At 43.1% G+C, this 69,092-nt stretch overlaps 2 protein-coding genes across 2 annotated transcripts in view; both read left to right on the forward strand.

Annotated features, from left to right (window-relative positions):
* LOC116824171 (calcium-activated chloride channel regulator 1-like) overlaps nt 1-468 on the forward strand; it is a 36,628-nt gene extending 36,160 nt beyond the window's left edge. The window contains exon 14 of the mRNA XM_032779265.1: nt 62-468. Within this exon, the coding sequence (XP_032635156.1) occupies nt 62-468 (407 nt within the window). The remainder of the gene's footprint in view (nt 1-61) is intronic.
* Nucleotides 469-29,643: 29,175 nt separating this feature from the next.
* LOC116824168 (calcium-activated chloride channel regulator 1-like) lies at nt 29,644-59,729 on the forward strand. Its single transcript, XM_032779264.1, is given in 15 exon segments — nt 29,644-29,793; nt 31,354-31,397; nt 31,399-31,492; nt 31,950-32,100; nt 33,705-33,822; nt 36,451-36,628; nt 41,437-41,664; nt 43,883-44,107; nt 45,051-45,228; nt 47,822-47,928; nt 51,320-51,550; nt 52,124-52,394; nt 53,421-53,585; nt 56,933-57,169; nt 59,248-59,729. Coding segments are annotated over 15 exon segments (2,859 nt in total).
* Nucleotides 59,730-69,092: the final 9,363 nt, after the last annotated feature.

The raw sequence follows: 69,092 nt of genomic DNA on the forward strand, positions 1-69,092 counted from the left end.
CTTACTGATAGTATAATAGGCATACTAACACACTCTTACTTATATTCATCTCTTTTTCCAGCTGACAGATACATCATAAAAATGAGTGAAAGTTTTCTAGACCTAAGAAACACTTTTGAGAATGCTACTTCCGTGAATACCTCTAGTCTGGTACCTAACCCTGCCGGCACCAAAGAATCATTTCAGTTTAAACCAGAAAATATCACTACAGAAAATGACACCATAATCTATTTTGCAATACGTGCAGTTGATAATGCCTCCCTGACCTCAGAAGTGTCTAATATAGCACAAGTAGCTCTGTTTGTTACTCCAAAGGAATCCTCGCCTGATGGTGCTCCTAATGATGATGCTATCAATGAAGGTATTAGTGTTTTGGCAATAGTGTTAATAGTAGCTGGCTGTGTAGCAGCTGTATTAATAGTTGTAAGTTTAACTGTTTGCATTTTAGTCAAGAAAAACAGAAGATGAGGCCCTGAGATCAGAATGTAACAGAACTAATTTTAAGATGAAAGCTCAGTAGGAATCTATCCTAATTTGTTCTGTTTGTGATTTTTAAAATATATAAGGAAAGACTTAAATAATTGTGTAATACTTTTGAAAATTAAGTGAATTAACTTTAAAATAGATGTTCATTTATGTGTATTTGTTTTGCTTTCAGTGACTTTATGCTATGTTACAGTACATGTACATAGACAAAACACTGACTTTAAAAGCATGTACTCAGTAGAGTAAGACACAAGTATAAATTACAATCTATCTTGCAAGATTTTTGCAACTTTAGGTATTCAGTGCTTTATTTTAAAAAAGTAGCAAAAACAATGTCTTTCTATTTTTGTTTTCCAGTTGCTTAGCTGTCAGGAACGTGAGATTTTATAACACAAATTGATAGATCTGTAATCTGTCATTTTTATACATCTCTTTCACATTCTTTCAGTTATGTACAGTAAGTAGGAAACAAAAATATATACTTGCCCTGAGCCTGCAAATGCTTACGTACATGCACAACTTTACTCGTGGGAGGAGAGTTGTGCAGCCTTTTAACTATCAGGATCAGGGCCATACAGTATCCACAAATGAACATATGGAAAACACTTTCTTCCTGATATAATCCCCAATCACATGTGCAACCTTCCAACTCTAAACTATTAACAAAAGAACAAAAGCAAAATAGTAGAAGAGAAGACAATACATGCCAAATTAGCAGGAATGCCACCTATCACACAATATGATAGAAGCAACTGCATGTGGCATCAAGGAGGAAAAACTATTAAAAAAAATGGCTTTTCACTGATCTTTCCCATATCCTGCAAGCACAAAGTGCAACATCATGCTGTGTGGATGTGACACTGCAGAAATGGGAAAGGATGGGTAATGAAAATATCCATAGTTACATTAGATGAGGTGAAATTATTTTATAAGGGACATAAACCTTCATGCTGCAGGTCATCAGCTCATTACTAACAGGGTCTAGGGAGGAACTTTTCCATGGGTTATTATTCCATAATTGTCCATGTGACGCACCGTTTTCCTTTTTCTTCACCACTTTTACAAAACTATGATAAATCTTCTACAAACTATGCCTTGTGAGATATAATCTGAAATCTCATAAGTCGCTGATCATTATTGTTCTGGTAAAATATATGTGGCAACATTGTATTTAAAGTCGTAAGATTCTATGTATGATGTTACTAAGGGATATTCCAAGTCTGGGAAAGCAGCCCAGACCAGTTCCTCTGAGACAAAAGGGAAACTGAAGCCTCAGCCAGGTGTCAACACAATCAAATGGACTATCAACGGGGTAAGTGGCCATTCTTTGACAGGAAGAAGAGTGTGAGTAAGAACTTTATATCTTGGTAATGCCACAGCTGGGGGTTCCCATGTAAACAGACTGGCTTCACCTGAACCCCAGTTGAAGATGATTCTCAAAGAGGACGAAAAGATATAAAAATTAGCAACAGAGGCCCTAAATCACCTCTCTTCCCTCATGGCATCAACAAGAGTTGAAAGACAAAAGAAGCATCACTGAATTGAGGGAGTGGTCCTGGCTGCAGGAATCCACCCAGACTGCTGAAAGCATGTAGAGAGAGAAACATTTTGCGTTAAATTCGTTTAGTTTAAGTTCGGTATTAGTTTACATTTTACCTTTTATTTCTTTGTAATGAATTCCGACTTTTCTGCCTCATTATTTGTAATAACTTATAATCTATCTTTCCGTAGTTAATAAACTTGTTTTATCTAAACCAGTGTACGTTTCTGGATTGAAGTGTTTGAGAGTCTTAATTTGAGATAGCAGGGTTTGTGCACATCATTTTCTATTTATAAAATGATGGACTTTCTATAAACTTGTACAGTACAGAAGGAAGGAGCTGGGCAGTACAAGATGCACATTTCTGGGGACAAGTCTGGGAGTGGGAATTTACTGGTGTCACTCTGCAATACAGTTCAGGAGTGCCTGGCTAGAAGCTCTCATATAATTCAGCTGGGAGTGATTTTGCAGGCTAGAGGCTGTGTATAAACAGACCAGGGTAGTTGTTCGTGCAGTGAAGCAGTGCAAAAGGCACCCCAGTTGGAGAGTTGAGGAGACACAGCTACTCAACCATCCAGATTGTGCCCTGGGCAATGTCACAGCCCATTTGGGGGATTCTTACTGCTTCCACTGAAGTATATTTAGCAATATAGACATATTGGCTAACATGGTTATGCTACACTCAAATTTTGTATAAGTTAATTAACTGACAGCTCAAGGTAGTTACCACATTTGGACTATGCCTGAAACAAACTATTGGGGAATGTCCATGCTAGCTTTTACCAACATATTAACTGCAAATCACCAGTGAAAACAAGCCCTGTCTGAGAGAGGTATCTGGGATCAGATGAACCATGGGTCTGATTGGTTAGTGCAATTTCTCTGTTTCCCAGATTTTTTTTTAATAACATGAAGTTAAAGTCAGAAATTGAATTTAACAGTTACGCCTCTACACATAAAGGCAATGTTATTTCCCAGTTTTGTCTGGCTGGTGCATTTTGTGATGATCTTCACTTTTTGTGGGTGTAGGTGAGTAGGACACAAGGAAGTGATTAGTAGAGTATCTGCACCTCTGAGCCTTCTGTTTATTACGCAATGTGTTATGCATAAAGACCAATGAAACAGACCAGACCATGGGACTTGAGGATTGTATTTTAAATTTTTATTTTTCAATTAACCTCTAGCCCTGGTGAGAAATGTTCCATGAACAGAGGATTTTTCATCTGATGACCTGCCCAATCATATATATCTGAGCTGTTTTCTGTTAGAAAAAGTGGCCTGGGAGCCTTGGTAATCAAACTGTCATCAGTATATGGAGATCTGTGTTTAGGGCTGGTCCTTTATTCCTGACATGGCAAAAGCTAGGAGCACTGTAAAGAGACAATGCCCTCAACCTAGGGAGGGAGCACCTCATAGCACTTTGTAACAATCTCTCTGGTGGATTCAAGAGCAGGTCTGATGGTTCCTAGAGGGAGTGAGGGCCACTCCTCCCTCTCTGGAATAATAGTCATCACATTCTGGAGAAAAGCTAAGATGACTCCTTTTGGGGGAGGAATAAAGAGAAAAATTACAACTACAAAGCAACATTGACAGGTATTAACCCCCTCAAGTGCCCCTAGTTTTACCTGCATTCCACCTGCTCAGTAGCACTTCATTTTGTCTGTTCATCCTACCTCCAAACTGGAAGGTACTACCAGCTCTCATTCTCAGAAGTATTTACATTCCTACTCCACAGAAGTTGTCAGTAGGAATGGTATCACAGAATCAGAGTAATCAGTTGTGATATTGTTCCTGGAAATATTTAAGAGTAATATAAAAATGTAGCAGTCCTCATATGTATGGTAAACTATAAATATTGTTCTACAGACATCCCAGTCCTAGTTCTGTTCCTAGAGTTGTTGTCTATTAGTTTCATGGTTTGGTTATGCTGACATCTAGCGGATCTTCAAAATACACGTACAAAATGCTTCCAATTATGTTTCCAGAATCAAACATTTACCCAAAAGACCAAACAGCTCCTTCAAGGATGCTCTGATCAACAGTCAAAGATAGATCCACGTTTTAATCTACCAGTTCTGATTGCTTTTCTTTGTCGTCTTTATATTGCACAAGTGCCTTAAGGATCGAACTGCAATTGGGACTTCTTCACTGTGGCCATTGTTCTCACACATTGTAAGTGACAATCTTACCCCAAGGAGCTCACAGGCCATGTTGTGTAATGAGTCACTTTAAGGTTGCCAGTTTTGGCTGGGTGTACTCCTGGAGGTTTCATCTAATGGCCTGATCTTTAATTAATCTTTAATTCCTAGAGACTCCAGGACAATCTTGGAGGGTTTGCAACCCTAATTACCTCCAATTCATCTGTAAAGGAGGCATCCATAACTTGGCTGCTTATGTTTCCTGAGTGCAAGAGGAGAGGTTGTCAACAGTGGGCCTGATCCACTGACTTCAATGAGCTTTGATTTAGGCTCAGTGTTGGCGGTGCTGTATGTTCCAAAGGACATGGGTGAGGCCATTGTCACAACCCAATGGCCTCCTCCCCTTAGAGAGTCCCCTAGGAAGGCAGATCTGCTGTGTATATTGCTAACGCTGTTGCAAGCATCGCAAAGCATTTTGGGGAGGGTTAAAGGTGTGTAAGTGAAGAGTTGAAGGGTTTTTTTGTGGGTCACAAAAGGCCAGAAAGGAGGGGGAGAAAAGAGCAGAGAATGGGTTAATTCAACACTGCAATTAACAAGATTAATCCAAAGATAAGAGAACTACAGTCCAAGACCAGCTGCTACCCACCAAGACAGAAGGGAGGAATGTCCAACCCTCCCAACCAGCTGTGAAAAAAGAACTAAGTGAGACAGAGCTGCAAAAATAACAAGACCAGTGAAGACCAAGACAAAAAACAAACAAACAAATAAAAAAACCCCACAGTCTCCAGAGCCAGGATATTTTGAAAAAGGAAAAGAGACTATAGCAAGCCTGTTTGGACTAGTACAAAGAGAACCAGGAACAGAGGGCCCTGGATGAAACCACCCCTAAAGAAGGCCAGGACTTAAAACTCTGTTGAGAGCTGAGGCAACTTGGAAAGCATAGCAGATTCTTGGATGCCCTGGGCCCAGGACAGCACTCCCATCCACCTTTCCCCATCTTTTCTTTTGATGTTACTCCCAGACTTGACCAGTCGGAGTAGCGCGGGTGTGAGTATGAAGTGGGTTAGGGCCTGGGGACACTAACACTTTCCTTCTTCCCCTGAGTGACGTGGGAACAGTCCCAGCACACTCTGCTGTTATTTCATTATTTTATCAATAAAGCTTTAAAATCTAGACATTTGATGCGTTTTGTCATCTCCTCCCCAAACGATCCTGTGGCTCAGCCTGAACAACTGATGCTCCAAGCAGATTGGTAATGAAAATCTGTCACACGATGACTACCCGCCAGTACTGCCACACACCAGTTAGCAGTGGTTAGCTACACGGACAGCTCAGGATGGAGTGAAAGATACATATTTTGTATAGAAGTAGAAAATGCTCCTAAGCATGGTCCCTGCACACCCTTGTAATAATAATAATTAATTAATTCTCAGGTCTCTAATGCATTTCATCAGTAGATCTCAAAGCACTGCTTGAGGCCTCACAGTCCTACCACACCCTGCCCCAGGAAAGGGAACAGTAGAGGAAGGTCTTCCAGACTATCTGGAGAGGCCACAGGGAAGCAGTCAATAATAGTCCAGCAGGCTCCTATAAAAAGGAGGTGGTAGCCAGAGCAGATCAGTTGCTGGTTACAGCTAGAAGACCAAGGATGGTGCTCCTGGCTGGCTGCAGGGTGGGACAAGTCAATGCTGTCTGGAGCCTGAAAAGCAAGGAAGGTATCCAGGCTAAGAAAGAAAAGGCATCTGGTAACATAGCAAGTAGTTAAAGGGAAGCAGTAGGCTGGTGCTACTTATAGGTTCCCCCCACCAGCCACTAGGGAAGTGGCTTAAGCCCTGAGTAAGGGAGCAGTTCAGAGAGGGAGCTGAAGACCTGGAAGAGAGTCAGTAATTGTTGAACTTTGTTACCCACAGAAGCAGGGTCGTGAGTTGTATGGGCCTGTGGTGCCTGGGCTCCAGAAAATTGAGGGCCCAGGGGGCCCAGCTCCACCAATGTTCTGGGCCAGGTCTCTCCCCTGGCCCTGCCTGCTACCCCTGCGTGCCTACTCTGGGCAGCTGCCCCTGCAGCTCTACACTGCGCTCTGCTGCTGGCTACAAGGGAGTGGCACCGGGGGCAGGCTGAGGCGGTTACTGCGCCTGCAGGGGGCAGAGGCACAGGGCAGCCCACCCTGCCTAGAAGGCGACTCAGAGTCAACACCGAGGGCAGGGATTATCCTGGCAGGACCTCCTGAGCAGCAGCCTGGGGGGGTTGCATGAGTGTTGTGCTGGGGAGGGGGTCCTCCTCCTCCTCCCCTTCCCCAGAGCTCTCTGCTGCTGGTGGGGAGAGGGTTGGGGGGAGTCCTGCTCTCTAGCCCCCCACTGCAGCCCCAGGGCAGCCTGGCTGCTGCACCCCAAATTCCTCATCCCTGACCCATCCCCCACTCCCCTCCTGCACCAAACTCCCTCCCAGAGCCTGCACCACAAACCTCCTCCTGCACCCCAATCCCCTGCCCCAGCCCAGAACCTGTACCCAGCACCCAAACTCCCTCCCAGAGCCTTAGGTACATGGGGTGGGGGCAGGACAGGACTTGGGACCCTTTCTGGGCACCACCAAAAATTATACAAACCTGCCATACCTGTCCAGAAGAGGTGGAACTGAACTGTAAAGAGGAACTCAGCTGGAGAGCTGGGGCAACTGGTGGAGAATCCGCAGGGAAGGCGGCCTGGGGCCACTGCTCCGTAGCAGAGCAGGGACAATACTTGAGTGAGGCCAGAAGTGGCTGAGAGCGTTTGAAAACTAGCGCAGGAGGGGCTATAACTGGGATACCATGACAGGTCCTGTTGGACAGCCTGAGAACTGAACCCAGGACAGGGCTTCAGGCTAACACCAAAAAGGTACTGTGATAGGTCCTATGACGAGAATTGAGGCCAGAGACAGGGTTGCAACTAAAGAGATTAATGGAAGGTACAGTGGTAGGCTCTGCTGGACAATTTACCCCAGAAGGGGTCTTTTTTGTGTGTTTGTTTCATACGTGAACTATGTGTGCCTTAGATGAAAACCTGCCTGAGAAAGTTAACTGCCAACAGGGGTCACTACAAGCAGCATAACACAGCAGGAGTGCTGGCACAGACACAGCCAACTGGCAAGGGCACTCACAAGAGGCAAGTCAGCCTCACTGTAGAAGACATTATCAGTGTCTCCTTTTTTACAGGGGGAAAACTGAGAAGCAGAGAGGTGAAGTGACTTCCCCAAGGTCAGCCAAGAGGCCAAGAGCAGAGCCAAGAATAGGTCCCAGGTCTCCTGAGGCCCAGTCCAATGCCAAGCATTGTGCACAAGCCTTATGCCTCAGTGCAGGGGTTCTCGCCCTTTTCTTTCTGAGGCCCTCTGTCAACATGCTATAAAAATTCCATGGCCCAGGGGTGCCATCACAACTGTTCTTCTGCATATAAAAGCCAGGGCCCATGTTAGGGGGTAGCAAGGAGGGCAGTTGCCTGGCAGGGCTGGTGCCTCCTAGGCAAAACTTCCACCTTGCACTCCCCACCCCTCTACCCAGCTAACCCCCCACCCCACAGCAGCTAACTCAGCCCCCCACTTGGGGAGCCGCCCCCCTGCAGCAGCTACCCCCCCCCTCGCGACAGCTAACCCCTCTCCCCCCCCGTCCCCTCACGGCAACTAACCCCATCCGGGGAGATTCCTCCTGTCCTCCCACGGCAGCTAACCTCTCTCCCCCCTCCAATCCCCCCCACGGCAGCTAACCCTTCTTGGGAAGACTCTCCCGCCCCCGCATGGCAGCTAACCCTGCCTGGGGAAACTCTCCCCGTGGAACCTAACCCAGCCTAGGTAGCCCACCCCAGCTCATCTTGGCTCCACCTCCTCCACTGAGCACGCCAGTGTCACTCTAATTCTCCTCCCTGCCTAGACTTGTGGCGGTGATTGGAGGAGACTTAGAGTGGGACTGTGTGCTCAGCGGAGGAGGCAGAATGGAGGTGAGCTAGGGCGGGGAGCTGTTCCCCTTTGTGCCCCCTCCCCAGTTACTGCAGGCAGCCCTCCCCACACACGCCCCCACCCAGCTCACCTCCACTCCACCTCCTCACCTGAGGGGACTTTTAAGCGGCCGCCTAGTTTGCCTAAATGGTTGCACCGGCCCTGTTGCCTGGCTCCCCACACCATAGGAGGCAACAAGAAGCTAAGTTGCTTAGGCTTCGGCTTCAGCCCCACGTGGTGGGGCTCAGGGCCCGCAGCTGCAGTCCTGCCTGGTGGAACTTCAGCTTTCTGCACTGAGCCCTAGTGACCAGGGCCAGCTCTGGCTTTTTTGCTGCCCCAAGAGGAAAAAAAACCTGCATGACAGCCGGAGCAGCGAGGGGGGTGTGGGGAAACAAACTTGCCAGCCAGCGGGAACAGCAAAGGAGGGGCGGGAACCCAACCTGCTGGCCAGCGCAGCAAAGGGCGTCAGGGCTGTAGAATTCCCCCAGCAGTAGAAGTTCATCACAGCATCCTGCCCAGGGAGCCAGGTTAGGAGAGAGGGGGGCACACAGGGTTTCTGGGGGTCACAGAAGGATTCAGAATGGCTGGGAGGGGGGAAGAGGGCTGCAGAGATCCCTGGGGGTGGGGTGGGGGTGCAGCAACAGGGGCAGATGAGCCTGACCAAATGGGAGAGGTTTGGGATCAGCCAGGGTCTGCATCGGAGAGGCTTCCCAACTAACTAGCAATCCCACTCCTCCTTCCCTCTCCCTTCTCCCACACACACCCAACATCCTTCACTCCTAGGATTCTTCCTTCTCCCTCAGCTCCTCTGTTACCCCTGACTCCCCTAAGCCTTTACACTGCTGCTGACAGGTGTAGGAAATACAGTTCTGTATTGTAATTTAAATGAATTAGACAAAGGTCTATATTAATATGCCTGGTGAGGAATCTATTTGTCAAAAGAAAATTACCAGAATCTTTTGTTTGGTCTGTATTGTTACAGACATATTTGCTGACAGATATTTTGAAATAAATTACCAACATAATTTCAAACTGGCATGATTATTTTGTGTTATTTTGAAAAATAAAATATGCAGAATGTTGCAGAATTTTCAAATATGATGTGCAGAATTTTTAAATGTTTGGTTCAAAACTCCACCAGGAGTAGAATATACACTTCTCTGCTGGCTTTCAAACACCAAAATGTAGCCCTTAAAGTAAGTAACACTTTCAGTTTACCAACCACGACACTTTAAATCCACTAAATCTGTTTCTAGAAGTGTCAGATTTTTAATCTAGTCCTTTGTGTTTTTCAGACAACTTTAAACAAATGTCAACACTTTAAGATTATAAAAGTCTCAGAAGGTTCTCCCTAATACTGTAAGTTATGCCGGGAATCATTTTACTTTATACTAATATGCATAATAATCTTATGTAATTTGTTCTTGTCTGAATCTTTGTATTGCCGATGAGCCTGCTCCTGTAATGAGCTCTGTGCAGGTGGACCCCATTCAGAGCACCACTGATTTCAACAAGGCTTCATACATGTGCAGAGGTTCACTTATATGGAGCTCCTTGTAGAATCAAGGCCTATACTATGTTAAAATAGAGTTTGATTTTGTGTCTATCAATTGATCTCTTCTCTTTACTGTCTCATGGATGAGTTTTCATTTGCATGCTGTATTATAATATAATAGAAATGTGAGATGGAAAAGACCCATTTGATCACAGCCATCATCACTATTATTTTCAAGTATCCTGCACAGCGCTAGGTGCCCTAGACACACAGGTATAGTCCTGCCCCAGAGTGCTTACGGCCTAAATTTGACTGCCAAAAAGTGACTGTCATAGAAGGACATAAAAGGAAGATGGGGAGTGGAAGGACAGGAGTTATAACAGCAACAGTGCGTGTTCATCCAGTCTATCTGTCTGTGAAGTCAGGATTGCTGCCTACAGTACATTTCTCAATCCCTCCACATAGTTCTCCTGTTCCTCCTCCCGCTACCGGTACAACTCCTGATGGAGTACCATAGGTGGCACACTTGCAACTATTGTAGCGGCCAGTAGAAGCTTATCCTGAGAGAAGTATCATTAATTCCTACTCAGATATCCATGGTTTCGGGATGGAAGCATGCTGTGGGGAACTGCTGCTGCCTGGCTCTCTCCTCTCCCATCCTCAAATATCCATGGAGCCCTAACTGCACAGAGCTCATGCAATGGAGCATGGGAAGTGGGAGTATGTAATGGAGCTGGCCCTACATGTTTTATGGCCTCTCACGCTCTTATCACCAGATCAGAGCCACATCTGTTCCTTTTGGCAGAGGGGAGAATATAGCCCTGTGCATTTTTATATATCTACAGAAACAAATGGCCTGACCTATGTGACTAATCACTTTTTGATCATTATAACACAAAGAATTTTAAATATCCATTTTAATTTTCCACTGCTTATGCTGCTTGTTTAATTTTTGTATTTCTCTCAGTGGAGATAATGAAAACAGACTAGTCAGTTTTTAATTTCGTGCACAGAAATTCTAAACTCTGATCCCTGGACCACTGCTATTCTGCAGAGTGCTGGTTGGCAGTCTGTGAATGGGCAGCTGGTCATAAGAGGGTGGCTCTTCCTCTCATCTCCAGCTGCTAAACTACATTAAAAGAAAATACTACTACTGTACATAACTACTTTCTCAGTGTGACTCTTTCATGGAAGCAATTGTATTGCCACCAGGATGTTATGTCATCATGGATGGGGAGAGGAGGCACAAATGGCAGGAGCTGTGGTCCACACTATAAAGAATGTGAGAACTGCTGCACTAGTGCAATGCTGGGGTTACAAACACTGCGGAAAGTTTTGTTTTATAAATCTGTTTCCATTGAAATTAAGCTGAATCTAAAGGTCTTAGCTGTTGTAAGAGCCTTGAGTGTCCTGGTCTCCTGCTCTTCAGGTCAGGCCCCCACTTCTCACATAGTCAGGAGCTGGAGTCAGAAGTTTTCAAAATACCATATCTTTAAAATGCTTTGATTGATTTTTTTTTTTTAATCAAACTTCCCAGAAAAACTCTGTCCTGGAACGAGAGAAGGAACGCAAAATTTCAGGAAGATCAGTTACTTCTCAGAGAAGTTAGGTGTTGGGGCAGGACGAGGTAACTGGAATACTGAGCTGATAACGAGGGGCTAGCTTCAATCTACAGCAATTGCTGTCCAGAGATCTCAGTTGCTTTAACTCCCATTTTAACTGAGTGTTTAAAGTTCAGTCTTTCAAACACTGGCACACAAAATTAGCTATTAAATCTATAGGTATAGATATAAGTGGTCTGGTCTGTGGAGGCAACAAACAACCACAACTCCCATTTAATCAATGGCAGCTATAGGGACTCAACCCCTGAAAGTAAGTCCACTTTTATCTAGGTGATCAAGTTTGAGAACTTTGGCCTAACTGACTTTCAGAAAGTCTCAGGGTGACAGCACTAGGTACAGAGCCCTGCTCCTCTCACTCTCCATACACTATAGTCTCTACAGGAGTATGTGCCTCCTCTGAGGTTTGAAAGACAATCATGAACCAATGACACATTATGTTACTAAAAATACTTTTAGCAAACTGGAGCCAAATCAACAGTTGAAAAAGGGTTTGAAAGCAGCATTCAATTAGCAAAGATGTAAACTTGCTAAAATTAAAGGTAAAGAATGATAAATTGCAATCAAGAAGAGCGAGTACTTACAAACACAGTAGCTTTCAGGTCCTGTCTTGATCAATAACTGTTTTGTACGATAGCAACATCATAAATAAAATTGTTTTTTGTTGGTTTGTTTTCCCCTCCCCTTCCTAGACTTACACTATAGAAAGGATGTAAATGTAAGCAGATACAGAATGAGCTCTACCCTGGCATCTGGTGGTGAGCTGTGGAAAAGGACTTCAGGGGCTGATCTTGTTTGCATGGGCACACCCATCTCACCTAGCATGATGGGACTGCTTGCCCAAATGGTCACTTTGCCTGCTGTGGAATCCCCAGACTCTTTGTTATTGGGGCAGGAGTAATAAAGTGTTGTTATCCTGGTGATGTGAATCAAGGACAATAGAACTCTACTTGGCATTGTATGACAGAGGCACTCACCCTCAACGGAGTAGCACTTGCTAGACAGAGGACATGGTTCCAAAGCCCAGTGAACTGAGGGAAGTGGAGTTATTGCTGAAATATAATCAGAGTGAGAGGGAAATCAAGACTGTGGTATTAGAAAAACAAATATCTTATGTATTTTGATCTTTTTAGGAATCAGATTTTAATTTAAGGGGAAAAGGGAAGGTCTCATGTGGGGCAAAATATGCTTTTAGAACTGACAGATATCTAGTAATTCTATTTTTTTCTGATAGATTGAAAGGCTAACTGAGAGCTATAACCAGTTCTATAGGATGGCGACTGTTGATAGCACAGTGTGAAAGTACAGGACGGACTGCTAAACCGCCAAAGATCACTCTCATTCATCCCAGAGATAAAAAACTACACCAATAAGGATGTTGGGGTTGATACAGTGTTGCAGGTAGCTTGTTCCAGATGCCAGGAATTGCCAAGGTAGAAATTAACTTTCCTCCTTTCTCATGTGATCATAACTGTGCAAAACATGAATTATTTAAACTGTATTCACGTATGGAATCATTGAACAGAGTATGATAAGGTGACTCTTCCACCTTGCAGTTAATGACCTTTATTTTACCCACTGAGCTGAGGAATAGGTCTCTTTAGATTTAAATAGAGTGATCAGACAGCAAATGTGAAAAATTGAGATGGGGTGAGGGGTAATAGGAGTCTATATAAGAAAAAGACCCCAAAATCAGGACTGTCCCAGGAAAATCGGGACATCTGGTCACCCTAGATTTAAAAGAGACTCTTTAAACTTTATATCCATTTTATTTTAAATTTCCTTTACTGTAGAATTCATTTCCATATCTCCCGAACCTCAATGCTCTCCAGAGGGCCCATTTTCTTCCTTTCTTTTTCCCTGTTGGATATCTAGCACCAAAAGGATTCAAATGTGACTGTGATTATCAAACCAGAGAAGGGAGATCCAATTATCCTGGAATTTTTAGACAAAGGTACAGGTGTGACTGGTTGGATCACAGAACACCCCTGGGAGCTGCCAGCTGATGTGCCAAAACTACTTGTGCCCCTGCTTTCCCTGCCTACTTGGGACCCCAGCACCCTGTCTTGCTGAGCCAGACACAGCCGTCTGCTCCATCACAGACCCAGGGTCTGAATTATTTGCCCCAAAGCTGCAGGCTTAACAGAAAGCAGCTTACAGAAGTGTTCTCATCTTTAACACTTGGATGTCCACAGGGGTGAAAGTAAGTCCAGTGACTTTCCAGTAGGCTGGGGCCAGCTCTGGCCCGTGGAAGGGGCGGGGTCTAGGGCGGAAGAGGAGTGGCTGAGGGAGTTAAAGCCAGCCCCAGCCCATCCTGTAAGGTAAGTGCCTCCCCCACTGGGGTAGCACCAGCAGTCTGGGGCTCCAGGGGCTCTTTAAAGGGCCCAGAGCTCCCCTGCTTCTACTGCCCCAGCCCTGTGAATAGCTGCAGGAGCCCTGGGGAAGCAACGGGGCTCCCGCGGCAATTAAAGGACCGGAGTGGCAGAGGCAGCTGGAGCCCCAGGCCCTTTAAATAGTCCTTGGAGCCTCCTGATACCTCTGGGCTCCGGGGGCTATTTAAAGGTCCCAGGGCTCCTCTGCTTCTACCGCCCCAGGCCCTTTAAATTGCTGCCAGAGCCCTGGAGTAGTGGCGGTGGGGCTCCGGCGGCTATTTAAAGGGCCGGAGAAGTAGAAGCAGTGGGAGCCACGAACTTTTTAAATAGCCCCCAGAGCCTTTAGCCCTACACCAGCCCCTGCTGTGAGTCCCAGGCCCTTTACATTGCCCCCTGGGGAAGCCAGGCCGCCCTGGTATGGCAAACCAGTTCTTGCCAGTATGCCGTACTGGGGCATACTGGCTTACTTTCACCCAGGGCCAGTGCAGGGATGTTTCGCGCCCTAGGCGAAACTTCCACCTTGCACCTCCCCTGTCACCGAGCCCCCGCCCTGAGGTGCCTCCCCGCAGCAACTCACCCATGTGCCCTGAGGTGCCCCCCCCCACGGCACCTCTCCCCTCCGTCCTGAGGTGCCCCCCTGCAGGAGCTCCCCACTCCCCACCCTCCACCCTGAGGCACCCCCCACCCCAGCTCACCCTGCTCCACCTTCACCCCAAGCACACCATCACTGCTTCACTTCTCCTGCCTCCCAGGCTTGCTGTGCCTAAGCTGATTGGCGCTGCAAGCCTGGGAGGTGGGAGAAGTGAAGCAGCTCACCCGTGCTCTGCCTCCTCCCAGAGCACACCATCGCTGCTTCACTTCTCTCACCTCCAAGGCTTGCGGCACCAATCAGCTTAGGTGTCGCAAGCCTGGGAGGCGGGAGAAGTGAAGCAGGCATGGCGTGCTCAGGGAGGAGGTGGGGCAGCGGTGAGCTGAGGCGAGGAGTTCCCCTGTGTGCCGACCCTGTCCTTACTTGCTGCAGATGGCCCTCCCCGCGCTCCCCTGCCTAAATGCCGGCGGTGACCAGGGCGGCTGAAGATCTGGCCTCCATGGTCACTGCTGAAGAAAATGCAGCCCCTCAAATCCTAGTGCCCTAGGCAACCACCTAGTTCTCCTAAATGGTTGCACCAGCCCTGCTTTCAGCACTGGATGCCCAACTCGCAATGGGGTCTAAAACCCAAATAAATCCATTTTACCCTGTATAAAGCTTATAAATTGTAAACTCATAAATTGTTTGCACTCTATAAAACTGATAGAGAGGTGTGCACAGCTGTTTGCCCCCCCAAGTATTAAAACCTACTAATTAATAAGTAAAAAGTGATTTTATTAAATACAAAAAGTAGGATTTAAGTGGTTCCAAGTAGTAACAAACAGAACAAAGTGAATTTCCAAGCAAAATAAAATAAAACACGCAAGTCTATGTCTAATACAGTAAGAAACTGAATACAGATAAGATCTCACCAGTTCCAGTAAGCTTCCTTTTACAGACTAGTCTCTTGCAAGTCTGGGTCCAGCAATCACTCACACCCCCTTTACTGTCCTTTGTTCCAGTTTCTTTCAGGTATCCTCAGGGGTGGAGAGACTCTCTCTTTAGCCAGCTGAAGACAAAATGGAGGTGTCTCCCCTGGGCTTAAATAGACTTTCCTTGTGGGTGGAGACCCTATCCTCTCTCCTTTGCAAAGTCCAGCTACAAAATGGAGTTTTGGAGTCACCTAGGCAAGTCACATGTCCGTGCATCACTGAGTTCCTTACCAGCCAGGCCACATTCCTAGGAAAGCCCAGATGTGGATTGGTGTCTCCAAGTTCATTGTTGTCTTAAGTGTTTCTGGACTGGGTACTTACTGAGAACAGTCTTTTCTCAGGGAGCTGACCAGCTACTTCACTACAGCCTACTTAGAATCAAACAACTATGCAGCCAATATTCATAACTTCGAATACAAAAATGATACATGCATAGAAATAGGATTAATAGATTCAGTAGATCATAACCTTTACAGAGATATGTTACACGTAGCATAAAACACATTCTAGTTATGTTTTTTATATATATATTCATAAGCATATTTACATAAAGCCTTATGGGGAGCACAGTCACAACAGTTAACAAGGATCTTGTGATACATTTTGACAATTTTACAAAGTATAATTAAAGGGCTATTTTAATTGCTAATGCAGTGTATAGTACACCTTAGTGCAGTTACTCCTGGTTTACGTCCCTATCCTGCAATGCACTTCAGCATGTGCTTAACTTTGAACATGTGAGTACTTCCATTCAAGGCTTAACAGAGTTCTGGTGTATATTGTATCTGAGTGAGGGCCTAGTCCTCAGCTCCTCTTCAAATGGAGGGGCATTAATAGTGGTCTGTGCTTGCAGTATCAGGCCCTAATGGCCCATAACTCCAAAGTCACATTATTTCTCAGTAATAAGTATTTGCAGGATCAGGCCCTTAAACTGTAAACTCCTCAGGGCAAGAAACTTGAGCCTGATTCTCCAGTGCCTTGCACCTGCTGCAATCATTTGCATCTATGTGACATGAACGTAAAACATCACCTTTCTGCTTTAGTACCATTCACACCCATTATGCATTTGCTTTGCACTGATTTAAATGATTGTGCAAGGCGCAAGGCAGTGACAAATCAGTCTCTTTGTATTTTGTGAAGTGATATGTATCGCTGTGCTACACCATATATATTATAAAGAAAAGGTTTTCTATGGACAGTTGGTCCATAATTTTATGACATTTCTATATATTGGAAGGTGATTTATACATTGTGTTCTTTTGTGCAGTTATCTAGCATTCACAGCTGTGATGAATCTAACCCCTAGTTACATCACCACTTATTTAATTTACTCACTGCTGCCATCTTCAGAGCTAAGGCCTCAGTCAGAATGCAGCTGATGTCAGAGGCACTCCATGTGGGATTAAGGGAATTCCTTGTGGGAATTCTCCATGCTTGAGAATTGTTTGCAGACGTTTCCTGTTTTCAGCTTCTCCTCTGGACCTTTCTTTACTTATTTCTCTGTCTTCCCCATCCCACCCCCCAGAGTTCCTTAGTGAGATTAGCTGTTGCTTCAGAAATGACACTGAGCTTCTTGCTTCTGCAGTGTGTGGCAGTTGAATCATTTTCAACAATTTCAAAGCACAGTTTCTGAGAGATGCCCAGGAAGAGTAAAGATTTTAATGTGAGTGTTGCTCTTGACTTGCCATCTATTAAATGCAGTATATTCAACTACACTTACTACTGAATCGCGTACGCACATTTGGCTTTCTGAAATTTGCGCCAATTTTAATGTTCCTGGCCTTCCAGAACAGGTTGTAACTAGAGTTATATTTGGTTCATAGTTCACATCAAGTCATCATCTGTCAACAATGAAGTGCGGCTAATAATTAACAAGGATTCCCATAAATATTTTTCACTGCAACCCTATTACCAGGTGTATATGTGCTTAGAGGAAGGAAGTGTGTGGGAATTAGGAATCTATTCTATTTCTCGTTACCAGTCAAGATGGAGAAACTACAAATTGGCTAATGTACTTTGGTTACCTGTGCTTTAATGGAAGTGGGTATACTTAGTTAATGAAAAATGTATTAGGTATAAATGATAGCATAGCACAGGAGTTTTTTGAAGTGTTGGTTGTGGATGAAGATTTAAATGGGAGTAATCTGGGAAATTTCTTGAAAAATATCTATTGTGTGGTGCATTCCAAGGCAAAATGTATGTTCTTTGTGAGGTCCAGGGAAAAGTTAACTCCACAAGTGATTGGTTAGCCGTATACAAAAAGGGAGTACGTGCCATCATATACAGAAAAATCATCCCACCCACCCACCCACCCCCTTCAGTTTTTGGCAGAATTTTAATAAAGGCCTCTCAGGAGCTCTCTCCATTTGCACAACTGTGCCTGCCTGTTGAAAGCATAACACTTGCATCATCTTTTAACTGAGCATTGTGGTTTGACTCTGTGGCCTTTTTCTTACACTGGTCTGACTTTGGCTCACTTGGCTTTAATGATATAGTTAACTCTCCCATGCTGAGAAATCAGCGGCTCCCTCAGTCAGTGTCCCTCAGGGTAATAAGCAAGCATTCTAGTTTCCGCTTGCATTCTCTTGGTCACTTTATAAACAGCCTGGACAAAATTACTCTGTGATTTTATACAGTGCCAAAGTCCATGTAGTTGCATGGGCTATAAATCGGAGCAGAATTTTCCCTTGTCGTTGCCTTTGAGTTTCCTTCTAACAATGAAGAACTAATGCAGTAATTTCTTTGTGCTAATTCTGTTGTTTTATGTCTAGGGTCAGACATTGTCAAGAATGACAGTGTCTATTCCAGGTACATCTATTCTTTCTCTGAAAATGGCAGATACAACTTCAAAGTACATGTTCAAAGAGCTAACAAGACTGTCAGACCACACCTCACAGTGCCATGGAGTCATTCTGTCTATATACCCAGTTACACAGAAAATGGTAAGATGGAGTAATGCGGGGTGAGGCACGTAAAGCAAACTCCATTATGGATACACTGGAATAAATAACAGCATCACATTCTCTCAAACACTGTTAAAGGGCATTAGAACATTGCTGTCCTTGCTAAGAGATCTTCATAAGTATAAGGATCTGCCCAGCTGGATGATATTAGTTTTGGATGCTTTTCAGAAATTGTTTTAACTAAATTCTGCCCTTCCTACACAGGAGCAAAAAAGGGGTAGCTAAAACCATGTTTAAAGTACATTTAAAACGATTATTTCCTAGAACACTATTTTTGTGATGTGGATGGGACTTTAGAGGGAATAAATCCACACGGATTTATGTTTTGCCTGTGAAAAAAGCAGATATGGGAAGTTCTCCTGCCTCTATATCTGTAAAGTGCCATATACCCCAATGCAGAATCACAATCAGTCATCTTACATTCAGAATTGTTACAAAGGTTTAGCAAATGTCAAAGACTTACCATTTTATGCTGAGTCCCAAGTACTTCACTTAGATATTCTTTTCATTCTCATTAATTCAGTATTCTTGAAGATACAGAGCACATACTATGGAGTGATTCTGGTCTCTCAACTCCACTAAGTTCAGTGGAGTTAATCCTAATTTACAGCAGTATAAGTGAGATCAGAATTGGGGTCGCAGTATCTGCAGAGCTCCTTAATGTGAAAATGTTGAGACAAATCCAAGAGGGTGTGTGTGTGTGTGTGTGTCTGTAGCTAAGATCCAGATGAACCCATCAAGACCCTCAGCGAACAGTAATAAAGATATTCAAACCAAAGTAGGTGGCTTCAGCAGAAAAGCCTCAGAGGCTCCTTCGTACTGTCTGCAGTTCCTACTAGACCCCATACCGATGTGTTTCCACCATGTAAAATTATTGGTCTTCATGCCAGAACAGCCAGTGATGTGATTATTTTATCATGGACAGTATCAGGGGATGATCTTGAACAGGAGCAAGGTATATTTCATGGTTTGTCGCTTGTCATCTGATTGCAATGAAATTGCACAATGACTGAGGCAAATTTTCACTGGTCCTTCTTAACTGTGCTCACAAAAACTTGCAACCACAACCATTTTCTACAGAGAAAATGCACCTTTTTTTAAGCGTTACTACAGGTTTTGCACGTGCAAACCAACATGCTTCTGAAGTATGAGAGCAAGTGAAGAAACTGAAAATATGACCCAATATTTCTGTTGCTTTAGTATGACTAAAATGTGATTACGAACCAGAGTTATACCCATAAATAACTTATATGTACTATTCTCGTCACTCAGCCTGAAACATAGTATACCACATAAGTCCCTGGGGAAATCTGGCTCTATTGAAGTCAACAGGAGTTTTGCCATTAACTTCAATGGGGCCAGGATTTCACTCCTGGTTTTGGGGTGATTTTGGACTGACTCAGCCAATGGGTTTTGAAAGAATTGCAGAAGTGGCACTTGCAATTGTGATGGGAGGTCTTACCTTCACTGTAGTGTCATATTGCTTTCTGAGCAGCCACAGAAGGGAGCCATGTGGTTTCCAAATGTGAATGGAGAGAGTGGAGTGAAAGCTTTTGACTCAATAATTTTACTTAAATTTTTACTTCTTCATTCTAAGCTGAATTCAGTGAAGTTAGTTGGGCTGGAAGACTTTGGGTGAGGACAGAAAGAACCCATTCTGGCTATTTCAATGTTGTGAATCTTTGTCTTCAGTGAGAACTTAAAGTTCACAGGTGTTTCCTGAAATCTCCTTCAATTTAGCAGAGTAAGTGTTCTGTTATGGGATCTGTCTAGCATGCAACCTTCAGTGTTCAGATGGGTGAATTGGGTGACTGGAATAGGTGCTTACTTGTGCTGCTAACAATTTGACTGTTTCTAAAGGAACAGATGAACAGTTTTAATTACAGGGTTAAATACATGCCATATAATCTCTGACATATTTCCATTTTCATCTGCAAATTATGAAATAAGAACAAGTGAAAGACCTCTGAAAGTAAGAGGCAACTTTGATAATGCCATTTTGGTGCATTCCTGCACTCTGACACCTCAGCATGCTGGGTACAAGGAAATATTTGTATTTAAACCAGAAGCTTTTGCAACAGAAAATATCACCATCATCTATGTGGCTGTTTGTGCCACTGATAAAGCCTCCTTTCACTCTGATATATCTAATATAGCACAAACAGTGACACTGGTTCTTGCAATGGATTATCTCACTGGTAATATTGAGTACAGTGTTTCAAGGATAGTGTTGTTAGGATTCGGGTTAATAACAGCAGTTTGCCTTATTATAAGTGCAACTATATGTGCTTTAAAGAAACTGCAACAAATCTACTGTGACTTAAGATGAAACTTTGGATGATGGCTACTTATTTTTCTAGGATTTGTTTAGATGCTTTCAAGAAATGCTCAAAAACAATTGCACTAGTACAGAAAATGGATGTATAAATAGTTGGAAAGCCATAACGCAAAACTGTATGAAACTGCTGTGATTTAGTAGCAGTATCATATTGCATGTACACTACATGCCTGAATTAGATTAAAACTAATCTAGGACAGGTTAGATTAGAACTACATTATAGTTACTGTGTATATACGCCCTGAACTCATGCCACTTAAAGCTTTATGCCTATTGATTATATATTCTATATATACAGTATGATGAAAAAGCTGTAATTTAATTGAATGAGATAAGTCTTAAATCTATATGCAAAAGAAGATGTACAGTGAGGTTTCCTGCAGCTGCCTATGTGGTGCACATCTTTATAATTCAGCTCTCATGCATGTCAAGGCATTCAGAGGAAGCAGCCAGCTAACAGTTAGTTTAGAAGTACATCCATTTGGAGAATGTGTTGAGGCAGGAAAAAGCTTCATGCTGGTCCTCACCTGATTGCTGACAGCCAAGGACTGTGTGTTTAGTGGAGAATAAAGAGAACGAATGAAAGAAGTTTCCCAGGAATGCTGCAACCCAAGGAGCTTCTTCACTCAGAAAATGCAGCTGCAAATCTGTTTTCAGCCATTTGAAGAAAAACTCTCATAAATGTTTTTCCATAATTTAGGAACCATTGAACCAGAAAGTAAGAAATGATTCTGTTTCAACTCAAATGGTAACTTAAACCTAGTGAACACACCACCTCTTTTTGCCCGTTTCTACTACTAATCAAGGTTTAGAATGTAAATAATGAGCTGTGAACAGTGTCACTGCATAACTGTAACACCTGTGGTGGAGGGCTGAAACCGTTGTGTGTATGATTTAAAGGGACTGGCTCCATTAAACACCATGAGGAGAATTATTTTTAATAACTTTTGTTATTTTTAATCATGAAGGTCAAGTGCCTCCCACTTGATTTTGTACTATTGCTGTGAGCCACTCTGATTGTGTTGGGTAGGGAAGAGATGGGGGAAATACTAGAGACACAGGAAGATGAGATCCAGAGGAAAGAAGAGAAAGATAAAAGGGGACAGAACTGACATGAGGGAGGAGCTCAAAACAATTAAGGGGGAGGTGGGGTGAGAGAATGGAAGATGAAAAGTGGGGAGTGGAAGCAATAACTGGAAAATGAAAGCCACCCCATTTTATGTTTAAACTTGTTTTTTTTTCTGTATTTCTATCTTGTGGGCATGGTGTGTCTTCAGGTGATCAAGGTAGCAAGAATTTCTTGCTAAAGTCTAGTATACTTATGGTTGACCCTGCTATCTGCATGAACTTTGTCTCTTAAAATGGCTTTGTAAAAGCACTTTCAGTCTTTCCAAAGTTCATTTAGGTTATTGATAACAAATAGCTACATCTGCAATAACAGCAATATAAGAACTTTGCACATACAAAAGTCCACAAGTGAATTCTATGCAGAGCCATACTTCCTTCTTCCACTGTAATGGAAAATAGCATTCCCCGGGTTTTGTACAGTTGGCATTATGTGCTGTGAAATAAGATTACTTTCTACATAGCACTGGATGACATTCTTAAATTTAATAAGGTGCTGCTTTGATCTGTTTTAGGAGGGGGATGGCACTCGCATGGCTGGAATGCTACTTGGTGAACTGTATTACCATGGAGGAGAGGAAAGTAAGACTGTGGAAATTGGTAGGTAAGGCTGTGCAGCAGGTCAAAGGGGGCTACAAAGCAATCTCCCCATGACATTGCCACTTCTTCAGATAGGTCCATGGCTCAGGGTATGTCTACACTATGAGATTATTCCAATTTTACAGAAACTGATATTTGGAAACAGCTTGTATAAAGTCGAGTGCATGCGGCCACACTAAGCACATTAATTCGGCAGTGTGTATCCATGTACCAAGGCTAGCGCCGATTTTCGGAGCGTTGCACTGTGGGTAGCTATCCCATAGCTATCCCATAGTTCCTGCGGTCTCCTCCACCCATTGGAATTCTGGGTTCAGATCTCAATGCATGATGGGGCAAAAACTGTGTCGCGGGTGATTCTGGGTAAATGTCATCATTCATTCCTCCCTCCGTGAAAGCAATGGCAGATAATCATTTCGTGCCCTTTTCCCTGGATTGCCCTGGCAGACGCCATAGCACAGCAATCATGGAGCCCGTTCAGACTTTTTTCACTGTCACCGTATGTCTACTGGATGCTGCTGACAGATGCAGTACTGCAGTGCTACACAGCACCATTCACTTGCCTTCGCAAGTGAGCAGAGACGGTTACCAGTCATATTGCACTGTCTGCTGCTTTGCAAATTGGCAGTGATGGTTACCAGTCATATTGAACCATCTGCTGCTGTCATGGGTGCTCCTGGCTAGCCTCGGTGAAGTCAGCCGGGGGTGCCTGGGCAAAAATGGGAATGACTCCCCAGGTCATTCCCTTCTTTATTTTTTGTCTAAAGGTAGAGTCAGTCCTGCCTAGAATATGGGGCAAGCCTACTAAAGAACCAGAGAGGCAAACGGCCACTCTGGGTCAGAGCCCCAGACATCCCGCAGAAATGATGAGCTGCATGCCATTCTAGGGGGTGCCCCAGCAACAACCCCAACCGTTGCTTCCCTCCTCCCACAACCCTCCTGGGCTACCGTGGCAGTTATCCCCCCATTTGTGTGATGAAGTAATAAAGAATGCAGGAATAAGAAACTGACTTCATTGCATCTGCAATCAGAGATAAAAGGGGGGGAGGAGCCTCCAGCTGCTATGATATTCCAGGCCCCACTGAATCTCCATTAGACAAAGCTTAAAGAAGGGAATGACCAGGAGTCACTCCCATTTTTGCCCAGACGCCCCCGGCCAACCTCACCGAGGCCAGCCAAGAGCACTCACGGGATGATGATGACGGATACCAGTCATATTGCACCGTCTGCCATTGGGGAGGGGAAAGGAGGGGATGCTGCTGTTTAGTGCTGCAGCACCGCGTCTGCCAGCAGCATTCAGTAGACATACGGTGACATTGAAAAAAGGCAAGAAATGATTTTTTTCCCTTTTCTTTCGCAGGAGGGGGGGCTGATGATATATACCCTGAACCACCCGCGACAATGTTTTTGACCCTTTGGGAGCTCAGCCAAGAATGCAAATGATTTTCAGAGAGTGCAGGAACTGTGGGATAGCTATAGTCCTCAGTCCCCCTCCCTCCCTCTGTGAGCGTCCATTTGATTCTTTGGCTTTCCGTTACACTTGTCTCAGCTCCTTAAGTTTCACGCAGCACTGTGTTGAGTCCCTGTTGTGGCCTCTCTCTATTATAGCCTTGGAGATTTTTTCAAATGCTTTGGCATTTCATCTATTAGAACGGAGTTCAGATAGAACAGATTCATATGCCCATACAGAGATCAGCTTCAGTATCTCCCGTACGGTCCATGCTGGAGCTCTTTTTTGATTCTGGGACTGCATGGTCACCCGTGCTAATCAGTGCTCCATGCTGGGCAAACAGGAAATGAAATTCAAAAGTTCGCAGGGCTTTTCCTGTCTACCTGGCCAGTGCATCTGAGTTCAGATTGCTGTCCAAAGTGGTCACAATGGTGCACTGTGGGATAGCTCCCAGAGGTCAATACCGTTGAATTGTGGCCACACTAACCCTAATCCGAAATGGCAATACCGATTTCAGCGCTACTCCCCTCATCAGGGAGGATTACAGATACTGGTATTAAGAGCCCTTTACAGCAATATAAAGGGCTTCGTTGTGTGGATGGGTGCAGGGTTAATTCAGTTTAACGCTGCTAAATTTGATATAAACTCGTAGTGTAGACCAGGCCTCAGAAGCAGTTATGGTCTCTGTTACAAGACTGACCATCCCAGAACACCCCTTCAAGACCCAGCACTGCAGCTCTCTTCCTCATTTTCCCCACAGTGATCTTCAGCCTGATCCAGATCAGTCAATTTCTAGCTCAAGGCTAGTTTCTTGCCTCACATCAGGAACAGCCTGTCCACTCTCCTCCTATTCAGCCCTTTGCTGCTGGACTTCCCTCCTTAGTCACTGATCCAGCCCATGAGCTTCTGCCATTTCAGTAAAGATATCTGCATTACAATGTGTGTGATTTTTAACCTCTCCAGTGCCACCAGCCTCAATCATGGGGATTGGGGAGTGGTGGTCAATGAGGAGAAAGCAGGTGCATGGGAAGGGGATTATGATTTGGCTTATGGCTGTGGAATTTGATATATCAGAGAAATAAATGCTGAAGATCTCAAATTCTCCAGGTGCCAGTGCAGTCCCCTCCCCAACACTACCTCCATGCTGGGTGCCAGCTGGGTTCCAGGAGCCAATCCAATACTTTCTCTGCCTTGGGGTTTTGTATGGTGAAGGCATCCTGACTTTTGAGGGAAATCTCCTCCTCAGAGTCCTGGTCAGGGCTGGGTTCCTTGGTCTGGTGGCTGCCTTTGGTACTGTCTGCAAAATATCTGGTTTTGGTGGTGGTCTCCTTGGCAAAAATCCAGGTCCGCTCAGTGTAGATAGGTGAGGCAGGTGCTGGGAGCATTGCTGGAGGTCCTGGTGTTGTCTGTGGTTTTTCTGCAACACTGCCGGAGTTCCTTTCCTTGTTGCGGTATTGGAACTTGTTCCAGGAGTGACCCCACTATGTCATTTCCTTCAGTAAATCCTTGTATACGTGTGGCTAATGTTATGGCAGAACTGCGCTGTCTCATCTATGCAGATCTCAAGGCAATCCATGATCTCTGCATGGGTCCATGTGGGGAAATAGGAGGCATGGCTGCTATAATGCTGAGAAGGGTATGCAACTCTGAAACTGTGCACTCATATGAGGGGTGCACCTGGCTGTGTGTCAGCATTAAACAGGGAGTAACATCTGGTCAGCCTGACCCCAGAGCAGCAGAGGACACAGGTAAACCGATGGGTCAATACAGGTATGAAGCAATGCAGGATGAGATAGCACAGGGAGGGCTGCCAGAGACAGAAAAGTTAATCCAAAATACAGATGCGTCCCAACCAAAAATATATACACTTGGTGCTTTAAAAGGTCTCATTTGCCCCAACTGAGGAAAATTCTGAATGAAATTGCTTGGGAATAAAAATTAGGGACAGAAGTGAATGAAAATTGGGAGCTATTTAAGAAGAGTTTACTAGATGGCCAAAAAGCCCCAATTCTGCAATTACAACAGAGGACAACTTTGATTAAAAGGCTGAGCTGCTTGTGAGGGGAAGTGGAGGCAGCAGTTAGAAATTAATTAGCAATATGTAACAAAGGGCAGGGGAGGAAGTAGAGAGCAATCAGTATAAATTAGAAATCATGAAGTGTAGAAAATTGATAAGAGTTGGCTGAGGAATTGCAGGAGCCTGGAAGTGTGCTAATGTTGGAATTGCAATTCAAAAATGGCCAGTACAACAACCTGGATGTTATAGCCCCAGATGAGCTCACCCTTGTGGATGATCACCAGGCTGTATTAGATCCCAAACCTTGGGTCCCATGTGCTTTTAGGCTTACTGAGCTAGTCTCCCCAATAGCTCTTGTATGCCCTAGACAAATTAGAGGATTGGGCCAAAAGAAATCTGATGAGGTTCAACAAGGACAAGTGCAGAGTCCTGCACTTAGGATGGAAGAATCCCATGCACTGCTACAGACTAGGGACTCAAATGGCTGGCAGCAGTTCTGCAGAAAAGGACCTAGGGTTACAGTGGACAAGAAGCTGGATATAGTCAACATTGTGCCCTTGTGCCAAGAAGACTAATGGCATTTTGGGCTGTATAAGTAGGGCATTGCCAGCAGATTGAGGATGTGATCATTCCCCTCTATTAAACATTGGTGAGGTCTCATCTGGAGTACTGTGTCCAGTTTTGGGCCCCACACTACAAGAAGGATGTGGAAAAATTGGAAAGAGTCCAGTGGAGGGCAACAAAAATGATGAGGCGGAGAAGCACATGACTTATGAGGAGAGGCTGAGGGAACTGGGATTGTTTAGTCTGCAGAGAGAATGAGGAGGGATTTGATAGCTGCTTTCAACTACCTGAAAGGAGTTCCAGAGGATAGATCTAGACTGTTCTCAGTGGTAGCAGATGACAGAACAAGGAGTAATGGTCTCAGTTGCAGTGGGGAGGTTTAGGTTGGATATTAGGAAAAACTTTTTCACTAGGAGGTGTGCGAAGCACTGGAATGGGTTACCTAGGGAGGTGGTGGAATCTCCTTCCTTAGAGGTTTTTAAGGTCAGGCTTGACAAAGCCCTGGCTGGGATGATTTAGTTGGGAATTGGTCCTGCTTTGAACAGGAGGCTGGACTAGGTGACCTCCTGAGGTCCCTTCCAACCCTGAGATTCTATGATTCTATAGGCCAGATTCAAAGTGAAAATTTGTGAGGACAATCCTGCATAGTGAGTTTCGTGAGGACACATTTTTTGAAACTTTTGAACATTATCCCTCTGTCTATAGCCATGTCTGTGTTTACTATAGATATGTCATCCCTTTGTCTTCATCTCAACCTGTTATATTATACCTTGCATGCTTGAGTTTTGATTCAGTGATAAGGATAATAACCTGACTGTTTCCTTTTGTGTTCTTAATTAGAATTCCTTCATTTTAAGTCTTTTCAGCATTTGTGTATCATTCAGCATTTGTGTAGACGTTTACAGTAGAAGATTTCAAGTGTAGATGAAATATTCTGCTGTAAATAGGTATCTTAAGTGTGGATAGGCTACATATTGACCAGATAGATCACTATGAAGGGGAGATTTGAAAGCGGTGCAAGGAAGGGACGGCGAAAACAAGTGAGTGAAGCAGCAGCTAAGAGCTCAAAGCCAATAACTTCATTTCTCAAACCACTGGAAAACACACTTTATCCAACAAACAATGCTAAGATAATGAAAACTCTGCAACTGCAACAAGTGATATTTCAATGCTAATACCTGAACATGAGGACAGTAGTCAAGAAGGAGATGTGCCAACAGTAACAGATGCAGCAGAAGATCCTGTGTACAATCAAGAAACTCAACAGCAACAGGAAGATGTAGTTCTTACACAGCAAAAGCAATTCATGAGTACAACAGGTTTGACTGTGACTGGCAGTGGAATTATTGACAAGAGCAATGCTGCCCAAATGCAATCTTTTCTTCAAATTAGTTGTTTTGAAATTCCAAGTAACATTCCATGAGATGCTGATAATCATGCTTTCCCTGCTCATCTGCTGACAAAAACTCTTCCAAATGGTGAGATCTGCACATGAGACTGGTTATGCTGGAGTACAGAAAAACAATCTCTAATATGGCTGGGAAGTACATAAGTGTACAAGCAATTCTGCGTGAGCATAATTCAAACTGTATTTTCTCCAGCTATGGAAACCACACACTAAACCTTGTAGGTGTTGACTCTGCTGAATCATGCAAGGAGGCAATTACTTACTTTGGAACTGTTCAACAAATGTACAATCTCTTCAGTAGCAGTCCACAAAGGTGGGAAATTCTGAAGCAATATCTTCCTGTTTCACTGCATGGGATGCCCAAAACTAGATGGTCTGCACAGATTGATGATGTTGAACCAGTTGCGCAGCATTTGAATTCAATGAGAAAGGCTTGAAATGAGCTTGAATCTCTCAATCTCACTGCACAGGCTCAAACTGAACTTCAGTCTATTCAGAAGCACATGTCCAAATTTGAATGCATTCTGATATTATCTTTGTGGATGAAGCTACTTTCAATGATCCACCAAACTAATCTGATAGTTGAAGCACGCAATGCTACACTTGATGTTGAGAGGGATAACACTGAAAGTCTTATCAACGACATTCAACAGATTTATGCACAATGAGATACAATTCTGAGTCCAAATTAGTAGCACAGAATATTGGCATTTCATCTGAGTTCATCTGAGTTCTCCATCAATCGCAACTTACCTACTGAATCCGATGCCAAGCATTATAAGATCAATGTCTTCCTTGTCATTATTGACTCTATTCAATCAGGTCTTACACATCAATTTGAGTCACTGTGACTAATTTGTACCCTTTTTGGGTTTCTTTGGCAGTTCAACGGAGTAATGAAGATCTACTTTCTGCAGCTGAACAATTTCAGCAACAATACAACAAAAAAATCTCAAAAGATCTCAGTGACGAGGTCATCTTCCTCAAAAAGATATATTCTATGAACTTTAAATTGGATTTCAAGCCAAAGGAATTGCTTCAAGAAATACTCAAACTTGGACTCTGTGGGGTGTTTCCTAATATCACAATTGCATTGTGTATTTTGTCAGTTTGCCTGCATCATTGGCATCAGATGAACGCACTCTCAAAGTGTTGAAGCAGGTAAAGAGTTATCACCATTCAACTACAAAAACAATGAGGAGTCCGGTGGCATCATAAAGACTAACAGATTTATTTGGGCATAAGTTTTTGTGGATAAAAAACCCACTTCTTCACATGCAAGAAGTGGGCTTTTTACCCATGAAAGCTTATGCCCCAATAAATCTGCTAGTCTCTACAGCGACACTGGACTCTTTGTTGTTTTTGTGGATACAAACTAACATGGCTACCCTCTGATACGTTCAACTATGGGACAAGAGCCATGCTTAATATCAACTGTGACATTGCACAAAAGCTAGAAAAGCATTTGTTAAATAAGAAAAATTCAAATTGTCTCACTTAGTTTTTTGGTGTCTTATTTTGTTTTCATGTGTCGTTATTTTTTATTTTTATTGTGGCTGGGGGCCTCAAAAGTTGGAAGTGGCCCAGGCCTCTCTGGACCTCTGAGAGAGCCTAAGTACATAGCTGTTGTATTGATCAGAGTTTTCTCATAGAAATTCAGAATTGCCGTGTTTGCAAGTTGATTCAAGATACTGTAAAATGTAAATTCCTTATAAACTATTTACAATATATTCATGACAACATGACATCGGTCACTTCAGGATGCATCAATTGGATGAGGAAATAGTCCAGATTTATATTATTACAGTCTTTAGGAATTTCCCTAGTGTATTAATGTATAACCTGACACTATCAGATTGAAGGCAGTTATGCAATCTTGATTTACACCGCACATCCATATATACTGGTACTTGCCATAAAATGTACAAACTCTTCTGTGTAAATAAGCAATTGTATAAATAGCACTGCTGTGCCATCATTTTCATAACAAAAAATTGTGGGGAACGGGACAATGAGAGGGTTTAAGAGCTTGGCTCTTTTATTTCTAGTACCTGTGGTGAGAGGTTCTATGGTACAGCTGAAAAATGGTGGCTATGAGGATATTGTTATTGCAATTAACCCTGAGTTACCAGAAGATCCCAATATCATTAGAAACATACAGGTAAGAACATTTTTATATTTGTCAGTCAGTGATATTCAGACTTCCAGGTTATTTCTACCTCTAGATTAGCAGTAATCTTAAAAGACCAGTTCCAGTCCCCATTAATGTCAAGGATTGGGTTTTTTTTATTGTTTTTTATTTTCATGGGAACTAGATCAATTCTATGGCTACTAAATTTGTTCTTAGCTTGAATTTTTATTCAAGTGCTGCTGTTAATGAAATTACTGTACTCATCTCTAGAAGAAACATTATGGCTCAGAGTCAGGCTGATTCTATGTATCACTCCCTTCTTAATTACTTTTTTCCAAAACATGAGTACCTTAGACTAGAGCAGGAGTAGGCAACCTATGGTATGCATGCCAAAGGCAGCACACGCGCTCACTTTCAGTGGCACTCACACTGCCTGGGTCCTGGCCACCTGTCTGGGGGGGTGGGCTCTGCATTTTAATTTAATTTTAAACGAAGCTTCTTAAACATTTTAAAATCCTTCTTTACTTGACATAGAACAATAATTTAGTTATATATTATAGACTTATAGAAAGAGCCCTTCTAAAGACGTTAAAATGTGTGACTGGCACACGAAACCTTAAACTAGAGTGAATAAATGAAGATTCAGCACATCACTTCTGAAAGGTTGCCGACTCCAGGACTAGAGAATCTCCGGAACATGGATATTTAATTGCCAGTTACTGCATCTCCATTACAATGTTTGCCATTTGCTTTTATCCCTCCTTTCCCCCAGCCCTTGCAGATATTCACTGTGTTCTTAAAAACCCTTGATGTGTGTATATGTATGGGGGTGGGGGTGTATATATATATATTTCTGGTTTTAGTTATTTTTTTAAGTTCTCAGTGTCACAGTGTAGATCTTTGCTCCATGATCACATGATTTGGTCATTGAGCATTCACTTGCTGCAAAGAGAACAATAAACTGAGGCAGGCATAGCCATTAACTAGTGACCCCCAAACTACTCAGGAGCGGTGGGGAAGGATCAAGGAGGAGGGGAACAGGCAAATAGTGACAAAGTAGTGCCCACTGTAGAGGCAGGAAGAAACTAGAACCTAATAGAAGTGGAGCAGAGAAATGAGGACTCCCAGGGAGAAGAAAAAGGAAACCACAGGTTATTACTATTTATTATTCTATTTGATTTATCAAGCACCACAGATTAATGAAAAGGACTGGTCCAGGACTGAACCATCCTTCACCTCAAGCCTATGTAACTTTTTTGAGGAAATTTCATGTTTGAAAGGATCTCTCTCAGGTTTTATTTTCAGAGATAGGTTGTGATTTTTGTCATAAGCCCTCAGCAAGGGGTGGTGTATATTTCTACTCCCGTAGGAGCAATCCAGAGTCTTTCAGAGTTACAATTTGGTCTCTCCCTGCTCCATGAGGGAAATAATCTGTCCCAGTCCTTCCCTTGGCCAAGGTTGGTTTCTTTCTATGTCTTCACATACTGAGTGTTACTTTATGTATCCTCCTTTGCTGGCAAGGCTAAACTACTCATTGCCTCTACTGTTCAGTTTTTAATTCATAAAACTTTTCTTTTCTTTCCCTACCAGGACATGGTCAAAGAGGCTTCTACTTACTTGTTCAATGCTACAAAACAGATTTTTTTTCAAGGCTGTAAAAATTATAATTCCTCTGCACTGGCTGCCAAAACCTGAGTATTTAAGTGTAAAAACAGAGTCATATGATAAGGTAAGACTTAAAGCGCTCATTACAAATCAAAAGTATTTGTTGTGTTCATATGCTTAAGACATAGGGTCTTGTCTACAAGGTGGACACTATGGAGGTATGATTTCTAAAACACATTAACATGTTGCTCAGTAATTGAGCCTTGTAAACCCTGCTAGTGTGCACTAAATGTTTCCTAATGCACTTTAAGTAGTGCTGCACTTTAAAAATCAGCCCCACCCCCACAGTGTGTTACCCCACCATGTAGACAAGCCCTAAGTTTTTCAAATAACAAGGGAATATAAATTGCTATTTTTAGAATTTGTATTGCCCTCTAGTGCCCAGTCCTGCAGTCCTTACCCAGGGAAACAATCAATGGGAGTGTTCCGTGAGTAAAAGCTGCAGATGAGCCCATTCAACAGAATCACCTGCCACCTTCCATTTTCTGCTGCTCTTTAACCAAGGGCTATTTTATTTTTAGGCAGACGTTATCGTGGCTAATCCTTTCTTGAAATACGGAGACGATCCCTACACGCTGCAATATGGAGGATGTGGGGAAAAGGGACGATACATTCATTTCACTCCAGACTTCCTGTTAAATGACAATTTGTATAACATCTATGGATCACGAGGTAGCACCATCTATTAGACCTTAATTTTTTGCTTTTGTTGTTATAAATATGCAACGGGCAAGATGTTCCAAAGTGACTAGTAATTTGAGATGCCTCAGTTTTTGATTGCCCAACCTGCAACACTTTAAAAGAGCCTGTTTTTTTCACACAGTGTTGAACATGAGGCTCCCTGGATGAGTCTTAAGATGAACACTCAGAAATGAGGACACCAAAAATTACCAGTCTCTTAAAAATTCTGGTTACTAATTTTACAATAAAAGAAGGTTGTTTTTCTTCTTAAATCATTGTTTTGACTTGGAAATAATTTATATCCTAACATTACAGTGCAGTAAACTAATCTGAGAGTTGAGGTGGGTGAGCATGCAGGTAAAACCCGTCCCAGAGGATTCTAGAATAGACCAAACTCTCATGAGCGGATCATGCTCTGGGGACGTGAAGGTTTATATTGGAACTTCTGAAAGTCACATTTGCCCAACTACCCTTCTTGTAAGTGCACAGTCACAAGGAATGAACAATATTCCCATTTTGATTTCATCAGCATGTTTTTTGACTGCATGGGCTTGCCTATGTGAGGCCATTAATAAGCAAATTAAAAGCCTCAGCAGAGACTTCTCAGTTTTGTGCAGTGTAACCTGCTGTCATTAACAATGACTTTCTCCTATTAACCAATATACTGTCCAATTTATTTATCTCTGTTCCATACACAAGTTAGAATCAATCATTTATGTGTTTCTTTTAAAATGGAGCTAGGTCAAAACCAGTCCCTCAAATCTGAACCCTGGTAAAGGTGCAAGGTTATTTGGATTCAAATCCAAGACAAACCTGCATTAGCTTGGATCAAAAATGTAGAGGTTTGTTGACCTAAAATGGTGGAAATCTCGCCAGAACAGTCTTTCTCATCAGATTTCTGGCAGTTTGGGACAAAAATCTCCTTAGAGTAATTCATTGGATTCTAGTTAAGTCAAATATAAACCCAAATTCTAGCCAAGTGAAGCGTTGAACTCAAACCTTGAATTCTGGCTTAAACTTAATCTGATCTGAGCTCTGCTTCCTTGGCCCATCTTTAGTTGAAAGATTTAATTAGACAACATTATACACAGTCTCTATGTCAATGGCTTTATCAACACCTGCAAGAAAGGGGCAGATTGTCTTGGTGAGATCGTTTGGTTTTCTGCAAAAGTATTCTGGTTGTCTAACCTTTTACACTTTTTCCGCCTTCAACTATCTACGTAATCCTTAGTTTTACCATGAACTGAAGTTAAACTAACTTCTCTATGGTTTTCTAATATACACCTTTTCCTTTGTGTTATATAAGAGCCAAGAATTATGATTTTAAAAGACATGGGTAACATGAGAAACCTTGCTTGATACCTGGAACAGTCAGAAGCTATTGTATGGAAACAGATCTTTTCTTTAGGTCTGTTAATGTTCTGGGAGGGTTAATCTAAACATAGTGATCTATTTGAGTTTCAAGCCGGATCCCACAGTGAGTTCTGTGGGGGCACAAGGATTGGGCCTAAATTTGTTTAAATGTTCTATGGAAATATAAAGTAAACTTTAAAGTGTTGTATTTAGAATTCACATATGCTCCTGCTCTTCCACAGCTAAAGTTTTTGTCCATGAATGGGCCCATCTTCGTTGGGGAGTATTTGATGAATACAATAATGATGCACCTTTCTATGTGTCTGTAAACTCTGGAAATGCAAGTGTTGAAGCAACTAGGTATCAATGTTTTATATTTTGTCTTCAGCTGCTGAAATTTTAAATAGCTCAGTGATACTTGGCGCATACTTGATATCTGTGTTCAATCTGTACTTTGAGCCCTATGTGAAGAGTCTTGTTGTGTTGTTGTTCATAGGATTAAAAAAGAAGCTATAGGACAATGTTTAATTAACAATATTGCTGCCCAGAGATCAGTCTCATTGAATTATCACTATCATTTTGTAATGCATCACATTTTTACCACTAAATAAGTTTTTAATTTAGATGCAAATACAGATTTGAGTTCCCGTTCTCTACATTCTGATTTACACTGGCTTTGTCAAGTAGCAGTTAGCATCTAGTAAATAAGAATGTTTTCTCAAGTTCCTTGGGGGAGTGGGGGAGATCCTTAAAGTTCCAAAACATTCTTATCAGTTCATGTTTAGTGTTATTTAAATATTTAAAAGGGACATGGTCAAAGGATACACCCCATTATTAGCCTGTTTTAGCGCTATTACTATCTAATGATAATGTTCTCTAGATTCTGCGTATCTAAAGTTGTTGTTTTTTAATGTACAACTCTGTCAATGAGAATAAAAAACAGAGTGAGACTGGATATCTCAGAGGGTTTGAAATGGGATACAGAACTTTTCACCTCTCAGACACTGATCTGAACTGGAACCAGTTTGGTAGCGCCTAAAATTCATTACATCTGCCAGTCACTTGTTGACCAATGTGGAAGAATTGCTGTTTTCAGTCCAATTCCTAATGGACAAGTATCAACATCACCAAACTTCTGTACTGAAATTGGCACTCTAATTGGCAGTCACCACTGAAAGAGACTGTGACAAGGCTCCGTGCTCTGCCCTTTCAAACACTGCAAACCGTCTGGACACTTTCCAGGTTTATAACCATGAGTGTGTTATTTATTAGGTCCCCTCCACCAGTTTATCAGTACAGCCTTGGGCAGTAACATACCCATGTACATAAACTTCCCCATAGCCCACTCTCTGGGATGGCAGAGGGAAAGATCTCCTCATGGTGAGCCCCTGTATCTCCTGGCAGCCTCCTTTGTGCACTTCCTTCCTGCCTCTTAACTGCTCCCAGATGATGGGTTGATTGCTCTCATTAGCACATCAGCCCTGTGTCTAATTAAGCCATTGAGCACCCATCTCCCAGTTAAGTCCACTCCAGGGGGAATAGCTAGTACCTGGGTGATCAGAGTGTTGGATGAGCTCTAGCCCTAGAAGTCTGTCCCCAGAGACTGTGATTGAATGGGCATGGAGAAGCTAGTACCAGTTCACCTCAGGAGAGGGTCCTTCATGTCTGGATTGAGGCATATTGATGGAGTAGTGGAGGCACTTGCACTGTTATTCTTCACATAGATGGTGTTTGACACACAACCTATAAATAAATTTCTTGAGGATGCCTCTGGAAAAAAAAGACTACCAGTATATTATTATTGTGACCACTTGTAAATTAGATTGTAAAGACTTTGGAGCAGAGATGGTGTCTAACATGGGCAGTGGGTATCAAAGGCAGGGAAAGGCTAAGCTTATCCAAACTGCCTGTGTGGTCCCACCCACATTCCTCCCCCAGACCCCCTCCTGCTTCCGGACGTGCTCTGCTGTGGCTCTTCTTTCTCCTGTGGCAGGGACCTCAGGCCACTGGCGCCAGAACTAGGAGGGACCCGTGGGCCATAGCCCTCCCACTTTTTGAATGTGGACGGGCCTAGCTGGACCCCCCCCCACCCCTCCTCTTCCCCCCTTAAGACCCTCCACCTACCCAGGGTGAGGATGGGGGGTGGGGAGACTACGAGCAGCCCCCGTCCCGTGTCCCCACTGCCCGGCTGCCTGGAGCAGGAGAAGGATCCATGACTCCACATCAGCTCTGGCCAGGGTAAGCCTCAGAGTTGCAGCCTGGCCATGGTAAGAGCCACGGACCCTCCACCTGCCCACAGCTGCCCACCCAGCTCTTATAATGGCCAGAATGCGGCGCTGAAGCCCTGCACCCTGGCCAGAGCCAGGTTGGGGAGAGCTATGCGGGCAGCTGTGGGGAGCCTCAGCTTCTCCACCTGCCCTGGGTAGGGGGCTGGTGACATGGGCAGGGGACTGCTTCTGCCTCCACCTTGGGTGGGAGCCTCCGGACCTCCCACTCTTGGGAGGGCTCCAGCACCCTTGCACCAGCTGGGGCTAGTGGGGGCCGGCCTGCAGCCAGGGACTCTGGGCGACTGAAGCCGGTGCTTGCACTGCCCACCCACTGGGCGCTCCAGGGGGGTGGGGCATGCTGCCTGCCCATCGCTCTGGGGGCCGCACTCAGCTGCCTGTCTGCCCGCCTGCCTGTTGCTCTGGGGCTGGGGGCTGGGCTGTGCTGCTCACCTATGGGCACTCTGGGAATGGGGGGAGGCCTCTCAGCTCCAGCGGGGGAAGATGGGCAGGAGGGGCAGGGCCCCAGGCAGAAGGGATGGGGCAGCCAGGAGGCTAGCCTCCCCAAGTCCGTGATTCATCCACTGCCAATGGTTTCTAACTAATGCCAATCGTGTTTGGAGGCTTTGGATCTACTATGATTCAAATAATAAATAACAGATTATTATTCGTTGATTATATGTGGCTTGTTAGCTAAGCCTCTTCCTATCTCACCTTCCTTCAGATGTTCGGCTGATGTCACTGGTAAATATATACTCCAAAGCTGCACGGGAAAGAGCTGCATGACAAGAGAATGCAAATATGATCAACAAACAAAGCTATATGAAGCTGGATGTAAATTTATACCAGATAAAACACAAATTTCCCCAGCATCTATAATGTACATGCAAAGCCTCCCTTCTGTAAGTATTGTTGCTGCTTTTTGATCCAATTGGATATTTGGGGTATTGTAGGTTGTTTCCATTAGGAGCAACTGATATGGAGTAAAGTATTTCTTTGATGCAATCCTGTTTGTTTACAAAGCATATACACAAAGTCCTGTTACTCTAAAGATAGCAGGAATCAAACAACAGGAGGTATTTCTTTGTTCACAGTTCCAAGCCTCTTTCCATCCATCACTCTGCCTGAAAAACTTCCCCTCTGCTTTCCAAGCAACATTTCCAGTCCTCCCTCCCCATGTCCAACATTTGCTGAAGTATAGTGAGGTGGATCAACAGGCTTTCATTAACGTTGTCATTGCCAGGCCTATTTGGGGCATCACCCACCCACAAAGGATCTTATTTAGGGCACTGCTTTGCCCTAAAGCTCTCCTTTACTGAGAGAAAAAAATCTGCATTTCAGTGAGCAACCCAGTCCTATGCCAGACACAGAAGGAGAAGGTCTGGAGAGAGCGGTATCACCATGCTATCGCTGGGTCTAGCACACAATAGGCAGCCTGTGGTTCTGTCCTGGTCAAGTAGGTGATGGGTAAGACTGCTCAGTGCTCTGGTGGCCACCATGCTGTCATCAGGGGCGGCTCCAGGCCCCAGCACACCAAGCACGTGCTTGGGGCGGCATGCCGCAGGGGGTGCTCTGCCAGTCGCCGGTCCCACGGCTCCAGGGGACCTCCCGCAGGCATGCCTGCGGGAGGTCCACCAGAGCCGCGGGACTGGCGACCAGCAAAGTGCCCCTCGTGGCATGCTGCTGTGCTTGGGGCAGCGAAATGTCTAGAGCTGCCCCTGGCTGCCACCTATTGAAAAATTTTAAGAAAAGTCACTGCATTATCTTCAGGCCTCATCTTCATGAATCTGACCAGCACGAGGGCCAAGGCCAGGTCTATGTCCACCAGACCCATGGTGGAAGCCTGGCCATTGTGGGAGGCTGCAGTCAGGTCATGCCCTGTTGCACCAACCTTTGTTGCTGTTGCTATTGAGCAGCTAAGTCTCAAGTCAGTTGCTGTTGCTGAGTGGCCAGTTGCTGTAGGAGCCGCTGTTGCTGCTGGTGTTGCTGGGTGTTACACTCTACCATTGATTTCAGTAGTTGCTCCATGTCCATACTGCTGGGGAGTCTCTTCCTTACGTGTGTTGATTGTCTTCCCTTTTCCCTTTCCCCCGGTGCTATGTCTGTGCCTGCATCCTCCCCCAAGTTGTTCTGCATGGTTTGCTTCTGTAGTGCCCCCTTGTGGCCTCTTGGGGTATGATTCATCTAACTGCAGGTCTCTGCTGATATGTTGCTATGTCTACAAGGTCCAAAGTAGCATTGATTTTGCCCTCCAGCCAAAGCTCACGTGAGTCCTACCCACTGGTGAGCTGGAGACAATTTGCACCGGTTTGTGCAAACTGGTTGTTAAATTTTGAAGTGGTTTTAGAACCGTTTGTTAACTTGTTTCACTGAGAGGAGGGGGCACTGCGACTTTGATGGACTCCAGCTGGGAAGTGTGTAATTCCTTCTCCGGCCACCGGGGGCACTGCGCTGCAGGAGCCATGTGGTCCGCCGCCTGGCCCTGTTGCTGCTGCTGCTCCCCTGACTCCTGGCCCTGGGGCTCCCGTTGCTGCCTGGTGTGTCCCCGGCTGCTCTGCTGGGCCTGGGCTGCATCCTGCTGCTCATCTTCCCATGAGTACCCGCACCCACTGCCCACAGCCAGCCCCTGCCACGCCCCCTGTCCTGTCTCCAGCCAACCCCTACCACAACCCCCTGTCTGAAGCCAGCCAGCCCCACACCCCTGTCTCCAGCAGCCCTACACCCCCCATCTCCAACCAGCTCTGCATCCCCTGCCGTGCCTGCAGTCAGCACCCCCATCTCCAGCCAACCCCACACCCTCCTGTCTCCAGCCAGCTCCGCACCCCCTGCCCTGCCTGCAGCCAGCCCTGCACCTCCTGCCTCCAGCTAGCCCTGCCCCACACCCCTGTCTGCAGCCAGCCCCACATCCACTGGTGCCCTGCAGTTCCCAGGGCTTCAGTGAGGGGGGCGGACCCACATATGTGCACACACTAGGATGACCAGACAGCAAATGTGAAAAATCAAGATGTGGGGGTAATAGGAGCCTATATACGAAAAAGACACAAAAATCGGGACTGTCCCTATAAAATCAGGACATCTGGTCACCCTAGCACACCCTAGCACATCTGGGGACCCACACATGTGAAACAGAGCTCATTTCTTGTTCAGGCCCATCTTTTTAAATAAGAACTTTAGGTAGGGTTAACATGCATCCATATTTTCTCTGACATTTCATGCTTTTTAATTCTTAAATTGCTGTCCATTTAAAAATTCCTCCCGGGAAAATACAGACGTACGATAACCCTATTGGTACAAAAAATACATACTGTGGCACATCCCTTAAATCAGAACTTTTTATAGGGAAATGGTTGTTAAGATTTTGGCAGTTCATCACTGGTTCTACCCCTTCCACAGGACTCAGGAACAACAAAACAACAACAAAAATCACAACTCAAAACAGAGTTGTCTAATGAAACTTATGTGGGACCCAGCCTTTCTATTCAAGGCTTGTCTCCAAACAGTTCTTGCTTCTGCTGATCCCCCAGCATCTGGTTTTCTCTTCTAGCAGGAGCTTGTCAGGCCAGCAAGCTGGCTCAGACTCTGATCTGCAACCAGGCTTCTCTCTGGAGAAGGAGTTTTGCTCTTCTTCCTGGGCAGCCCTGAGTTTAGCTAAGTTTCCTTTAGCTCCTCTCTCCATGCCTGACATTTGCAGCTGGTATAGTGGGGTGGGGCCAACTGGGTCCATAGGTTTTCATTAACCCTTTCACTGCCAGTGTGGGTCCTATCTGTCCCATCACAGGTGTACAGAAATACCCTGACGTGGCTAATTTTGCTCCCGTTTGGGTCAGATAACAAAGTTACCCAGCTGGGGCATTTTCTGTTACAACATTGAGAAGGTTTATTCCATTGTGACAGTCTAATCCTGTGATGTGCTAAGGTTCCACTAAAATGTATGGATATTGAGTGTGCTCAGCAACTTGCAAGAGGCACTCCACACCTTACTTCTGGAGCTTTGAAAATATTCTATGGGCTAAATTCTGCCCAGCTGGGAGTAGCAAGGTGGGGGACAGACACAGTGAACTGTTCATCCTCTTTAAAAGTATTCCTGCCAGCCAACAAGATCAGAGGTTTTTATTTTGAAAACTTTTTTCCCCTGCTGCATGATTTTCTCCTGGCAGAGTGTTTTGTGTCCCAGGTGAGTTAGAGCCTTATGTATCAACACACTGATGATGACTGCATTGCCAGGGCATCCTTACAACACTGATTAAATACAGGTATGTCTACACTGCACTCAGAGGTATGATGGAAGTTCAGGTACGCACATTGGTGCTAGCTTTAATCTAGCTAGCGAAGCTAAAAATAGCAGCAAAGGCATGGTGCAATGGACACTGGTGCAGGCTAGCAATGTGGAGTATATATCCAGAGTTCTGGGTGGGTTTGTACAGCCCATGCTGCCACGTTTTTACTTGTATCCAAACTAGCTGGATTAAAGATAGCATGTGGATGCCCAGCTGAGCTCCAGTCATACCTCTGACTGCAGTGTGGACATACCTGTGTAACCCCTGAGACAGATTCTTTGGGAATACTCTTCTTTGATGACTTCGTCCAAGGTCTAGGACATAGAAGGATGTTATTCTCTATTTCCTTTAGAGCAGGCAAAGAATTTCTGTATTTGTGGTTGCTTTGGTATAGAACCCCACTCTGAACCTTAGAGTCCAAAAGATGGGGTACCAGCATGAATCCCCCTAAGCTTAATTACCAGCTTAGAACTTGTAGTGCTGCCACCAACCAGGACTTGGAGTGCCTGGTACACTCTGGTCCCCCCAAAACCTTCCCTGGGGATCCCCAAGACCCAAACCCCTTGAGTCTCACAAAAAAGGGAAATAAACCATTCCCCTCCCTCCTTTCTTCCTCCTAGATCCTCCCCTCCCTGGGTACACTAGGAGATCACTGTGATTCAAACTCCTTGCATCTTAAAACAGAGAGGAATGTTACTTCCCCCCTCCTCTTTTCCCCTCATCCAGAGGCAATACAGATTCAAACTCCGTGAAATCTAAAACTAAGACGGAATTCACCGTTTCCCCCTCCTCCTCTCTCTCCCTTCTCCCACCAATTTCCCTGGCGAGTACCGACGCCAGTTCTTGAGCCTTAACAAGGGGGAAATCACTCAGGTCGTTAAAAAAGCAAAAGCTTTTAATAAAAGAAATAAAAAGTAAAAATTATCTCTGTAAATCAAGATGTAATTTACAGGGTCTTTCAGCTTATGACACTAGAGAGAGTAATTTGCATACATACAAATTAAAAATCTTTCCAGCAAAATACACCTAAACCTTTCAACAAATACACTTTTCAAAATAAAGAAACAAATCAAAAGACTAAACCGCCTTTCTACTTTTGTACGTTACTAAATTTGGACAGAAACTTAAGAGCCTGTAGGTACTCGTGTGGTCACTCTCGGAACCCAGGACGAGACAACAGACAAAGAAAACACACACACAAAGACTTCCCTCCACCAAGATTTTTTTAAGTATCTTGTCTCCTGATTGATCTCTTGGTCAGGTGTTCAGTTACTGTTGTTTAACCCTTAAGGTAAAGAGCATTAAACCCTTACCTATCTGTTTATGACATTGTTCGTGGTTGAGCAATGGAAAAATAGATAGCTGTGATTTGCTACCACATGTGTTCACTTGCTTTTCAGTAATCATTCTTCTCTTCCAATTGGCTTTTTTAGGTGGTTGAGTTCTGTGATCAAAGTACTCATAATGAAAAGGCTACAAATATGCAGAACAAAATATGCAACTACAAAAGCACCTGGGAAGTAATTATGAACTCTTCTGACTTCAGTAACACCTCTCCAATAAATAGCATAAGTCCTCCATTTGAGACCTCCTTCTCGTTGCTGCAGACCAAAGACCGAGTAGTCTGTCTAGTACTTGATGTTTCTGGGAGCATGGATTGGGTAAGAACAAACATAAGTTTGTTTTTTTTTTAGCAGAACTGCTTAGAAACAGTCAGGCAGGTGTATGTATATTATAGTATTTTCTTTAGTCAATATTTCCGTAATCATCCTTTAGTCTTTAATTAAAAATTGAGGCCACTATTTCTCCCATTATACATTTTAGGGATTGCGAAAAGGAAACTCATCAAATTCCTAAAAATGATATGCCAGATTTGGTCTCTTTTTCTTTACAAAATATAACTTGTGCTCCTCTTTTTAGTTTCAGATCCAGATTGTCAGATTCACCCTACTTCCCCAAAACAGAAAATATATCATAGATGCAAGTTTCATGATATTTTTCATATGTGACTCTCTCAAATTATTTTAAAAATACATATATGTCACTAGGCATAGCAAATAAAAATGAAATGCTTTTTCTCATAATCATTCATCCTAATGAGTCAAGAATTTGGGTTGTCATAAAGTGATGCCAGATTAACCAGGGTGAGGCTTTTTTTAATTTAAATTTAGCACAATTCTCATCTTGCAGAGGCTGCTATAGGTGATATGAACCTTTAAAGAGACTCTCAATCTGTTTAGGGCCTCAATTTACCATTCTTAAAGTAAATCTGATATAACCTCCCTGAATAAGGTGTGTTCATATGTATAAATATCACATAGAAGTGAGAGTCATGTGATAAGTTTGCCACAGTTTTTGCAATTTATCCTGTATCTTTTCAAGTTTCACCTGCCTTCTGCCCATAAATCCATCTCCCCAGCTTTTATTCTTACATTCCAAACCCCTACTCAGTTTCCAAGAGCTATTTTTTTATATGAACCTCTGTTGTATTCTTTCCCTAATATATAGAATTTCCTCATCCCTAATTTATTTGTTTCAAACATTCAGTCCTGAGCTAGTGACAATGTCTGTTCTCAAATATGTTACAACTTTCAAGTTTGATATCTCACAGAACTTCAGGGCTAGAAATAGGACCTTCCCACCAGTGTATTTCTGGGAAGAGAAGATCCTCAGCCTCGCTGTGGGAGGTACAACATTCTTTTGTGTCCTGGAGAGGCCCCAGATATCTCACTTTAAAATGGTGGCATCTTTATGTCTGGAAAAAAAGTATGTAAGAATGCTTTTTTCTGTCATACCAAATATAGTCACTCAAAATTTCATCATGAAATAATAACATTAAAATCCCCTATATCACACTATCATGTACTCCATATATATTATTGTATAGTATAAATAAGTGTTCACTATAGTTTTATTTAAAATACAAATATTTTAGGTCTTCAGTTCAACAATCAACAGAGGCACAGCATGTAAATGCACCAACTTTTTCTCTCTAGTGATAATACTTCAAATTCTAGATAATAAGTGAAAATGAATGTAGTGTTCTCTGATGATTATCTATCCCCAACTCACCACCAAATGTTTTGATACAGCTAGCATTCCTGCTTCTGGAGAGATTTCAGATTGGAAAAGCTTATGTAGACTAATATTATGAGCATTTTACTGTCATTAGCATCAAATACAACCCAAAGCTATTGAGAGGCAAAGAAGTACTAGATTTCCAGAGATAAAAGATATAAATCAGCCCATCCCTTAATCTTAACATAGGAGAGGAAGAGAATCCTTAACTAGATCAAGAATAATGACAGCTAGTTTTATAGAGAAAGGAAAACTTCCAAGGGTCAACTTTCTCAGCTGGTTTTCAGAAATCTGTTCAAATATTTACATTTAAAATAAGCTCTTTGAAGATTTGGTAATTTCAATGAAAGTGCCAAGAACCTGTGAAATAGAGGGGCTATCCTAAAGCATAGGTAGGTTGAATACTGTTCTCTGAGGCTGCAGCCATTTTACCTAAACAAATTATGCGAAAGAGAAAACCTTATTTGTGAGGAATATCAGCACATTATTAGAAAGCTGTTTGGCTGACGCAGTTATATGTCTCCTGGATGTTTCAATATGCAGATACCCTTCAATGATAGCAGAACATAGTACACATCTCCACTGGTCTGGAAAGAATATGCCTGGGGATGATATGTAAGGTAGTTTGGGGTACCCAGATATTGGGTATTTGTCTAATTTTCTATATTTTCCTCTCAAATCTCTCATCTACTGTATGACAGGTACATTCCCATTTATCAGTACAAACTGAACAACATTAGTTATTGCTGTATTCTTGAAAAGCCTTGATAGTTCTAAGTATGTCCCTTTCTTCACCTGCAGAATAACCGCATTAATCGTCTCTACCAAGCTGCAGAGATATTCCTGCTACAGATTATCGAAATGGGTTCCTGGGTTGGAATTGTCACATTCCATTCTACAGCACAAATTGCATGTAGTCTACGACAAATAGTCAGTGAGAATGTACGCCGAGATCTTATCAGATACCTGCCTACAACAGCTAGTGGAGGAACTAAAATCTGCTATGGAGTAAACCAAGGATTTGAGGTGAAGGAGAACTTGAGGGGAATGTGTCCTGGAATGCAGTGATAATGAAATGGAACTAGAAGGAGAACAGTGAGTAGGAGTAGGGAGGTGATATCACCTCTATGTACACCAGTACTGAGACCATTACTAGAATACTGCCTCTGGTTCTGGTGTCCACATTTCAGAGAGGATGTTGGGGAAACTGGAAGGGTTTCAGAATAGAGCTACAAGAACAATTAAAGGTTTGGAAAATGTGTTTTATAGTGAGAGGTTTACGAAGCTTGATCAAGTTAGGCCCTGAAACTGCTCCTATTGAACTAAGTAATTAACAAGGCCCTGCTATGTTTATACTAGCAAAAAAATTAAGATTGCTTTGAGAAAAATGTTACAAAAATGCTTTGCTGGAATCTCAAGGCACTGTGCAGAAGATCAAAATCATATAACTTCTCATTTAGAAAATCCAAATTTTGTTTACTTTAACATTGGTTTAAGCATGGTTTTATTCTGAAAAGGGGTTATGTAAAATGGCACCTTCATGCTCCACGACTTCTCAAGTTACTTTCCAGAACAGAACTGCATTAAAGATAATTTTCCATAGTTTCAATGGGCATCAACAGGCTTCCACATGCCTTGTGCATATGCTGTCATTGGCAGCAGCAGGACCTGGACTGGGGGCCGGCAGACACACATTACTACTACTTGGAATGCTGTAAGGAGTGTGCTAGACACCTCTCCCCTGAATCATCCTGCCCTGTACAGGCAGTGTAATTCAGACACCTTCAGTTCAGCCATTGTCACATGACATAGCACCTACACCAGTACAATTCACACTTAAAAGGAAAAGATTTTGCCTTACACTTGCACTTTAAGAATTTCTCTTGATGTAGACACTGCCTTTGTGAGAGCAGGTAACATTTACAATAAAGTCCTATTGCTAATACCTGAAATCTTCTTCCCAATTCAGGTGATTAAACAAAAATACTCTAATCTCGATGGTTCTGAAATTGTACTGCTGACAGATGGAGAGGATACAACTATGAGCAGTTGCCTTACGGATGTGAAAAACAGTGGATCAATCATTCACACCATTACCTTGGGGCCAAGTGCTGCTCTACAACTAGAACAATTTTCAGACATGACAGGTAAGTAAGTTTCTAAACTAATCCTGCTTTTGGCATGCACACCTTAAGAATTAAATGTAAAACTGGAGGGGTTTACAGCTTGTAATATGAAAAGAAAATAAGGTCAACTAATTCCAGTTGTATTTACAGAATGTTTATTTTCAGCTGAATAAACACAACAATATTGGGAGCAATTGTTTATCTTTATCTGTTCTTCCTGTAAAAAAAACCTGTATCCTGATAACACCCTGCTTAATAGTGAGGTTTGATAATTATATTATTGGTGGATGTTCCTCTAAGCAAAAAAATAAGCTCAGTGATTAAATGATTAACATTTTATTTCTGATGTTTACATAGCAGTGATATGCAAACCTATTAGCGTCCTAAATACTTAAATAATGGCCAACTCACAAACAGTCACAGCTGGAGGGCTCCAGCTGAGGAGTCAGCAACCACAGTCTCTATATTTGCAACTAGGAGGCTCAGTCAGCTCTGCTTTGGGTTGGAGCTGCACCCAACTTCAGCCATTTTAAGGAAAGCCAGATGGGTGCTAGGTGATGCTGCAGTACAGGGCACCTACCATGGGAATTCCATGTACTGATTTACAATGTAGCTTTACTCTGAATAGTGACTGAGGCCAGGTCTACACTGCGACTTTAAATCGGTTTAATGGCCGATATACCAATTTAACGCTGTATCCGTTCACACAACGTCGTCATTAATATCGAGTTAAACGGCTCCTTAAATCGATTTCGGAACTCCTCCCAAACGAGAGAGATAGCGTAAATCGATAGTGATAAACTCGGATTAGGGGTTCGGTGTGGACGGAAATCGACGTTATTGGCCTCCGGGCGCATCCCAGAGTGCAGCACTGACCGCTCTGACAGCAATCTGAACTCGGATGCAGCGGGCAGGTAAACAGGAAAAGCCCCGCGAAACTTTTGGAATACATTTTCCTGCTGCCCCAGCGTGGAGCTCATGATCAGCACGGCTGGCGACTGCAGTCTGAATCGAAAAGATGTCTCCAGCATAGACCGTACGGAAGATACAGTGTCTGATCGCGTATGGGAGACAAATCTCGTTTGTATCAGCTCCGTTACAGAACACAAATGCCAAAGCGTCTTGATTTTAAAAAAACTCCGGATACACAGCGCTGCGTGACAAGCGTTAACGGGAAGCAGAGACTCATATAGTCTCATTATATGAGGAGGACAATGTATCTCTGCCAGCTAAATCCCACAGTCAACAGCAGTCTCTGAAAGTATTTTGCATTCTTGCGCTTGAGCTCCAAATGTCTGTAGGTTCAAACACAGTGTTGGGGTGTTTCTGAACAGTGTCTCCTCAGTATTCCCCCCCACCCACCACGTGAAAAAAAAAGGGAGATTGCCTGTGCTTATGGCGTTTGCTCCAATGGCACTCGCGTAAAAGGCGCCAAAGGGTTGTCTGCTGCCTTCACAAAGGGAGGAGTGAGCTCGTGCCCAGGGACTCATCTGGGCAATGTTTCCGCCCATCCAGGCACTGTGGCTCTCAACACGAAGTGGGAAACTATGGATAGCTGAGGAAACAAGTTACCCACAGTGCACGCTCCTGAATCCGATGGTAGCCTTTGTATCATGGATCTATATGATCTCTCTATGATTCGGTGATCCCACTGTGGACGCGCTAAACCGATTTTATTAGATCTGTTTTGTAATATCGGTTTAAGCTAATTCGAAATAATCGTGCAGTGTAGACGTACCCTATGTATAAATTGCATCTTTTTAGTCAATAGAGATGCTCCTTTTGTGTATTCAGAGTCACATCTGCTTGCTTTAGGAACTTAAATAAGATTGTACTGCTTTTTATTCTTGTTAGCATTATACAGCCAACATGGCTGTGAGAGAACAACCTGAATTCAGTTCTAGTTTGTGTACTGTAACAGAATAGTTCACTAAGTTCTGATCACAGACTCTTTAGTGGTAAGTGATTGATGTGTGAGCCAGAAAGAACCCAGCTGATCTTTCAGAGCCCAGTCTCAGCAGGCAGGACTCACTGTTCGACATAAATGGCCAGATTTCCAAAGACACTGAGCACCAGAAGTTCCCATTGGCATTATGGGGGCTCAGAACATACTAAAGAGGCCCAAGTGTTATATTTGTAAACTAAGCAGATTTGATCTGAGTCACCGAGAAGCAATAATCTTGGAATTCTACCATGTCATTTTTACAGAGGTGTTTTTCAGAGTGGAATTGCACTTTACAGGTCCATGGCTCAGAGTCCAGACTTACCAAGAACAGCCAATGAGTGAACACTGTACTTGATGAAGTGCTACAGGTGACAATTCTTAGTCAGACCAAGTTAGGTGGAGTTAAAATGTGAACAGATTGGATCATTTCCCAGGTCAGACTTGCTTTCTGCAGGAACTCTCTGTGTGTTTGTATTAATTGATTCCCCATCACCCAGGGAGTCCTCCCTGCACTGCCCCATGAATAAAGGATAATAAAGAAACAAAATTTAATTGATCAGATTAACACTGTGCACTATAGCAACAGCCAAATTAGCATAAAGCACATAACAAAAACCTAGTATTTTATAGTAAATGACTGTTCTGATTATTTTAACAATCACATTTCAGGAGGCTTAAAGTTGCATGCCACAGATACAGTTGATTCTAATGCCCTAATTGATGCATTCAGTGGAATTTCATCAGGAAGTGGAAATATTTCTGAACAATCTATTCAGGTCTGAGTTTCAAATTTTGTTTGTTTTTCACATTATTAATCAGTTACTTGTCAATTAAGAGTAATTTTAATAGTGTGTAACCTTAACTATTGCACTGTCAGTGACTGATCTTAAAATATAAACTGATATTTGGAAACGGCAGTGGGAATCTTTTTTCTGTGGGTGTGCTCTGTTATTAACAATAAAATGAAACAGTGAAACAAAGAAAACTAAAATTTCTCACAATTAGCTAATTCAAAAGGACTTATATAGCTAGAGGTAGGCAGAAATACCATAGTATGTGTGGTCATTCATGTGTAGAATGCTGTAAATAAGTGATCTTGTCTTCCAGAGAATAGTTACTATACTAACATTATCAATAATGAGGAACCTATCTCAGCTGGATCTCTTCTCCACAATAGATAACTTTTTCATTCCCAGCTTTCCTGATACTTCTCATGATCTATTTCAACTCAGTGATGATTTCTTCAAAGTAACGGAGGCTAGTAGTACTGAATTATCCCCTCTGCCTATTTCTACAACAGCTCTTGGGTTGTGCTTTCTATAACTTAACAACTCATCCCTCACTCTGTTAAATCTCTGCTATGGACCCACATTTGCACTTTATCTGAATCATGCATAGCAACTAATATAGGTTTGGTCATGGACTCCTTAGCTTCCCTGCAATTGTATACTGGTCTTGACAAGAACTTAAGAATTTTGTGAGATCCCTTTGTAACTCTTTGCAGCCAGCTTTTTAACTTTCACAGTTCACTATTTTGTATCATCTGCAAACTTTGCCACCTCTCTGTTTTGCCCCTTTTTCCAGATCACTTATGAATAAGTTGAATAGCACTACTCTAGTACAGATCCCTGGGGAACCCTGCTTATTTATCTCTCTCCATTCTGAAAACTGACTATTTATTCCTACCCTTTGTTTCCTGTCTTTTAACCAATTTCTGATCCAGGAGAGGACCTCCCCTCTTATCCCATCACTGCTTACTTTGCTTAAGACCTTTGGTGAGGGACTATGTCTAAGGCTTTCTGAAAGTCCTCATACAGTATGGGCACTGAATCACTCTTGTCCTCATTTGTTGGCCCCCCTCAAAGAATACTAATACAGTAGATTGGTGAGACATGATTCCCCTTTACAGAAGCCATATTGACTCTTGCCCAACATATCACATTCATCTATTAGTCCGATAATTCTGATCTTTACTAGTTTCAACCAATTTGCCTGGTACTGGAGTTAGGCTTACTGCCCTGTAATTGCCAGGATCGCCTCTGCAGCTTTTTATAAAAATCAGCATTGCAATAGCTATCCACCAGTCATATGGTACAGAGGCTGATTTAAGCAATAGGTTACATACCACAGTTAGTAGTTCTGCAATATTTAAGTTCCTTAAGAACTCTTGGGTGAATACCATCAGGTCCTGGTGCCTTATTACTGTTCAAGTTATCTATTTGTTCCAAAAACTCCTACACTGGCACCTCAGTCTAGGATAGTTCCTCAAATTTGTCACCTAAAAAGAATGGCTCAGGTGTGGGAACCTCCCTCACATCCTTTGCAGTGAAGATTGATGCAAATAATTCATTTATCTTCTCCACAAAGGTCTTGTTTTCCTTGAATGCTCCTTTAGCACTTTGGTCGTCCAATGGCCTCAATGATTGTTTGGCAGGCTTCCCGCCTCTGATGTACTCAAACAAAACAGGAAGAGGACCAAAACAGTGCTATCATGACTAAACAGCAGAGGAAACAGATGTGGTTAGAAAGAAAAAGACATGTTTTTAAAATTGGAAGCCAAATCCTACTGAGGAAAATAGAACAGAACAAACTTTTGTAAATCAAGTACAGAAGTATAATTAGGAAGGCCAAAAAAGAATGTGAAGAGCAGCTAGCAAGAGAGACAAAAACTAAAAGCATTTTTTTTTATTTGAGGTATACACATCTTTTGAGCCTCTATCTTAGTGTTTTTTTAAAAGTTTTCTTGCAATTTGAAGGCATTTCACTCTTCTGACTGTTCCTTTTAATTTCCATTTAACCTCCTCATTTTTGTTTAGTTCCCTTTTTTGAAGTTAAATGCTGCTGTGGTGGGTATCTTTGGTATTTTTCCCCCTACAAGAATGTTAAATTTAATTATAGTATTGGAGCTTTTGCCAGGGGGTTCAGCTATAATCACCTCTTGGACCAGATCCTGTGAACCACTTAGGTCTAATTAAGGACATGCATCTCCGTTTGTGGGTTCCTGGACTAGCTGATACAAAAAGAAATCATTAATGATATCTAGAAATTTTATATATGCATCCCATCCTGAGGTGACACATTCATAGTCAATATGGAGATAGCTGAAATCCCCCATTATTCTTAGCTTTCCAGTTTTTATAGCTCCACTATCACATCTATTCAGGAGAAAGAAAACAAAATGTTTCTTTATTTTCTGGACTATTAATAGCTGCTATTAAAAGACAATTGATCTCACTTTCTAAGCACTTATACCAGTCTCATCACTAGAGTACCATCTGAATACCTGACTCTCAAATGTCCATCCAGATGCTCTTTGAAATAATGTTTCAGTATCTAGCTTTCCATTTTCATTCTAAACCGAAAGTTATTTTATTAAAAGGTACTTTTCTAATCGTAGTTTTTCTAAGCCATAAAATGGAAATGAGCAAATCTACTTGCAGCCTGGTAGTCCAATGGGCCACTATAAAACTCATATTGGTAGCTTATCTGTAAATTCTGGTGGCTCACATGTGCAAAACCATTCTTGGTAAAGGAAATCTTGTTTCTCTTCTTGCTGTGTTTTATTATTTCTGTCTGTGTCTCTCATTGCTTTTCTGTTGTCCCTACCCATGGTTATATCACTCTCTCATTGTGCGGTCTTTCTGGAAGCAGGCTGACAGCTGGAGAGGAAATGTAGCACTAATCTCCTGCAAAGACTTGGTGGATAGATCACATATAGCAGTGGAAGGAGACCTTTGGTTACTATATTTTCACATTCGTAAGCAATTCTACTCTGCAAATGGGCATTACAGAAAATTTGCTCAGGGGTTCATCATTCCATTCCCTTCAATGGCTAGTCCACGTGGTCCTCGCCCTCCGGCTAGTTCCCCATGTGTGGAGGCACAGTGGCAGGAGGCTTCTGTCTCCTTTGCACAACCCTGAGCTCTGCACAGAACAGCAGAAACCTGCTTATCATGGTGTAAACAGGCCTGTTACAGCATTAGTGCTCCTCTATCCTCTCTTCCAGTAGTGGGCCAGTAATTCACCAGCCAGTCAAGGTGCCCTCTGAACAGGCAAAATATTGATTTGTTCTCCCCTTTAAGAGGAAAATGAACCAATCTGAAATTACTGGTATTTTAAGTGTTTATCTCCTAACTAGCCATAAAACATATTTTATTTGTCTAATAGCTTGAAAGTACAGCTCGGAGTGTCACAGTCAAGCAGTGGATGAATGGTACAGTGACTGTAGATAGCACTGTGGGAAAAGACACCTTCTTTGTAGTTACATGGGATGGAATCACATCTCCACCAGACATTTTACTGCGGGACCCGAAAGGAAAAGAATATAGAACATTAAACTTCACAGTTAGTAATCTAAACCTCCGAACAGCTCGACTGAGTATAGCAGGCACTGCAGAGGTAAAGACTAAAGTTTGTTTTATTATCCAAACGTTAACATTTTCATAGACTAAAATGCACCTTCTCTTTTTAGAAGTGGTAAAAACATATTCCTAATGAACCAATTTTATCCTTGGTGTAACTCCACTGACTTGCAATGGAAGTTGGTTGTCTAACTGTCATTTGTGCTGTTCCTAATTTTTTATTGTGCTCTACACACATCTCAAGTATACAAGACTGCCAGACAAAACACTGAATTGAGGGGAAGTTAAGGTTGAGAGTACATATCTATAATATACAGGTTCCAGTCCTTCCAAGAATGTGATAATTCTCAAACATCCACCACTAAAACTGAGCAAACTCAGATATAAGGTTAAATTTAAAAGAAACCAAACATTTGAGAGCATGAAGAATCATAAGTAAGATACCCAAATTACCTCAGCTCTGGTCCTCTAGCAATACCCTAACTGCCCTTTGTGCCTTGGAAAATCTCCCCTGAACTAAGATGATAATTAGCCAAGGGAAACACGAAGCTGCCCTTAGACTAATGAAGTCTTATATTATATTTTTATATTCCATATATTTGATTTGCAGGTGGGAGATTGGTTATATTGGATTCAAAATAACCATACAGCCCCTCAAGTCATATCAATGATAGTAACCTCTCGAGCAGCATCTTTGGCTGTGCCTCCAGTGACTGTGAAAGCCCACATGAATAAGGATACAAACAACTTCCCTAATCCAATGGTGATTTATGCAGAAGTTAGTCAAGGATTTTTGCCTGTTCTTGGTGCAACCGTGATGGCCACTGTTGAACAAGAGACTGGATCTGCAGTGGAGCTCAAACTCCTTGATGATGGTTCCGGTAATCTGATAATTACTTTCCTTACATTTTTGTCTACCCATTTTGTAATATGTATTCTAGAATGTCTCTGCACTCTGCTTCCAAACTTATCACTAAGGGTTCAGTCACGCCTATGCCATAAGCACAGAACAAGGGGCAGCAAATGGAGGGAGATGGTAACTCTGGTCTCCTCCACTGCTTCAGGATGAGAGTAAACTGCACTGGGTCTAAACTGGTGCAGCATGTGTGCTCTGGCATGGTGGTGCACTTACACTGTTGGGTGTGTTAGGAAGGAGGAGACAGAGAAACTGCGCCCAAGAAGAAGGGAGTGTTGTGTTGTGCAAAGCCTTCTCCGTCTCCTTGCTGTTACCCATGATGCCAATAGCCAGAACAGGGACAGAAGGGCGTCTATTGCTTTGTGGATCTGATTCAACCATATTCACTGTTGGAACTTATGTATATTTTACATGATGGTCTGCCCTGCAGAGGGGATGCAGGTGGCAGTATAGCTATGTTAAAAATATCTTCTTCAAAAGTATGAATTACATAGATTATTATTCTCCTTTTCCAATCTATTGTGCCTGAAGAGGTGATGTGATTCAAATGCACAGTTCTATTGTTCTCCAACTTCTCCATTATCTGAACCACGCAAACTGTAGACTCTCTCCTCCCCACATTCCAGCATTGCTTCAATCTCAAAGTATTTTAGTCTGCAGACCACCAAGAAGGGTTCCACAGATCAGACCACTATGGAGAACTACTAAGAAATAGTTGAGAACTACTGGCCTATTGGTTACTATTGGAAACAACAGTAAATACACAGTAATGTGTTTTAATTCTACATTGTTATCTCCAGTTAAATATGTAATGAGCTCATGTCAAAATGGGACTGATCCTGTTTTCACCTAAGTCCGTATCAAAGCTCTTATTGATTTCAACAGAAGAAGCAGTAGGCCCTATGTGTTTATGAACTGAACAGCAAAAAATGCCCTTGCTTAACAAAAGTACCTTGTTTGGATGGTTAATTATCACTATTTGTATGTCCAGGTGCTGATATTACCAAGAATGATGGAATCTATTCAAAGTACTTTACATCTTTCAAGGGAAATGGTAGATACAACTTAAAAGTGCATATCCAGGGGAGAAATCAGACTGTCAGACTTGGCCGCAGGCAGAGCCAAGCCTTGTATGTTCCAGGCTACATAGAAAATGGTAAGGAACATTAACGAAGTAGAAAATTCTCTCTCTCTCTCTCTCTCTCACTCTGTAAGTAAAAATATGGGTGAATGGGAGATCATTTAGCTTCACAAAAATGCTTTTTAAACTTAACATTTGTTACATGTACCTTTTCCGCTATTGTTTATCTTTTAGAAAACAGTAGCTGAAACCACAGTATGTTTGCTATATATGAGCACTGGGTATAGCACCTCATTTTATATATGTATATATATAATTCAGTGCTCTTTGGAACATATAGGAGTTGCCAAAAATCCTGGAACTGAAAATCATATTAAAAAAATACCTGAAGTTAGAAATTTTAAATTTGTATGTTTCACTGAGACTTAAAAATAAGGTTTCAGGGAATCAGTTTCAAAGTTATGAAATTTTAAAGTTATTCATTGAATGCCTCCACATGAGAATTTTTCTGTTCTTCTGTTTGGTTTTCTGGACATATTTTTCAGGACTCTTTTCATTAGGCCTGTGTGAGTAAAAGATTCTCAGTTCCAGAAACCACAAGTATGGATATTGCTATTAAGATCTTGCTGCTTAAGCCTTCTCAATCAATGGAGCTGCAGTTAATGATATTTTTACAATGAGTCTGTTACAAGTGTGTTGTGACTTAGTATATTTTTTCCTCTTTCCCTTATTTTTGCATTTCTCTTTTGATCTAAAAGCCCCAGAGAAATCAAGTGCAATGAAAATAGTTAATTCATCATTAAAATATAGTTTTATTCTGAAAAGTGACTTTATAAAAATAGTATTGTCAAATTCTACACTTGTTTTCTCACACACTCCAGAACAAATGTGCTCTAGTTACAGGTTAGCAACACGACTGTTCTAACTCCCACCTCTGCAGACTCAGCCGAGGAGCTGAAAATCAATTGTGTTCTTTCTGGCTTGTGCACTGTCACCAGGGTCTGCAGGCCAAATGGCTTACTCAGTATATCTGTGCAACCCTCTGGCCTTCAGTGGGATTGCACAAATGTAACTGGGGGCGTAATTTGAAGGCACCATTTACAGAGTTTGCTCTGCAAGTAGAACTTGACTGTGAATGGCTAGCCAACTACAAAAGCAGTTTCTCCTCCCTTGGTGTTCACATCTCAACTACCAGAAGAGGGCCTCATCCTCCCTGACTGAACTAACCTCATTATCTCTAGACTGATTCTTGCCTGCAGATTTAAACCTGCCTCTGGAAATTTCCACTACATTCATCTGACAAAGTGGGTATTCACCCATGAAAGCTCATGCTCCAATACATCTGTTAGTCTATAAGGTGCCACAGGACTCTTTGTTGCTTGGTTAACAATGGTTTGTATGGGGGGGAAAAAATAGTAACTTACTTTTTGCCATTTAAGCCAGCAGATCTGACTCTGGGTAGGCAGCTCTACTGAGTAAGAACCATACTCCAAGCTTGAAATATTAGGCACCCAAAAACATCAGGAGGTTCAAACAGTTAAGATTTGTCCCTCAGTGTTCACTTGGCTATATCGCACAATGTAGTATTTCCTATTCCTGTTTGCCTTGTTAAATATACACCTTAAAGTTATTTTACCAGTACTCTCCCCCAAAAGAAGGCCCATCCAGTAAATTATGCATTATGACAGTAAATATATATATTATTACTCCTGGGGGAATTCTGCACCAAAAAAAATAAAAATTCTGCATACAATATTTTAAAATTCTGCAAAATTCCGCATATATTATTTGTTAAAATAACACAGTATAATCACACCAGTTTCAATTATTTTTGGTCATTTATTTCAAAATACCTGTCAGCAAGCATGTCTGTAAGAATACAGAGAACAAAAAAGATTCAAGAAATATTTTTTGACAAGTAGATTCTTTACTAGGCATATTAATACAGAACTCTGAGTAAAAATTCATGTAAACTACAATAAAGAACTGTTTTTCCTGCAGCCCTCAGAAGCAATGCAAAGGCTTGGGGGAGTCAGGGGTAACGGAGGAGCTGAGGGACAGGGAAGTAAATTGCTGGGAAGGAGCCTGGGTGTGAACCTGGAGGGTTGTTGGATATGGGTGGGGAAAGTATGGAACAAGGTTTTTTTGTGGGGGTGAGGAGGGATTGTTAGGGAGCTTTCCCCATGCAGACCCTGGCTGAGCCCTAACCTCTCCCATTCAGTCAGGCACATCTGCCCCGTTATCATGTGTCCCTCCACCCCCCATGTGTCCCTCCACCCCCACTCAGAGACCCACTCCTTCCCATCCCCATGTGGCCCTGCATTCCCTCCCCCTGTCCCTATGTAGCTCTGTACCCCCACGCTTCTCCCATGTGTGTCTGTGTCCCCACCCAGCCACTCCCCTGTCCTCATGTCCCTGTACTCCTCCTCCTGTCCCCATGTGTCTTTGTACCCCCACCCAGACACTCCCCTGTCCCTATGTAGCTCTGCACCCCCTCCTCCATCACCATGTGGCCCTCCCTCCTGTGGCCCAGTGCCTCCACTCCCATTCAGCCCCTGCCCCAGTCTGTCCTCCCCGACTAGCCTCTGTCTGACCTGGCTTGACAGGCGCTTAAAAGAAGCCAGGCTTTCTCTTCTTTAGCTGGCTGTGAGCTGCTGCTTTGTTCTATCGCCACTGCGCCCTCTGGTAGTCAAGAGGCAGAACTGCAGCAACATTTCAGCAGAAGGTTTTTCTGCGCAAAAAAATAAAAATCTGTGGGGCTCATTAATTATGCATGCATGCAGTCATGCAGAACTCCCGCAAGAGCAAAGATATATATATATAGTAATAGAAAACTTAGCATTTTGAATTTCTTCACTTTTGAGTGCCTGATTTCTTAAGCTTAATTTTAGATTAATATTAGCTTTTGCATTTCATATCCTCCTTCTTGCACACGTGTGCACGTACACACAGAAACAATTTTTTCTATTCCTAGAAAATTAAAATATATTGAATGAAAAAAGTTTACATAAAAATGTGTCCAACTTAAACCCAGAAAAGTAAGGAGATTCCTACAAGGTTGTAATTCTTATGCTGGCTGCAATAGCTATGAAGAGATGGATACCTTATCACAACCACTTTCCACTGACACCTGCTTAATACCTTAAATACCCTAACGGGTGATAGGCACTGTTGCTACTTTCAACTGCACTTGAAATCTGGTTTGCTTTTGAGGTCTGCCTTAGTTTTATGCAAGGATGCAGAATCCTGAAGTTCACTTTGGTTTTTAGCGTTGCTAATTTTTGCACTAAGCTTGAATAAGCCAAAGAAAAAAAGTAGATTAAAGAGAGAGGGAATGCTAGATAAAAAGAAAGTGTGTTGTGATTTGGAGTTTTGTAATGTTCAAATAGCATGAGCAATTTTTTTTTTCTTTTTGGGGGCAGGTGAAATCAAAATGAATGTACCAAGACCTGAAGTTAGTGATGACGAAATTCAAGCAAAGCTAGGAAGTTTCAACAGAGTTGCAACAGGAGGTTCTTTTGTAGTGAGTAATGTTCCGTCAGGAGGAACTACTGATGTGTTCCCACCCTGTAAAATTACTGACCTTGAGGCTCAGTTTGAAGAAGATAAAATTCACTTGTCTTGGACAGCTCCTGGGAATGACTTGGATGAGGGACAGGGTAAGTTGGAAGTTTTGATTTAGTCAGCTGGAAGTGATACAGTATTGTTAGTTATCTGAAATTACATACGATGAGCCAGCCAAGGAGAGGTGAGGAAAAAAGCTATGTCTGTCCCATCTGCAAAAAATATGATCATCACTATGGCTTGACCTACTCTAGATTTTCTCTGTAAAATTTCCTAGTGTAGATCAAGACTCGGTGTAACCAATGAATTCCCTGTTCAATAAGATATTCATGTTAGTCTCACTTAATGCTTAAAGAAAATGTTTAAAGAAACATGGAACACTCCCAAACATAGGCACCAACTCCATCAGTGCTCCAAGGCTCAAACACCCATGGAAAAAAAAAGGGGGAGCTCAGGACCCACTAGTCACAGTGGTTCAGCGGGGTCCCGGGGCTCGCTGCAGATCAGCTGTTTGGCAGGGCCCCAAGGCTAGCCACCGATCAGCTGTTTGGTGGCCAGGGGTAGGGGGAGGGGGAGGTGGGAAGAGAAGGGGATGGGGCAGGGGACAGTGGGAAGAGGAAGAGGAAGAGGATGGGAAGAAGTGGGGACTTGGGGGAGAGGGCAGAGTGGTGGTGGCAAGAGATGGGGCAACACTGGGGTCTCAGGGGAGGAGGTGGGGCGAGGGTGGGGCTTCAAGAGAAGAGGCAGAGTGAGGGCAGGGTCTTGGGGTGGAGCGGCAGTGGAGCACCCCCTGAGAAACCCAAAGTCAGTGCCTGTTCTCCCAAACCGAGTACAACAGAAAATGCAAAGCTTCCATACCAACCAGCCTTATGATAGTTTACAAAGGCAAACAAATTAAATAAAAAACACACTCACCAGTGACTCTTCCAAGGCTTAGCCCCTGTCTACACTGCAACTGTAAATAAGTCAGGGGACCCAGTTACAACATGGGCAGTCCAAGTCTTTAATCCATTTATGGGGACACAGTTAGGTCTTGTTTATAATATATATTTTAACTATGTTGTAACCAGACTATGTTACAGTGTGCACATCAGCACGAGTCAGAGAGGTTAAGATAGACAGTCTGCAGTCACACAGAGAGCAGCTTCAGATTAAAATCTTTACATACACCTACAGCTCTTGCCAACCAGCTCACCAGAGTACAAACCAACAACTCCATTAAATCCCCAAAACACTGGCCTAGGTTCTTCTGTGTGGCTACTTTGTGCTACTCGTCCAGCTCAAAACAGCCTTACAGTTAGACTAGCCAGCAATGGAAGAATAACTTCAGTTAGGAAGATCTTCTGATCACTCTTATGCTACCCTTTACCCCATCTCTGAAGCGATAGAAAAGAAGATGAGCAGGAATTAGAACTCAAATCAAGGAAAGAACTAGAAAACCCACGAGCAGAACAGAACCATACAGCCTTGAAATGACAACTGTGGGCAGTGGGAAGCCAGATACATTTGCAGCAAGATCCCTGACACGCTAACTATGCTGACAAATGAAGCAGGCATTTTTCTGTCTCTCAGACTATGCTTTAGAAGCTGCTCACATTAAGAGAGGGAAGCTAACCAGGATGCAGGGATCTCTCTCTGTACTGTTTGATCTTATACTTGACCTGGATACTCACCAGAGACAAGTGAAAAAAATCCTATTTTCATTTCTCATCCAAAAGTTATGTTTCTATTTTAGTACTACAGAGACTTGTGTGAAGTGTGGGGGAGGGAGGCACAGAGGGGGGCAGTTTAATGGCAGTTATCTGCACTGCCATGTGGAAGACTCATCTGCCCAGCAAGAGCTAAGAGTGCTGGTAATATAATGTGGTTAGTGCTCATGAAGGGAGGGAATGCCCCACGTCAGTTAACAGTAGACTATTGACCCAACTAAAATGTGGAACTGATAAGTGCTAACAGGAATCCTGTCCAGAGCTCGACAGAGAACGGATGTTAGTCAATTAAGCAGGCCCACCAATAATGAGGGTGGGTAAAATGGTAGGGATGGTAATGGAGTATCACTGGAGTTCTTATAAAAATACAAAAGTGTTCTACAAATCCTGTACCGTGCTTACATTTACAGATGGTGTAATAGGCATACTAACACACTCTTCCTTGTATTCCTCCCTTTTTCCAGCTGACAGATACATAATAAAAATGAGTGAAAGTTTTCTGGACCTAAGAAACACCTTTGACAATGCTACTTCCGTGAATACCTCTAGTCTGGTACCTAACCCTGCCGGCACCAAAGAATCATTTCAATTTAAACCAGAAAATGTCACAATAGAAAATGGCACCATAATCTACTTTGCAATACGTGCCATTGATAATGCCTTCTTGACCTCAGAGGTGTCTAATATAGTACAGGCAGCTCTGTTTGTTCCTCCAAAGGAATCCTCGCCTGATACACTTCCTACCGAAGTTATCACTAACAGTGTTCCTACACAGGGACCCTTGACTGATACGCTTCCTACTGATGTTATCAATGATGGTGTCAGTATTTCAATAATAGTAATTGGGGCTGTAATACCTGTAATAGCTGTATTAATAGCTGTAAGTATAACTATCTGTATTTTACATAAGAAAAATAGAAAGGGAGGCCCTGAGCTCAGAATGTAATAAAACTAATTGTAAGATGAAAGCTTAGTAGATATTTATCCTAATTTGTTCTGTTTGTGATTTTCAAAATACATAAGGAAAGACAAATTTGTAATAGATTTGAAAATTAAGTGCATTGACTTTAAAATAGAGGTGGATTTATATGTATTTTGATCTGCTTTCAATGAGTGTATAGAATGTTACAGTACATTATGTAGACTGAACAGTGAATTTAAAAGTATGTACTGAGTAAACTAAGACACAGCAGTACAATGTGTAGCATATAAATGACAATCTAATTGTATATTTTAACTCTAATCTTGCAAGAGTTCTGCAACATTAGGTATTCTGTGCTTTGTTTTATTTTAAAATAGGAAAAAAAAACTTTCTAATTTTGTTTTCCAGTTGCTTAACAGTCAGGGAGGGGAGATTTAAGAAAAAAAATCGATCTGTAATCTTTGGTTTTCATACATTCCTTTCAGTTATATTGAATGAGTAAGAAACATAAATGTATACAGCTGTTGGTCCTGAGCCTGCAACTGCTTAGGTACATGCATAACTCAACTCTCATCCTATGACTAATGTAGGTGTTTAAATATTCACAGGATCAGGGCCATATGTTATCCACAAATGAGCATATGGAAAACACTTTTTACCTGACATAATCATCAAACACACATGCAACATTCCAGCTCTAAATGACACAGAACAAAAGCAAAATAGTAGAAGAGAAAACACTAAATTCCTAGGTAGCAGAAATGTCACTTAGCACAGCATGTGACAGAAGCAAAGGCATGTAGCACCCAGGAGGAAAAGCTATTCAGCAGGTGACTTTTCATTGTTTTTTCCCATCTCCTGCAAGCCCAACTTGCAACATCATGATCTGTGATGTGACGCTCCAGAAGTGGGAAAGGATCGCCCATTCTTTGGATAATGAAAACATCCATCGTTACATTAGATGGGATCAAATTATTTTATAAGGTATATAAACCCTCATGCTTTAGGTCATCAGCTAATCACTAGCAGGGGCTAGGGAAGAACTTTTCCATTTGCAAATTATTCCATAATTGTCCATTATGGGATTTCTTGCTGCTTCCATTGACATATACTTAGAAATATTGAACTCTTGGGCCAACATGGATACACCTACACTCAGATTTTTTACAGTTTTAATTAACTGACAGTTAGCTTAAGGTAGTTACCACATTTGGACTATGCCTGGACCAAATATTGGGGAATGTCAATGTTAGCTTTTACAAACATATTAAGTGAAAATCACTAGTAAAGACAAGTCCTTTCAGAGATTGGTATCTGGGTTCATGTGGACCATGGATCTGATTGGGTAATGCAATTCCTATGTTTCTCAGATGGTTTTTTTATGGCATGAAGTGAATGTAAGAAACTGAATTGAACTCTTAGTTGTTCTTCCAAATGTAAAGGCAATATAAGTCCCTGTTTTTGTTTTGGCTGGTGCATGTTGTGGTTTTCTTCACTTCTCTTGGGGATAGGTGAATGGGACAGAGGGGAGTGATTAGTAGAATATCTGTGTAATAAACAGAAGTCTTGGATGCTTTATGCACTAGTATTATGCATAAAGACCAGTAAAATAAAACAGACCATGGGAGTTAGGGATTGTGTTTTACTTATTTTTTAATTAATCTCTAGTCCTGGTGAGAAATATTCTAAGAATAGGGGATTTCTCACATGATGATCTGCCCAATCATATGTATCTGAGCTGTTTCCTGATAGAAAAATCGAGCTGGGAGCCTGGGAACATTTGACTTAATGATGACAGTTTGATTACCATCTGGAGATCTGTGTTTGGGGCTGGTCCTTCATTCCTGACATGGCAAGAGTTAGGAGCACTGTAAAGAGACAATGCCCTAAACTAGGGAGGAAGCACCTTATAGCACTTTGCAACAATCTCTCTGGATGATTTGAGAACAGCCCTGATAATCTCTGGAGGGAGCCAGGACCATTCCTCGATGTCTGGAAGAATAGTCATCACATTCTGAAGAAAAGCTGGAAAGACCCCTTTTGAGGAGGAATAAAGTGAAAAATTACAACCACAAAGCAACATTCACAGGTATCAACCCCCTCAAGTGTCCCTAGTTTTACCTGTTCAATAGCACTTCATTTTGCCTGCTCATCCTACCTCTAAACTGGAGGGTACTACCAGTTCATCATCTTCGGAAGTATTTACATTTCTACTCCACAGAAGTTGTATGGGTAGGAAGTACACCACAGACTCAGAGTAATCAGTTGTGAGATTGTTCCTGGAAATATTTCCTACAATAGCGCAAAAATGTAGCAGTCCCCGCATGTGTCCACAGATATCCCTGTCCTGGTTCCCCAGTTAATAGAGTTGTTCTCTATCAGCTTAATGCTTATGTTACACTGACATCTAGTGGATCATCAAAATACACACACTCACACAATTTTCAATTTTGTTTCCAAAATCACACATTTACCCAACAGACCAAAAGGATGCACTGATCTCGCATATGAATACTTATTTAGTGGTACAGTCAAAAATGATAGAGCTGAGTTTTCATCTATCAGTTGTGATTGGCTCTTCTTTTTCTTCTTCTTTATATTACACAAGTACCTAGATCAGGGGTGGGCAAACTTTTTGGCCTGAGGGCCACATCGGGTTTCCGAAATTGTATGCAGGGCCACTTAGGGGAGGCTGTGCCTCCCCAGACAGCCAGGCATGGCCCAACCCCTATCCGACCCCGCTGCTTCTTGCCCCCTGGTAGCCACCCCAGAACTCCCCCCATACCCGTGCCCCATCCACCCTTCCCTGTCCCCTGACCACTTCTGACCCTGACTGCCTCCAGCTGCCCCATCCAACCCTTCCTCTCATTCCTGACTGTCCCCCCAGGACCCCTGCCCCATCCAACCACCCCTTCTCCCTGACTGCCCCCAGAACCTCTGCCCCTGACTGCCCCCCCCCACTGCCCCATCCAACCCCCTCTCCTTCCTGACTGACCCCCTGGAACCCTTGCCTCTATTCAACTGCCCTCTGACCACCTCAACCCCTATCCACACCCCTGCCCCCTGACCACCACCCCAAACTCTCCTGCCCTTTCTCCAAACACCCCTGCTCCCTGTCCCCTTACCAAGCTGCCTGGAGCACCGGTGGCTGGCGGCACTACAGCCAAACTGCCCAAAGCACCAGGACAGGCAGCTGTGCCGCCTGGTTGGAGCCAGCCACACCACCACGCAGCACTCTGCAGCTGCACTGCCTGGCAGGAATTCGCAGCCCTGTTGCCCAGAGCATTGCACTGGCAGCGCAGTGAGCTGAGGCTGTGGGGGAGGGGGAATAGCAGGGAATGGGCTGGGGACAAGCCTCCCAGGCCAGGAGCTCAGGGCTGGGCAGGAGGAGCCTGTGGACCATAGTTTTCCTACCACTGACCTAGAGGACCCAACTACACTGAGGCTTCATTGCTTTGGCTGCTTTTCACACACAGTGTAAATGACAATCTTGCCCCAAAGACCTCACAGCCTATGTAATATAGTGAATCACTTCACCTCCAACACATCTGTAAAGGAGGCATCCATAATTTGGCTGCTTATGCTTCCTGAGTGCAAGAGGAGAGGTTGTTAACAGTGGGCCTGATCCACTGATTTCAATGAGCTTTGGTTCAGGCTCATGCTGGCAGTGCTGTACGTTCCAAAGGACATGTGGGGTGGGACCATGACTACCCAGCACTACTTATTGCCACACAACAGTTAGCACTGGTTAGCTACAAGAGGTGGAGTAAAAGCTACACGTTTTGTATAGTGCTACTAAACATGGTCCCCACACACTCTTGTAATAATAATAAATTAATACCTAGATTTTATACAATTCTTTTCATCAGAAGCTCTCAATGTACTTTACAAGGGAAGGCAGTATCAGTATCCCCATTTTACAAATTGGGAAACTGAGGAACAGAGAGATGAAATGATTTCCCCGAGTAGGCCAGCAGCAGAACCAGGAATAGAACGCAGGTCTCCTCAGGCCCCAGTCCAATGCTCTAACCACTGGAATACACACCAAGCATTATGCACAAACTTTGCACCTCAGTACACATCCTTTGGTGCACTTCTGGCGCTTGACCCCTCATGCACACACGTTTATCAGTGCTCTATTGGCTTTCAAACACCAAAATGTAGCCCTTCAAGTAAGTAACATTTTCAGCCTGCAACTATGACACTAGGGCTACCAACCTTTCAGGATTGTCCTGGAGTCTCCAGGATTTTAAGATTAATCTTTAGTTAAATGTTATGTCATGTGATGAAACCTCCAGGAATATGTCCAACCAAAATTGGCAACCCAATATGACGCTGTTCCTTTATATGCAAGTGTGATATTGAGCCTGCAAGGGTTAGACAGCCAGCAGGCTAAGTAATCCAAAATCAACCTTTAAGGACATATTAGGGAAGTATTGAAGTGGTAAACAGGGCTATTCCTTGTAGACGATTATCCAACCCATGTTAAATGGTTGAGATTTCTTCACTGTTAGAGAATTAGAGGTAAATACTAATCGTATTTGTCTGTGTTTATCTGTATCGTATTAGATGTTAACAGTGTAACCAGATTAGTTTATGGATGCTAATTACCTTGCATGTCTTAATTACAATATACACCTCTGCCCTGATAAAATGCAACCCGATATTCAACGCAGTAAAGCAGCGCTCCTGCGGATCAGCGTGTCAGCTCCCAGCTGGGGTGCTCCGCTTCCCGCCGCCGGTGAGTGCAGGGAGGTTGGGGAAAGAACGCCCCCGCCCCTACTCACCTGCGGCGAGAAGCGGAGCACTGCGGCTGGGAGCTGGCGGTAGGGGGTGTGGCTAGGGGTCGAGGCAGTCAGGGGACAGGAAGCAGAGGGGTTGGATGGGGGGGGGTCTCTGGTAGGAGCCGTCAGGGGACAAGGAGCAGGAGGGCAAAAGCAAGTTCAATATAACATGGTCTCACCTATAGCGCAGTAAGATTTTTTGGCTCCAGAGGACTGTGTTATATTGGGGTAAAGGTGTATTATGCATGTGGATGGTTCAGTTAATCTTAAGATAAAAGATATAGGATATTGCAGTTAATTAATACTACTAGTTTACCTATGTATACATAGGAAATAGGTGGTTTACTTCAAAGCAACAACGTATATTACCTAGTCTTCATCCAAGGAATGCCTGCTGTATTATCAGCTGTCAAGAGGCTGTCGTAGCCTGCCAGAGATCTATAAAAGAACTCTAGGGCCTGACCTGCTTGAACTTCGTCAGGGGAAGTTTAAGTCACAAGACCGAGGCCTCCAGCTCCAGTCTGGATTACCCTGCTATTTTTCGTGGAAGAATTTAAACAGACTCTGCACATGGATTGCCTGTTTGGACTATAACCTAATGAACTGATTCTGGAAGAATTTTATACAACTCAGCAGCTCACCATCTCTGCTATGATCTAAGAACTTTATCTGTACATATCTATATATATAATGATCTTTAATCACAATACTCTCTCTCTTAGATAGTTAATAAGTATTGGCTGTAAGTGTGTATTTAGGTAAGATCTGAAATATACATTGACCTGGTGGGTAATGTGTCCAATATTTTAGGATTGATAGAACTTTATATATATAATCCTCACCATATCTGACTTGGCTGTTTGGGTGGGAGCCCAGGGCTGGATTGCATAAGGGAAACTGTATTTTGGGGCTTCTTGGTAACCAGTAAGATATTGCTGGCTTGGTGAATCTAAGTATTAGAATAAACCACCAGTTTGGGGGATCATTCACCCCATTCTTTGCAGTTTGCCCTCACTGAGCATTCTCAATGTGGCCCCTCTAGCAAACATGGTCACAGCAAGTAAATCTGTTTCTAGAAGTATCAGATTTTTAATCTAGTCCTTTGTGTTTTTCAGACAAACTTTAAACAAATGTCATTACTTTAATTTCATAAAAATCTCAAAAGGTTCCCCCTAATACTTTCCAGTTATGCTGGTGACACCCCTTTAGGGTTTAGAGAGCATGGCCCCTTTAAATCTTTTTCCTGGGGTTCGGGGGAGAGTGAGGAAAAAAAAGGGAAACTCGGGGGGGAGGGGGTGGCTTTGGAGCTTGGAGGAAGAGAATGGCAGCAGCCCACAGGCCCTTGCAAAGGAAGCAGAGAGAACCTGCCTGAAGCCTCCCTGGGAGGCCTCCCTGGGCGGCCGATTGGGGACACCCCAGGACAGAAGCCAGGAGGAGCACTGTGCCAGGAAGGAATCGCCCGTGAAGGACAGGCCGGAGCTGGACCCATTATCACGGATGCCCAGACTGCATGGGGCTGTGAGTAATGGGGCTTGTGACTCTGCACTGGGAACAAGGAGGGAGGGTGTAGCTAGTTAAGTGGGGAGGTGGTCACTCTGTGTGGCTTTGCAGACAGCAACAGAATAGGGCACTGGAGGGGTTTCTTGGGGGAAAGTTCACTGGCTCTGAAGACGACCAGGAGCACCCAAGACTCACCACTGGACTGGAACTTTGCTCAGGACTCCTGAACTCTGTGTGCAAACACACTGCTCAGAGTCTGCCCTTCCAGACCGTGCTCCCACTGGGCCTGTGGGGCCTTGGCTTGGATGCAGCCCTGTTTTATTGCTCCCCCTATATTTCCCCTTGTTGTTTTTCTCCTCTCATCCCTCTGTAAATAAATACCTGCCTTTGTTATATCTATTGTACTTTTCCTGTAGGTGTGGGTGTTCACTCTGGGGGGTTTGGAACAGGTGCCCCTGGGGTGGAAGGGATTTTTCCTGCTGCATTCCTGCACCCGCCTTCTCTTGGCCAGAGCTACCTGCAAAGCAGACTCCATCTTGGCCACGAGGACGCTAAAGTTACACTAAAAATCATTTTACTTTACACTAATATGCATAATAATCTTATGTCATTGTTCTTGTCTGAATCTTTGGCCTGGCCTACACTGGGGGAGGGATCGACCCTGGAATAACCTGGAATCTAGCCCCATACCAAAGAGGGCCCCGCACCAGCAGCTAAGGGGGCCCTGCTCCAGGGGTCTTCAGTGGCATTTCAGCAGTGGGGGTTCTGCTCCGGGGGCCTTTGGCGGTGGGGAGGTCCTTCGGTGCCATGGAAGACCCAGTGGAGACCCCCCCACCACTGAAGTGCCACCGAAGCCCCAGACCGCTGCTGAGTATTCCAATCAGGCCCCGCGGGTCATAAAGCCGGCCCTGCTTGAAACTACAGTGGGGGCCAGTAGAAGTTTATGTTGAAAGAAGTAACATTAATTCCTACTCAGATATCCATGGTGTAACATTCTATACTTCAGGGCACCATCCTATAACCTCCATAGTCCTCATTTATATATAACTGTGATCTTGAATATAAAGCATGCCATGTAAGGTATCAGGGGAAAGGTTATGATCCGCTGAAAGTCATTTTTCTATCTAAATATGTATATTATTAGTGCATATGAAGTTATGAGATTGTGTTTTATGGCTGTGAGACAACAGCAAGGAAAGTAACCAGTGCCTGGGAGGGTGTCAAACAACTATCAACAGCCATTGTCCATCAAGGGAGTTATAATTCAATGACTCGCCTGCATAAGGCCACACCAGGGGAATTGCTCAGCTTTGCCTGGGGACTTAGCAATTCCCCCCAGACATGCTTGGACTTGTGTTCTCCAAGCACGTGGACTAAGGTATAAAACAGAACACAGTGACCCATGCTTGGCCTTTTCTCCTCCCCACACCTATGCTGCGATCAACAAGGACATTCAGAAGACTAAAGACTCCAAAGGAGGAAACTGACCCAGGTTTCAAGGGTAAAACCTGTGTACTATGAACTGCAATATTCAGTGGGCTGAAAAAAACTGCTTAATTTAGATGTTGCCTAGTCTAATACGGTTGTGAGTTTAGACTGTGTGCTTATGTTTTGTTTTATTTTGGAAACCCCTCTGACATTTTGCCTATCACTTATAATCACTTAAAATCTATCTTTTGCAATCAATAAACTTATTTTACTGTTTATCTTTACCAGTGAGTTTGCCTGAAGTGTTTGGTAAATCTGCTCAGGTTAACAAAGGCTGGTGTATATCTACTTTCCATTGATGAAGTGGTGAACCAATAAATAAACTTGCACTGCTTGTCTTGCGCAGTGCAAGATGGTGTGTTCCTGAGGTATAAGGCTGGGAGGCGCAGGGATTCAGTTGGTGCCTTTCTCTGTGTGATTTATGAGTGGCTCGGGGAGCATTCATGCAATCTAGCTAGGTGTGGGGCTCCACATGCAGTTGTGCTGAGTGATAACAGCGCCTGGAGGCATTTGCTGCTTGTCTCTAGCAAAGCATTGTGAGAAACAGCCCAGGCTAGAGAGATAAGAGGGCGCAGTGGTACCACAATCCCAGGCCAAGCCTGGGGATCCCATCAGACATGGTTTCTGGATGGAAGCACGTTGTATGGAACAGCTGTTGCCTGGCTCTGTCCTAAAATTTCCATGGAGCCTTAACTGCACAAAGCTCATAGAATGGAGTATGGGAAGGAGGAGTATGTAATGGAGCTGGCCTTACACCTTTTATGGCCTTTCATCTTGTTACCCCCAGGTTAGAGCCCCATCTCTTCATTTTGGCAAAGGGGAAAATATAGCCCCATGCATTTTTATATATCTATAGAAACAAATGACCTGACCTGCATGACGAATAACTTTAATAATTAAAACACAAAGAATTTTAAATATCTGTTTTATTTTTACACTGCTCATGCTGCTTGTTCAGTTTTTGTATTCCTCTCAGCGAGGACAATGAAAATAAACTAATTCATTTTTTATGAAACTTACCTTCAGATTTTCATGCACAGCAATTCTCAAACCTTGGTCCATGGTCAACTTCTATTCTGCAGGGTGCTGGCTGGAAGTCTGTGAGCGGCTACCTGGTCACAAGAGGCTGGCTCTTCCTCATTTCCAGCTGCTAAACTACTGTTAAAAAAATACTAATACATAAAGACTTTCTCAATATTACTTTTTCATGTAAGCAATTGTTGTAGTTGTCACAAGGATGTTATGTGATCATGGATGGGAAGGAGATTCACAAATGGCAGGAGCTGTGGTCCACATCATTAAGAATGTGAGAACCCCTGCACTAGTACAATGTTGGGGTAACAAACATTGCAGAAAGTTTTGTTTTTTTAAATCTGTTTCCACTGAAATTAAACTGAATCTAATGGTCTTAGCTGTTGTAAAAGCCTTGAGTCTCATGGCCTCCTGCTTTTCAGGTCATATCCCCACTTCTCACACAATCAGGGGCTTGAGTCAGAAAAAGGGCTGCTTATATTTTTAAACATTTAAGTTATGAAATACTTATAGTACAAATGTTTATAATTATTACATGAATGTAATAATTTTTTATATGCTAGATCATAGAATATCAAAGTTG

The sequence above is a fragment of the Chelonoidis abingdonii genome, chromosome 7 (genome assembly GCF_003597395.2).
Source record: "Chelonoidis abingdonii isolate Lonesome George chromosome 7, CheloAbing_2.0, whole genome shotgun sequence".
NCBI lineage: Eukaryota > Metazoa > Chordata > Testudines > Testudinidae > Chelonoidis > Chelonoidis abingdonii.